Source organism: Xenia sp. Carnegie-2017, unplaced genomic scaffold (genome assembly GCF_021976095.1).
Source record: "Xenia sp. Carnegie-2017 unplaced genomic scaffold, XeniaSp_v1 HiC_scaffold_22, whole genome shotgun sequence".
Classification (NCBI taxonomy): Eukaryota; Metazoa; Cnidaria; class Anthozoa; order Malacalcyonacea; family Xeniidae; genus Xenia; species Xenia sp. Carnegie-2017.
The window spans coordinates 9,966,304-10,027,251 of NW_025813485.1; the positions used below are offsets into that span (position 1 = coordinate 9,966,304).

At 31.8% G+C, this 60,948-nt stretch overlaps 2 protein-coding genes and 2 long non-coding RNA genes across 8 annotated transcripts; 1 reads left to right on the top strand and 3 right to left on the bottom strand.

The window, feature by feature from the left end:
• Positions 1-24,003: 24,003 nt before the first annotated feature.
• On the bottom strand, positions 24,004-28,257 carry LOC124447143. 2 transcript variants are annotated; one of them, XR_006948637.1, is made up of 6 exons: positions 28,157-28,257; positions 27,534-27,560; positions 27,026-27,152; positions 25,997-26,064; positions 24,723-24,881; positions 24,004-24,603 (listed from the first exon to the last, which is right to left on the bottom strand). It is a non-coding gene; the product is annotated as an uncharacterized LOC124447143 (long non-coding RNA). The 2 variants fall into 2 exon arrangements; XR_006948636.1 differs by lacking the exon at positions 28,157-28,257 and having other exon boundaries at positions 27,534-27,768.
• Positions 28,258-29,325: 1,068 nt separating this feature from the next.
• On the top strand, positions 29,326-33,555 carry LOC124447141. 4 transcript variants are annotated; one of them, XR_006948633.1, is made up of 7 exons: positions 29,326-29,426; positions 30,023-30,049; positions 30,432-30,558; positions 31,509-31,576; positions 32,136-32,185; positions 32,677-32,836; positions 32,956-33,555. It is a non-coding gene; the product is annotated as an uncharacterized LOC124447141 (long non-coding RNA). The 4 variants fall into 4 exon arrangements; XR_006948632.1 differs by lacking the exon at positions 29,326-29,426 and having other exon boundaries at positions 29,809-30,049; positions 31,509-32,053; XR_006948631.1 differs by lacking the exon at positions 29,326-29,426 and having other exon boundaries at positions 29,809-30,049.
• Positions 33,556-34,141: 586 nt separating this feature from the next.
• On the bottom strand, positions 34,142-37,552 carry LOC124447393. Its single transcript, XM_046998296.1, has 8 exons — positions 37,534-37,552; positions 37,097-37,236; positions 36,736-36,874; positions 36,459-36,535; positions 36,014-36,211; positions 35,786-35,927; positions 34,813-35,432; positions 34,142-34,704 (listed from the first exon to the last, which is right to left on the bottom strand). Exons 1-8 carry the CDS (start codon positions 37,550-37,552, stop codon positions 34,465-34,467), a joined length of 1,575 nt encoding a protein of 524 aa, XP_046854252.1. The 3' UTR covers positions 34,142-34,464.
• On the bottom strand, positions 36,418-41,214 carry LOC124447130. Its single transcript, XM_046998028.1, has 5 exons — positions 40,812-41,214; positions 39,881-40,729; positions 37,808-39,653; positions 37,097-37,236; positions 36,418-36,535 (listed from the first exon to the last, which is right to left on the bottom strand). The coding sequence occupies exons 1-3, from the start codon at positions 41,148-41,150 to the stop codon at positions 39,120-39,122; spliced, it is 1,722 nt and encodes a 573-aa protein (XP_046853984.1). The 5' UTR covers positions 41,151-41,214; the 3' UTR covers positions 36,418-36,535; positions 37,097-37,236; positions 37,808-39,119.
• Between the last annotated feature and the right edge of the window lie 19,734 nt (positions 41,215-60,948).

A 60,948-nucleotide genomic window follows, 5' to 3' on the forward strand; every position in this document is an offset into this window, starting at 1 on the left:
TTTTGTAAAAGTTCATTTTCTTGTGGAAAATGTGTTCAAATTCATGAATGTTGCTCTTTTGTAAAAATATGAAAATATGACAAAATTTATTTTCAGGGGTGGACTAAATTTTTTGTAAAAGTTCATTTTCTTGTGGAAAATGTGTTCAAATTCATGAATGTTGCTCTTTTGTAAAAATATGAAAATATGATAAAATTTATTTTCAGGGGGTGGACTCAATTTTTTGTAAAAGTTCATTTTCTTGTGGAAAATGTGTTCAAATTCATGAATGTTGCTCTTTTGTAAAAATATGAAAATATGACAAAATTTATTTTCAGGGGTGGACTCAATTTTTTGTAAAAGTTCATTTTCTTGTGGAAAATGTGTTCAAATTCATGAATGTTGCTCTTTTGTAAAAATATGAAAATATGACAAAATTTATTTTCAGGGGGTGGACTAAATTTTTTGTAAAAGTTCATTTTCTTGTGGAAAATGTGTTCAAATTCATGAATGTTGCTCTTTTGTAAAAATATGAAAATATGATAAAATTTATTTTCAGGGGGTGGACTAAATTTTTTGTAAAAGTTCATTTTCTTGTGGAAAATGTGTTCAAATTCATGAATGTTGCTCTTTTTGTAAAAATACGAAAATATGACAAAATTTATTTTCAGGGGGTGGACTCAATTTATTTGTAAAAGTTCATTTTCTTGTGGAAAATGTGTTCAAATTCATGAATGTTGCTCTTTTGTAAAAATATGAAAATATGACAAAATTTATTTTCAGGGGGTGGACTAAATTTTTTGTAAAAGTTCATTTTCTTGTGGAAAATGTGTTCAAATTCATGAATGTTGCTCTTTTGTAAAAATATGAAAATATGATAAAATTTATTTTCAGGGGTGGACTCAATTTTTTGTAAAAGTTCATTTTCTTGTGGAAAATGTGTTCAAATTCATGAATGTTGCTCTTTTTGTAAAAATATGAAAATATGACAAAATTTATTTTCAGGGGTGGACTAAATTTTTTGTAAAAGTTCATTTTCTTGTGGAAAATGTGTTCAAATTCATGAATGTTGCTCTTTTGTAAAATATGAAAATATGACAAAATTTATTTTCAGGGGTGGACTAAATTTTTTGTAAAAGTTCATTTTCTTGTGGAAAATGTGTTCAAATTCATGAATGTTGCTCTTTTGTAAAAATATGAAAATATGACAAAATTTATTTTCAGGGGTGGACTCAATTTTTTGTAAAAGTTCATTTTCTTGTGGAAAATGTGTTCAAATTCATGAATGTTGCTCTTTTGTAAAAATATGAAAATATGACAAAATTTATTTTCAGGGGTGGACTAAATTTTTTGTAAAAGTTCATTTTCTTGTGGAAAATGTGTTCAAATTCATGAATGTTGCTCTTTTGTAAAATATGAAAATATGATAAAATTTATTTTCAGGGGGTGGACTCAATTTTTTGTAAAAGTTCATTTTCTTGTGGAAAATGTGTTCAAATTCATGAATGTTGCTCTTTTGTAAAAATATGAAAATATGATAAAATTTATTTTCAGGGGGTGGACTAAATTTTTTGTAAAAGTTCATTTTCTTGTGGAAAATGTGTTCAAATTCATGAATGTTGCTCTTTTGTAAAAATATGAAAATATGACAAAATTTATTTTCAGGGGTGGACTAAATTTTTTGTAAAAGTTCATTTTCTTGTGGAAAATGTGTTCAAATTCATGAATGTTGCTCTTTTGTAAAAATATGAAAATATGATAAAATTTATTTTCAGGGGTGGACTAAATTTTTTGTAAAAGTTCATTTTCTTGTGGAAAATGTGTTCAAATTCATGAATGTTGCTCTTTTGTAAAAATATGAAAATATGATAAAATTTATTTTCAGGGGTGGACTAAATTTTTGTAAAAGTTCATTTTCTTGTGGAAAATGTGTTCAAATTCATGAATGTTGCTCTTTTGTAAAAATATGAAAATATGACAAAATTTATTTTCAGGGGGTGGACTAAATTTTTTGTAAAAGTTCATTTTCTTGTGGAAAATGTGTTCAAATTCATGAATGTTGCTCTTTTGTAAAAATATGAAAATATGACAAAATTTATTTTCAGGGGTGGACTCAATTTTTTGTAAAAGTTCATTTTCTTGTGGAAAATGTGTTCAAATTCATGAATGTTGCTCTTTTGTAAAAATATGAAAATATGATAAAATTTATTTTCAGGGGGTGGACTAAATTTTTGTAAAGTTCATTTTCTTGTGAAAATGTGTTCAAATTCATGAATGTTGCTCTTTTGGAAAATGTGTTCAAATTCATGAATGTGCTCTTTTTTTAAAAATATGAAAATATGATAAAATTATTTTCAGGGGGGGTGGACTAAATTTTTTGTAAAAGTTCATTTTCTTGTGAAAAATGTGTTCAAATTCATGAATGTTGCTCTTTTGTAAAAATATAAAAATATGACAAAATTTATTTTCAGGGGTGGACTAAATTTTTTGTAAAAGTTCATTTTCTTGTGGAAAATGTGTTCAAATTCATGAATGTTGCTCTTTTGTAAAAATATGAAAATATGACAAAATTTATTTTCAGGGGTGGACTCAATTTTTTGTAAAAGTTCATTTTCTTGTGGAAAATGTGTTCAAATTCATGAATGTTGCTCTTTTGTAAAAATATGAAAATATGACAAAATTTATTTTCAGGGGGTGGACTAAATTTTTTGTAAAAGTTCATTTTCTTGTGGAAAATGTGTTCAAATTCATGAATGTTGCTCTTTTTGTAAAAATATGAAAATATGACAAAATTTATTTTCAGGGGGTGGACTAAATTTTTTGTAAAAGTTCATTTTCTTGTGGAAAATGTGTTCAAATTCATGAATGTTGCTCTTTTTGTAAAAATATGAAAATATGATAAAATTTATTTTCAGGGGTGGACTAAATTTTTTGTAAAAGTTCATTTTCTTGTGGAAAATGTGTTCAAATTCATGAATGTTGCTCTTTTTGTAAAATATGAAAATATGATAAAATTTATTTTCAGGGGTGGACTAAATTTTTTGTAAAAGTTCATTTTCTTGTGGAAAATGTGTTCAAATTCATGAATGTTGCTCTTTTGTAAAAATATGAAAATATGATAAAATTTATTTTCAGGGGGTGGACTAAATTTTTTGTAAAAGTTCATTTTCTTGTGGAAAATGTGTTCAAATTCATGAATGTTGCTCTTTTGTAAAAATAAAAATATGACAAAATTTATTTTCAGGGGTGGACTAAATTTTTTGTAAAAGTTCATTTTCTTGTGGAAAATGTGTTCAAATTCATGAATGTTGCTCTTTTGTAAAAATATGAAAATATGACAAAATTTATTTTCAGGGGGTGGACTAAATTTTTTGTAAAAGTTCATTTTCTTGTGGAAAATGTGTTCAAATTCATGAATGTTGCTCTTTTGTAAAAATATGAAAATATGATAAAATTTATTTTCAGGGGTGGACTAAATTTTTTGTAAAAGTTCATTTTCTTGTGGAAAATGTGTTCAAATTCATGAATGTTGCTCTTTTGTAAAAATATGAAAATATGATAAAATTTATTTTCAGGGGGTGGACTAAATTTTTGTAAAAGTTCATTTTCTTGTGGAAAATGTGTTCAAATTCATGAATGTTGCTCTTTTGTAAAAATATGAAAATATGATAAAATTTATTTTCAGGGGTGGACTAAATTTTTTGTAAAAGTTCATTTTCTTGTGGAAAATGTGTTCAAATTCATGAATGTTGCTCTTTTGTAAAAATATGAAAATATGACAAAATTTATTTTCAGGGGGTGGACTAAATTTTTTGTAAAAGTTCATTTTCTTGTGGAAAATGTGTTCAAATTCATGAATGTTGCTCTTTTGTAAAAATATGAAAATATGATAAAATTTATTTTCAGGGGGTGGACTCAATTTTTTGTAAAAGTTCATTTTCTTGTGGAAAATGTGTTCAAATTCATGAATGTTGCTCTTTTGTAAAAATATGAAAATATGACAAAATTTATTTTCAGGGGGTGGACTAAATTTTTTGTAAAAGTTCATTTTCTTGTGGAAAATGTGTTCAAATTCATGAATGTTGCTCTTTTGTAAAAATATGAAAATATGATAAAATTTATTTTCAGGGGTGGACTAAATTTTTTGTAAAAGTTCATTTTCTTGTGGAAAATGTGTTCAAATTCATGAATGTTGCTCTTTTGTAAAAATATGAAAATATGACAAAATTTATTTTCAGGGGGTGGACTCAATTTTTTGTAAAAGTTCATTTTCTTGTGGAAAATGTGTTCAAATTCATGAATGTTGCTCTTTTGTAAAAATATGAAAATATGACAAAATTTATTTTCAGGGGGTGGACTAAATTTTTTGTAAAAGTTCATTTTCTTGTGGAAAATGTGTTCAAATTCATGAATGTTGCTCTTTTGTAAAATATGAAAATATGATAAAATTTATTTTCAGGGGTGGACTAAATTTTTTGTAAAAGTTCATTTTCTTGTGGAAAATGTGTTCAAATTCATGAATGTTGCTCTTTTGTAAAAATATGAAAATATGACAAAATTTATTTTCAGGGGTGGACTAAATTTTTTGTAAAAGTTCATTTTCTTGTGGAAAATGTGTTCAAATTCATGAATGTTGCTCTTTTGTAAAAATATGAAAATATGACAAAATTTATTTTCAGGGGTGGACTAATTTTTTGTAAAAGTTCATTTTCTTGTGGAAAATGTGTTCAAATTCATGAATGTTGCTCTTTTGTAAAATATGAAAATATGATAAAATTTATTTTCAGGGGTGGACTCAATTTTTTGTAAAAGTTCATTTTCTTGTGGAAAATGTGTTCAAATTCATGAATGTTGCTCTTTTTGTAAAAATATGAAAATATGACAAAATTTATTTTCAGGGGTGGACTAAATTTTTTGTAAAAGTTCATTTTCTTGTGGAAAATGTGTTCAAATTCATGAATGTTGCTCTTTTGTAAAAATATGAAAATATGACAAAATTTATTTTCAGGGGTGGACTAAATTTTTTTAAAAGTTCATTTTCTTGTGGAAAATGTGTTCAAATTCATGAATGTTGCTCTTTTGTAAAATATGAAAATATGATAAAATTTATTTTCAGGGGGTGGACTAAATTTTTTGTAAAAGTTCATTTTCTTGTGGAAAATGTGTTCAAATTCATGAATGTTGCTCTTTTGTAAAAATATGAAAATATGATAAAATTTATTTTCAGGGGTGGACTAAATTTTTTGTAAAAGTTCATTTTCTTGTGGAAAATGTGTTCAAATTCATGAATGTTGCTCTTTTGTAAAAATATGAAAATATGACAAAATTTATTTTCAGGGGTGGACTAAATTTTTTGTAAAAGTTCATTTTCTTGTGGAAAATGTGTTCAAATTCATGAATGTTGCTCTTTTGTAAAAATATGAAAATATGACAAAATTTATTTTCAGGGGTGGACTAAATTTTTTTAAAAGTTCATTTTCTTGTGGAAAATGTGTTCAAATTCATGAATGTTGCTCTTTTGTAAAAATATGAAAATATGACAAAATTTATTTTCAGGGGTGGACTAAATTTTTTTGTAAAAGTTCATTTTCTTGTGGAAAATGTGTTCAAATTCATGAATGTTGCTCTTTTGTAAAAATATGAAAATATGATAAAATTTATTTTCAGGGGTGTGGACTAAATTTTTTGTAAAAGTTCATTTTCTTGTGGAAAATGTGTTCAAATTCATGAATGTTGCTCTTTTGTAAAAATATGAAAATATGATAAAATTTATTTTCAGGGGTGGACTAAATTTTTTGTAAAAGTTCATTTTCTTGTGGAAAATGTGTTCAAATTCATGAATGTTGCTCTTTTGTAAAATATGAAAATATGACAAAATTTATTTTCAGGGGTGGACTAAATTTTTTGTAAAAGTTCATTTTCTTGTGGAAAATGTGTTCAAATTCATGAATGTTGCTCTTTTGTAAAAATATGAAAATATGATAAAATTTATTTTCAGGGGGTGGACTAAATTTTTTGTAAAAGTTCATTTTCTTGTGGAAAATGTGTTCAAATTCATGAATGTTGCTCTTTTGTAAAAATATGAAAATATGATAAAATTTATTTTCAGGGGGTGGACTAAATTTTTTGTAAAAGTTCATTTTCTTGTGGAAAATGTGTTCAAATTCATGAATGTTGCTCTTTTGTAAAAATATGAAAATATGACAAAATTTATTTTCAGGGGGTGGACTAAATTTTTTGTAAAAGTTCATTTTCTTGTGGAAAATGTGTTCAAATTCATGAATGTTGCTCTTTTGTAAAAATATGAAAATATGACAAAATTTATTTTCAGGGGGTGGACTCAATTTTTTGTAAAAGTTCATTTTCTTGTGGAAAATGTGTTCAAATTCATGAATGTTGCTCTTTTGTAAAAATATGAAAATATGATAAAATTTATTTTCAGGGGTGGACTAAATTTTGTAAAAGTTCATTTTTGTAAAAGTGTTCATTTTCTTGTGGAAAATGTGTTCAAATTCATGAATGTTGCTCTTTTGTAAAAATATGAAAATATGATAAAATTTATTTTCAGGGGGTGGACTAAATTTTTTGTAAAAGTTCATTTTCTTGTGGAAAATGTGTTCAAATTCATGAATGTTGCTCTTTTGTAAAAATATGAAAATATGACAAAATTTATTTTCAGGGGTGGACTAAATTTTTTGTAAAAGTTCATTTTCTTGTGGAAAATGTGTTCAAATTCATGAATGTTGCTCTTTTGTAAAAATATGAAAATATGACAAAATTTATTTTCAGGGGGTGGACTAAATTTTTTGTAAAAGTTCATTTTCTTGTGGAAAATGTGTTCAAATTCATGAATGTTGCTCTTTTGTAAAAATATGAAAATATGACAAAATTTATTTTCAGGGGTGGACTAAATTTTTGTAAAAGTTCATTTTCTTGTGGAAAATGTGTTCAAATTCATGAATGTTGCTCTTTTGTAAAAATATGAAAATATGACAAAATTTATTTTCAGGGGTGGACTAATTTTTTGTAAAAGTTCATTTTCTTGTGGAAAATGTGTTCAAATTCATGAATGTTGCTCTTTTGTAAAATATGAAAATATGATAAAATTTATTTTCAGGGGGTGGACTAAATTTTTTGTAAAAGTTCATTTTCTTGTGGAAAATGTGTTCAAATTCATGAATGTTGCTCTTTTGTAAAAATATGAAAATATGATAAAATTTATTTTCAGGGGTGGACTCAATTTTTTGTAAAAGTTCATTTTCTTGTGGAAAATGTGTTCAAATTCATGAATGTTGCTCTTTTGTAAAAATATGAAAATATGATAAAATTTATTTTCAGGGGTGGACTAAATTTTTTGTAAAAGTTCATTTTCTTGTGGAAAATGTGTTCAAATTCATGAATGTTGCTCTTTTTGTAAAAATAAAATATGACAAAATTTATTTTCAGGGGTGGACTAAATTTTTTGTAAAAGTTCATTTTCTTGTGGAAAATGTGTTCAAATTCATGAATGTTGCTCTTTTGTAAAAATATGAAAATATGACAAAATTTATTTTCAGGGGTGGACTAAATTTTTTGTAAAAGTTCATTTTCTTGTGGAAAATGTGTTCAAATTCATGAATGTTGCTCTTTTGTAAAAATATGAAAATATGATAAAATTTATTTTCAGGGGGTGGACTCAATTTTTTGTAAAAGTTCATTTTCTTGTGGAAAATGTGTTCAAATTCATGAATGTTGCTCTTTTGTAAAAATATGAAAATATGATAAAATTTATTTTCAGGGGGTGGACTAAATTTTTTGTAAAAGTTCATTTTCTTGTGGAAAATGTGTTCAAATTCATGAATGTTGCTCTTTTGTAAAAATATGAAAATATGATAAAATTTATTTTCAGGGGTGGACTAAATTTTTTGTAAAAGTTCATTTTCTTGTGGAAAATGTGTTCAAATTCATGAATGTTGCTCTTTTGTAAAAATATGAAAATATGACAAAATTTATTTTCAGGGGGTGGACTAAATTTTTTGTAAAAGTTCATTTTCTTGTGGAAAATGTGTTCAAATTCATGAATGTTGCTCTTTTGTAAAAATATGAAAATATGATAAAATTTATTTTCAGGGGGTGGACTAAATTTTTTGTAAAAGTTCATTTTCTTGTGGAAAATGTGTTCAAATTCATGAATGTTGCTCTTTTGTAAAAATATGAAAATATGAAATTTATTTTCAGGGGTGGACTAAATTTTTTGTAAAAGTTCATTTTCTTGTGGAAAATGTGTTCAAATTCATGAATGTTGCTCTTTTGTAAAAATATGAAAATATGACAAAATTTATTTTCAGGGGTGGACTAAATTTTTTGTAAAAGTTCATTTTCTTGTGGAAAATGTGTTCAAATTCATGAATGTTGCTCTTTTGTAAAAATATGAAAATATGACAAAATTTATTTTCAGGGGTGGACTAAATTTTTTGTAAAAGTTCATTTTCTTGTGGAAAATGTGTTCAAATTCATGAATGTTGCTCTTTTGTAAAAATATGAAAATATGACAAAATTTATTTTCAGGGGTGGACTAAATTTTTTGTAAAAGTTCATTTTCTTGTGGAAAATGTGTTCAAATTCATGAATGTTGCTCTTTTTGTAAAAATATGAAAATATGACAAAATTTATTTTCAGGGGGTGGACTAAATTTTTTGTAAAAGTTCATTTTCTTGTGGAAAATGTGTTCAAATTCATGAATGTTGCTCTTTTGTAAAAATATGAAAATATGACAAAATTTATTTTCAGGGGTGGACTAAATTTTTTGTAAAAGTTCATTTTCTTGTGGAAAATGTGTTCAAATTCATGAATGTTGCTCTTTTGTAAAAATATGAAAATATGACAAAATTTATTTTCAGGGGGTGGACTCAATTTTTTGTAAAAGTTCATTTTCTTGTGGAAAATGTGTTCAAATTCATGAATGTTGCTCTTTTGTAAAATATAAAATATGACAAAATTTATTTTCAGGGGTGGACTAAATTTTTTGTAAAAGTTCATTTTCTTGTGGAAAATGTGTTCAAATTCATGAATGTTGCTCTTTTTGTAAAATATGAAAATATGATAAAATTTATTTTCAGGGGGTGGACTAAATTTTTTGTAAAAGTTCATTTTCTTGTGGAAAATGTGTTCAAATTCATGAATGTTGCTCTTTTGTAAAAATATGAAAATATGACAAAATTTATTTTCAGGGGTGGACTAAATTTTTTGTAAAAGTTCATTTTCTTGTGGAAAATGTGTTCAAATTCATGAATGTTGCTCTTTTGTAAAAATATGAAAATATGATAAAATTTATTTTCAGGGGTGGACTAAATTTTTTGTAAAAGTTCATTTTCTTGTGGAAAATGTGTTCAAATTCATGAATGTTGCTCTTTTTGTAAAAATATGAAAATATGACAAAATTTATTTTCAGGGGTGGACTAAATTTTTTGTAAAAGTTCATTTTCTTGTGGAAAATGTGTTCAAATTCATGAATGTTGCTCTTTTGTAAAAATATGAAAATATGATAAAATTTATTTTCAGGGGTGGACTAAATTTTTTGTAAAAGTTCATTTTCTTGTGGAAAATGTGTTCAAATTCATGAATGTTGCTCTTTTTAAAATATGAAAATATGACAAAATTTATTTTCAGGGGTGGACTAAATTTTTTGTAAAAGTTCATTTTCTTGTGGAAAATGTGTTCAAATTCATGAATGTTGCTCTTTTGTAAAATATGAAAATATGACAAAATTTATTTTCAGGGGGTGGACTAAATTTTTTGTAAAAGTTCATTTTCTTGTGGAAAATGTGTTCAAATTCATGAATGTTGCTCTTTTGTAAAATATGAAAATATGACAAAATTTATTTTCAGGGGGTGGACTAAATTTTTTGTAAAAGTTCATTTTCTTGTGGAAAATGTGTTCAAATTCATGAATGTTGCTCTTTTGTAAAATATGAAAATATGACAAAATTTATTTTCAGGGGTGGACTAAATTTTTTGTAAAAGTTCATTTTCTTGTGGAAAATGTGTTCAAATTCATGAATGTTGCTCTTTTGTAAAAATATGAAAATATGACAAAATTTATTTTCAGGGGGTGGACTAAATTTTTTGTAAAAGTTCATTTTCTTGTGGAAAATGTGTTCAAATTCATGAATGTTGCTCTTTTGTAAAAATATGAAAATATGACAAAATTTATTTTCAGGGGTGGACTAAATTTTTTGTAAAAGTTCATTTTCTTGTGGAAAATGTGTTCAAATTCATGAATGTTGCTCTTTTTGTAAAAATATGAAAATATGACAAAATTTATTTTCAGGGGTGGACTAAATTTTTTGTAAAAGTTCATTTTCTTGTGGAAAATGTGTTCAAATTCATGAATGTTGCTCTTTTGTAAAAATATGAAAATATGATAAAATTTATTTTCAGGGGGTGGACTAAATTTTTTTAAAGTTCATTTTCTTGTGGAAAATGTGTTCAAATTCATGAATGTTGCTCTTTTTGAAAATATGAAAATATGACAAAATTTATTTTCAGGGGTGGACTAAATTTTTTGTAAAAGTTCATTTTCTTGTGGAAAATGTGTTCAAATTCATGAATGTTGCTCTTTTGTAAAAATATGAAAATATGATAAAATTTATTTTCAGGGGTGGACTAAATTTTTTGTAAAAGTTCATTTTCTTGTGGAAAATGTGTTCAAATTCATGAATGTTGCTCTTTTGTAAAAATATGAAAATATGACAAAATTTATTTTCAGGGGGTGGACTAAATTTTTTGTAAAAGTTCATTTTCTTGTGGAAAATGTGTTCAAATTCATGAATGTTGCTCTTTTGTAAAAATATGAAAATATGACAAAATTTATTTTCAGGGGGTGGACTAAATTTTTTGGTAAATTTCATTTTCTTGTGGAAAATGTGTTCAAATTCATGAATGTTGCTCTTTTTGTAAAAATATGAAAATATGACAAAATTTATTTTCAGGGGGTGGACTAAATTTTTTGTAAAAGTTCATTTTCTTGTGGAAAATGTGTTCAAATTCATGAATGTTGCTCTTTTGTAAAAATAAAATATGACAAAATTTATTTTCAGGGGTGGACTAAATTTTTTGTAAAAGTTCATTTTCTTGTGGAAAATGTGTTCAAATTCATGAATGTTGCTCTTTTGTAAAAATATGAAAATATGACAAAATTTATTTTCAGGGGGTGGACTAAATTTTTTGTAAAAGTTCATTTTCTTGTGGAAAATGTGTTCAAATTCATGAATGTTGCTCTTTTGTAAAATATGAAAATATGACAAAATTTATTTTCAGGGGTGGGACTAAATTTTTTGTAAAAGTTCATTTTCTTGTGGAAAATGTGTTCAAATTCATGAATGTTGCTCTTTTTGTAAAAATATGAAAATATGATAAAATTTATTTTCAGGGGTGGACTAAATTTTTTGTAAAAGTTCATTTTCTTGTGGAAAATGTGTTCAAATTCATGAATGTTGCTCTTTTGTAAAAATATGAAAATATGATAAAATTTATTTTCAGGGGTGGACTAAATTTTTTGTAAAAGTTCATTTTCTTGTGGAAAATGTGTTCAAATTCATGAATGTCTCTTGTTGTCTTTTTGTAAAAATATGAAAATATGATAAAATTTATTTTCAGGGGGGGTGGACTAAATTTTTTGTAAAAGTTCATTTTCTTGTGGTAAATGTGTTCAAATTCATGAATGCTGCTCTTTTTTTAAAAATATGAAATATGACAAAATTTATTTTCAGGGGGGGTGGACTAAATTTATTTGTAAAAGTTCATTTTCTTGTGGAAAATGTGTTCAAATTTATGAATGTTGCTCTCTTTGAAAAAATATGAAAATATGATAAAATTTATTTTCAGGGGGTGGACTAAATTTTTTGTAAAAGTTCATTTTCTTGTGGAAAATGTGTTCAAATTCATGAATGTTGCTCTTTTGTAAAAATATGAAAATATGACAAAATTTATTTTCAGGGGGTGGACTAAATTTTTTTAAAAGTTCATTTTCTTGTGGAAAATGTGTTCAAATTCATGAATGTTGCTCTTTTGTAAAAATATGAAAATATGATAAAATTTATTTTCAGGGGGTGGACTAAATTTTTTGTAAAAGTTCATTTTCTTGTGGAAAATGTGTTCAAATTCATGAATGTTGCTCTTTTTGTAAAAATATGAAAATATGATAAAATTTATTTTCAGGGGTGGACTAAATTTTTTGTAAAAGTTCATTTTCTTGTGGAAAATGTGTTCAAATTCATGAATGTTGCTCTTTTTAAAAATATGAAAATATGATAAAATTTATTTTCAGGGGGTGGACTAAATTTTTTGTAAAAGTTCATTTTCTTGTGGAAAATGTGTTCAAATTCATGAATGTTGCTCTTTTGTAAAAATATGAAAATATGACAAAATTTATTTTCAGGGGGTGGACTAAATTTTTTGTAAAAGTTCATTTTCTTGTGGAAAATGTGTTCAAATTCATGAATGTTGCTCTTTTTGTAAAAATATGAAAATATGATAAAATTTATTTTCAGGGGTGGACTAAATTTTTTAAAAGTTCATTTTCTTGTGGAAAATGTGTTCAAATTCATGAATGTTGCTCTTTTGTAAAAATATGAAAATATGATAAAATTTATTTTCAGGGGTGGACTAAATTTTTTGTAAAAGTTCATTTTCTTGTGGAAAATGTGTTCAAATTCATGAATGTTGCTCTTTTTGTAAAAATATGAAAATATGATAAAATTTATTTTCAGGGGTGGACTAAATTTTTTGTAAAAGTTCATTTTCTTGTGGAAAATGTGTTCAAATTCATGAATGTTGCTCTTTTGTAAAAATATGAAAATATGATAAAATTTATTTTCAGGGGGGTGGACTAAATTTTTTGTAAAAGTTCATTTTCTTGTGGAAAATGTGTTCAAATTCATGAATGTTGCTCTTTTGTAAAAATATGAAAATATGATAAAATTTATTTTCAGGGGTGGACTAAATTTTTGTAAAAGTTCATTTTCTTGTGGAAAATGTGTTCAAATTCATGAATGTTGCTCTTTTGTAAAAATATGAAAATATGACAAAATTTATTTTCAGGGGGTGGACTAAATTTTTTGTAAAAGTTCATTTTCTTGTGGAAAATGTGTTCAAATTCATGAATGTTGCTCTTTTGTAAAAATATGAAAATATGACAAAATTTATTTTCAGGGGGTGGACTCAATTTTTTGTAAAAGTTCATTTTCTTGTGGAAAATGTGTTCAAATTCATGAATGTTGCTCTTTTGTAAAAATATGAAAATATGACAAAATTTATTTTCAGGGGGTGGACTAAATTTTTGTAAAAGTTCATTTTCTTGTGGAAAATGTGTTCAAATTCATGAATGTTGCTCTTTTGTAAAAATATGAAAATATGACAAAATTTATTTTCAGGGGTGGACTAAATTTTTTGTAAAAGTTCATTTTCTTGTGGAAAATGTGTTCAAATTCATGAATGTTGCTCTTTTTGTAAAATATGAAAATATGACAAAATTTATTTTCAGGGGGTAAATTTTTTGTAAAAGTTCATTTTCTTGTGGAAAATGTGTTCAAATTCATGAATGTTGCTCTTTTGTAAAAATATGAAAATATGACAAAATTTATTTTCAGGGGTGGACTAAATTTTTTGTAAAAGTTCATTTTCTTGTGGAAAATGTGTTCAAATTCATGAATGTTGCTCTTTTTGTAAAAATATGAAAATATGACAAAATTTATTTTCAGGGGTGGACTAAATTTTTTGTAAAAGTTCATTTTCTTGTGGAAAATGTGTTCAAATTCATGAATGTTGCTCTTTTGTAAAAATATGAAAATATGACAAAATTTATTTTCAGGGGTGGACTAAATTTTTTTGTAAAAGTTCATTTTCTTGTGGAAAATGTGTTCAAATTCATGAATGTTGCTCTTTTTGTAAAAATATGAAAATATGATAAAATTTATTTTCAGGGGTGGACTAAATTTTTTGTAAAAGTTCATTTTCTTGTGGAAAATGTGTTCAAATTCATGAATGTTGCTCTTTTGTAAAAATATGAAAATATGACAAAATTTATTTTCAGGGGGTGGACTAATTTTTTGTAAAAGTTCATTTTCTTGTGGAAAATGTGTTCAAATTCATGAATGTTGCTCTTTTGTAAAAATATGAAAATATGACAAAATTTATTTTCAGGGGGTGGACTAAATTTTTTGTAAAAGTTCATTTTCTTGTGGAAAATGTGTTCAAATTCATGAATGTTGCTCTTTTTAAAAATATGAAAATATGACAAAATTTATTTTCAGGGGTGGACTAAATTTTTTTAAAAGTTCATTTTCTTGTGGAAAATGTGTTCAAATTCATGAATGTTGCTCTTTTGTTAAAATATGAAAATATGATAAAATTGATTTTCAGGGGGTGGACTCAATTTTTTGTAAAAGTTCATTTTCTTGTGGAAAATGTGTTCAAATTCATGAATGTTGCTCTTTTGTAAAAATATAAAATATGACAAAATTTATTTTCAGGGGGGGGACTAAATTTTTTTGTAAAAGTTCATTTTCTTGTGGAAAATGTGTTCAAATTCATGAATGTTGCTCTTTTGTAAAAATATGAAAATATGATAAAATTTATTTTCAGGGGGTTGACTAAATTTTTTGTAAAAGTTCATTTTCTTGTGGAAAATGTGTTCAAATTCAAAATGTGTTCAAATTCATGAATGTTGCTCTTTTGTAAAAATATGAAAATATGATAAAATTTATTTTCAGGGGTGGACTAAATTTTTTGTAAAAGTTCATTTTCTTGTGGAAAATGTGTTCAAAAAATGTGTTCAAATTCATGAATGTTGCTCTTTTGTAAAATATGAAAATATGATAAAATTTATTTTCAGGGGTGGACTAATTTTTTGTAAAAGTTCATTTTCTTGTGGAAAATGTGTTCAAATTCATGAATGTTGCTCTTTTGTAAAAATATGAAAATATGACAAAATTTATTTTCAGGGGTGGACTAAATTTTTTGTAAAAGTTCATTTTCTTGTGGAAAATGTGTTCAAATTCATGAATGTTGCTCTTTTGTAAAAATATGAAAATATGACAAAATTTATTTTCAGGGGTGGACTAAATTTTTTGTAAAAGTTCATTTTCTTGTGGAAAATGTGTTCAAATTCATGAATGTTGCTCTTTTGTAAAATATGAAAATATGACAAAATTTATTTTCAGGGGTGGACTAAATTTTTTGTAAAAGTTCATTTTCTTGTGGAAAATGTGTTCAAATTCATGAATGTTGCTCTTTTTGTAAAAATATGAAAATATGACAAAATTTATTTTCAGGGGTGGACTCAATTTATTTGTAAAAGTTCATTTTCTTGTGGAAAATGTGTTCAAATTCATGAATGTTGCTCTTTTTGTAAAAATATGAAAATATGATAAAATTTATTTTCAGGGGTGGACTAAATTTTTTTGTAAAAGTTCATTTTCTTGTGGAAAATGTGTTCAAATTCATGAATGTTGCTCTTTTGTAAAAATGAAAATATGACAAAATTTATTTTCAGGGGGTGGACTAAATTTTTTGTAAAAGTTCATTTTCTTGTGGAAAATGTGTTCAAATTCATGAATGTTGCTCTTTTGTAAAATATGAAAATATGACAAAATTTATTTTCAGGGGGTGGACTAAATTTTTTGTAAAAGTTCATTTTCTTGTGGAAAATGTGTTCAAATTCATGAATGTTGCTCTTTTGTAAAAATATGAAAATATGACAAAATTTATTTTCAGGGGGTGGACTAAATTTTTTGTAAAAGTTCATTTTCTTGTGGAAAATGTGTTCAAATTCATGAATGTTGCTCTTTTGTAAAAATATGAAAATATGATAAAATTTATTTTCAGGGGGTGGACTAAATTTTTTGTAAAGTTCATTTTCTTGTGGAAAATGTGTTCAAATTCATGAATGTTGCTCTTTTGTAAAAATATGAAAATATGACAAAATTTATTTTCAGGGGGTGGACTAAATTTTTGTAAAAGTTCATTTTCTTGTGGAAAATGTGTTCAAATTCATGAATGTTGCTCTTTTGTAAAAATATGAAAATATGATAAAATTTATTTTCAGGGGGTGGACTAAATTTTTTGTAAAAGTTCATTTTCTTGTGGAAAATGTGTTCAAATTCATGAATGTTGCTCTTTTGTAAAAATATGAAAATATGATAAAATTTATTTTCAGGGGGTGGACTAAATTTTTTGTAAAAGTTCATTTTCTTGTGGAAAATGTGTTCAAATTCATGAATGTTGCTCTTTTTGTAAAAATATGAAAATATGACAAAATTTATTTTCAGGGGGTGGACTAAATTTTTTGTAAAAGTTCATTTTCTTGTGGAAAATGTGTTCAAATTCATGAATGTTGCTCTTTTGTAAAAATATGAAAATATGACAAAATTTATTTTCAGGGGTGGACTAAATTTTTTTAAAAGTTCATTTTCTTGTGGAAAATGTGTTCAAATTCATGAATGTTGCTCTTTTGTAAAAATATGAAAATATGATAAAATTTATTTTCAGGGGGTGGACTCAATTTTTTGTAAAAGTTCATTTTCTTGTGGAAAATGTGTTCAAATTCATGAATGTTGCTCTTTTGTAAAAATATGAAAATATGACAAAATTTATTTTCAGGGGGTGGACTAAATTTTTTGTAAAAGTTCATTTTCTTGTGGAAAATGTGTTCAAATTCATGAATGTTGCTCTTTTGTAAAAATATGAAAATATGACAAAATTTATTTTCAGGGGTGGACTAAATTTTTTGTAAAAGTTCATTTTCTTGTGGAAAATGTGTTCAAATTCATGAATGTTGCTCTTTTGTAAAAATATGAAAATATGACAAAATTTATTTTCAGGGGGTGGACTAAATTTTTTGTAAAAGTTCATTTTCTTGTGGAAAATGTGTTCAAATTCATGAATGTTGCTCTTTTGTAAAAATATGAAAATATGATAAAATTTATTTTCAGGGGGTGGACTAAATTTTTTGTAAAAGTTCATTTTCTTGTGGAAAATGTGTTCAAATTCATGAATGTTGCTCTTTTGTAAAAATATGAAAATATGATAAAATTTATTTTCAGGGGTGGACTAAATTTTTTGTAAAAGTTCATTTTCTTGTGGAAAATGTGTTCAAATTCATGAATGTTGCTCTTTTGTAAAAATATGAAAATATGATAAAATTTATTTTCAGGGGTGGACTAAATTTTTTGTAAAAGTTCATTTTCTTGTGGAAAATGTGTTCAAATTCATGAATGTTGCTCTTTTGTAAAAATATGAAAATATGATAAAATTTATTTTCAGGGGGTGGACTAAATTTTTTGTAAAAGTTCATTTTCTTGTGGAAAATGTGTTCAAATTCATGAATGTTGCTCTTTTTGTAAAATATGAAAATATGATAAATTTATTTTCAGGGGTGGACTCAATTTTTTTAAAAGTTCATTTTCTTGTGGAAAATGTGTTCAAATTCATGAATGTTGCTCTTTTTGTAAAAATATGAAAATATGACAAAATTTATTTTCAGGGGGTGGACTAAATTTTTTGTAAAAGTTCATTTTCTTGTGGAAAATGTGTTCAAATTCATGAATGTTGCTCTTTTGTAAAAATATGAAAATATGACAAAATTTATTTTCAGGGGTGGACTAAATTTTTTTAAAAGTTCATTTTCTTGTGGAAAATGTGTTCAAATTCATGAATGTTGCTCTTTTGTAAAAATATGAAAATATGATAAAATTTATTTTCAGGGGTGGACTATTTTTTTGTAAAAGTTCATTTTCTTGTGGAAAATGTGTTCAAATTCATGAATGTTGCTCTTTTGTAAAAATATGAAAATATGATAAAATTTATTTTCAGGGGGTGGACTAAATTTTTTAAAAGTTCATTTTCTTGTGGAAAATGTGTTCAAATTCATGAATGTTGCTCTTTTGTAAAAATATGAAAATATGATAAAATTTATTTTCAGGGGTGGACTAAATTTTTTGTAAAAGTTCATTTTCTTGTGGAAAATGTGTTCAAATCATGAATGTTGCTCTTTTTGAAAAATATGAAAATATGATAAAATTTATTTTCAGGGGGGACTAAATTTTTGTAAAAGTTCATTTTCTTGTGGAAAATGTGTTCAAATTCATGAATGTTGCTCTTTTGTAAAATATGAAAATATGACAAAATTTATTTTCAGGGGGTGGACTCAATTTTTTGTAAAAGTTCATTTTCTTGTGGAAAATGTGTTCAAATTCATGAATGTTGCTCTTTTGTAAAATATGAAAATATGACAAAATTTATTTTCAGGGGTGGACTCAATTTTTTGTAAAAGTTCATTTTCTTGTGGAAAATGTGTTCAAATTCATGAATGTTGCTCTTTTGTAAAAATATGAAAATATGACAAAATTTATTTTCAGGGGGTGGACTAATTTTTTGTAAAAGTTCATTTTCTTGTGGAAAATGTGTTCAAATTCATGAATGTTGCTATTTTGTAAAAATATGAAAATATGACAAAATTTATTTTCAGGGGTGGACTCAATTTTTTGTAAAAGTTCATTTTCTTGTGGAAAATGTGTTCAAATTCATGAATGTTGCTCTTTTTGTATGAAAATATGACAAAATTTATTTTCAGGGGTGGACTCAATTTTTTGTAAAAGTTCATTTTCTTGTGGAAAATGTGTTCAAATTCATGAATGTTGCTCTTTTGTAAAAATATGAAAATATGACAAAATTTATTTTCAGGGGGTGGACTAAATTTTTTTAAAAGTTCATTTTCTTGTGGAAAATGTGTTCAAATTCATGAATGTTGCTCTTTTGTAAAAATATGAAAATATGACAAAATTTATTTTCAGGGGTGGACTCAATTTTTTGTAAAGTTCATTTTCTTGTGGAAAATGTGTTCAAATTCATGAATGTTGCTCTTTTGTAAAAATATGAAAATATGATAAAATTTATTTTCAGGGGTGGACTCAATTTTTTGTAAAAGTTCATTTTCTTGTGGAAAATGTGTTCAAATTCATGAATGTTGCTCTTTTGTAAAAATATGAAAATATGATAAAATTGATTTTCAGGGGTGGACTAAATTTTTTGTAAAAGTTCATTTTCTTGTGGAAAATGTGTTCAAATTCATGAATGTTGCTCTTTTTGTAAAAATATGAAAATATGATAAAATTTATTTTCAGGGGGGGGTGCACTAAATTTTTTTGTAAAAGTTCATTTTCTTGTGGAAAATGTGTTAAATTCATGAATGTTGCTCTTTTTGTAAAAATATGAAAATATGACAAAATTTATTTTCAGGGGGGTGGACTAAATTTCTTTGTAAAAGTTCATTTTCTTGCGGAAAATGTGTTTAAATTCATGAATGTTGCTCTTTTTGTAAAAATATGAAAATATGATAAAATTTATTTTCAGGGGTGGACTCAATTTTTGTAAAAGTTCATTTTCTTGTGGAAAATGTGTTCAAATTCATGAATGTTGCTCTTTTGTAAAAATATGAAAATATGATAAAATTTATTTTCAGGGGTGGACTCAATTTTTTGTAAAAGTTCATTTTCTTGTGAAAATGTGTTCAAATTCATGAATGTTGCTCTTTTGTAAAATATAAAATATGACAAAATTTATTTTCAGGGGGTGGACTAAATTTTTTTAAAAGTTCATTTTCTTGTGGAAAATGTGTTCAAATTCATGAATGTTGCTCTTTTTGTAAAATATGAAAATATGAAAAATTTATTTTCAGGATTAAATTTTTTTAAAAGTTCATTTTCTTGTGGATAAATGTGAACAAACCATGAAGTTCTCTTTTGTAAAAATATGAAGTTATGATAAAATTTATTTTCAGGAAATTGGACTCAATTTTTTGTAAAAGTTCATTTTCTTTATGAAAATGTGTTCAAACATGAAATGTTTATTTATAAAAATATGAAAATATGAAAATTTATTTTCAGTGGGTCAATTTTTTGTAAAAGTTCATTTCTTGGGAAAAAACGTTCAAATCATGAATCTTGCTCTTGCAAATTTGAAAATATGATAAAATTGTCATTTTCTGGGGAGCAAGAAATTTTTGTAAATTCAAATCTTGTGGAAAATGGGGGCAAAATCATGAATATTGCTCTTTTTGAACAAATCTGAAAATATGATAAAATTGATGATTCAGGGGAACATTTTTTGTCCAAGTTTTGATAACACTGATGGAAAATTGTTAAAGCTTCGGATCTTGAAAACTTGTTACAAAACATAAGAGAAAACACGACGTAAAATACTTCTTACAATGGGTCACGATCAATTTGAAGCACGAAAGTAAACCGCAAACGAAGCAAAATGAAATTCAAATCAGGAATGCCGCAAATCGTGTAAAAATATAAAGAGCAAAATTTATTTTAATATATTTGACTAAATGGAATTTAAATTGCATTTTCTTTTGCAAAATGGTTTCAATTTCATAGAATGTTTCACTTTGTAAACCAAATGAAAACTATGCTCCAATTTATTTTCAGGGGTGGCATCTACAATTTTTGTAAATAGCATGCTTTAACTTGTAGAAAATCATCTGCGCATGCATCGAATGCGCTCCACTCGAGTAGTTGTTCATAGTCATGACAACGACCAACTATACGTATTTGCACTACATTTGTGTCAATTAACTCACTTAGTCGCAAATTATCAAAGAAATCATGCATGCGCAGTAACGATAACAATCATCCCACAACTTTCGTACGCCTTTTTTTATATATATATAAAGCTAAAACTTCATATAGTAGATGTCAACTAGCAGTGGAAGCTGGGTGCGATATAGTATGCAGTGGCTTAGCCCACACTTCGGTGGCGACTCTGAAAATATGAGCAAAGCCTATCGCAGGTTATCTCAGGGTCTGATGGGCGGAAGCTTTCTATTGGCATCTCTCTAGTAGGATAGCGTGGAGGGGCCGAAATCTCCCACCGAAACGTTAACATGCGGCGTTCTGGTGCCTTCAGCTTAAGGAGGTATCGGGAAGCATGGACCGAAAACGGGGTTTTTTTGCTTTCGAATGTTGTCTTTTTGTTTTCCTCTCATACGTCGTTCTTGCTGAACATCTTCAGGTGAAGTAGGATCACCAATAATCTATTAAGTATAAACACATAATTTATCTATAGAATTATAGCAAAGTTACGATAGACAGATAAGAGTTATTAAAGCTATAAAACTTAAATTCAATATATCCTATAAAGTACCACAAATCCCGAGCATTTCTCGTATCGAAAGGATTCTAAACTAAAGATGAAAATTAAGATGAGAAATTTTGAAGAATTGAAACTAGAGAGTTTTTCAACACAAAAAAATGTTACACCAAAACCCATGGCAACGCATTTCACCCCATTCAATCACATTAATCCACCCACTAATCCAATTAGACGCACGTGTAAATAATCATTCTCATTCTGATGAAGGCTCGGCAACTAAAGCTCAATAAAAATCACTTAAAATCCGGAGAAACTTTTATCTTTTATATATTAAATGCCTGGATTACAAATTTTCAAACTTAATAATATTTAATAATAAATGAAAAATTTTTTTAACTCTTCAAATGAAAACTAAAATAACGTTGTTTACATTAATATCTTTTGTGCTTAATGAATATTTTATGAAGTTTTTTTTATACAAACTTGGAAATTCAAGTTTTTAAAATTTTATTGTATTGTTATAATAAAACAACAGACACTAAATTAAAGATATATGAAAGAATGTTATATGCATTGCGGTGTTGAAATTAAATAAAGTATGAGCACTGCCTGCACCGGCACCGCAAAGGTCATGGGTTCGCATCCCGTTGAGTCACCTGAATTTTTCAGGTTCATGAGACAATTGCTTAAATTGTCCAGCAAAAGTGCGAAGATCATATCTTTATTTAGTTTATTTAATTAAAGATATATGTTCGATAATTTATTACTTTAAACAATATTACCTTGTTTAGTGCTTCTGTGTCTATTTTGTCTAAAAATTACGTTTTTACCAATGACTTTTACGTTCTCTTTTATTATAATATTTCTTGTATTAGTATGATGTATATTTCATTAAAACTAAAGAAATTGTCTTTTCAAATTTTGGCAAATGAAGAGTAAAATAATGTTATTCACATTAGTATTTTTAGTACTTATATAATTTTTTTCTGATTTATTTTGGTTTTATAAACACAAATTGCATATTCAAGTTTTTTAAATTTCATTGCATTAGGATAATAAACATCACACACTAAATTAAATATAGTTATAGCGAGAGACTTGCCGAGCGGAAATCGAATACGTGTGATAAAAATTAATGCCCAACATAAAGTTCTGATTAAATATAGTTATTCTATAGTTTTGCAATTTTTAGGTTAAATTATTATTTTTAACAAAAATAACCTATTTGTTGTTTATATGTCTATTTTTTCTGAAAGTCAATTCGTTATAACGACTTTTAAATTCTGATTTCTGAAAATATATAATGTATTACTATGATATTTATTCTAAATGATATAAAGAAATTTTTTTAAATCTTTGCATATGAAAACTAAAATAACGTTATTCACATAAGTAATTTTTGTACTTTTATAAGTATTTTATCATTTGTTTTAGTTTTTAAACAAAATTTTCAAAAATCAGGTTTTTTTAAATTTTGTATCATTTCTATAATTAACTCTACAGACTGAATTAAAAATAGTTGTTCTATAGTTTTGAAAATTCATAGTTAAAGTATCATTTTTAAGGACAATAACTTTTTTAGTGTTTATAGGTCTATTTTGTCTAAAAATTAAGTTCTTTCTAACAATTTCTAAGTTCGGCTTTCTTGAAATACATATTGTAATTTATTACATATAGTCCAAATGAGATAAAGAAATTATTTTTTTTAATATTATTAAAAAACCCTAAAGTAACTTTCTTTACGTTAAAATCTTTTTTTGTTTTCATATGAGTATTTCCTGATTTATTTTAGTTTTTTGATCACAATATGCAAATTAATTTTTTTTAAATTTTGATTGTATTACTATAATAAACAACGCACACTTAATCAGAAAAAGTTGTTCTATAGTTTTGCAAATTTAGGGTTAAGTTATTATTTTTAACGATATTATCTTATTGCGCTTAACGATATTATATTATCTATAAAAATGCTTGACGCGTTTTTTCAAAGGACATTTCTCTGTTTCGAAGCATACTCAAGAATTCCAGTACATAACATTTAATGCTTGAGTCAGTCTGGGTACTTGCTGACCTATAACTGCCCTTCTCAATATTAAATTTTTCCCTTTTGTTTTAAAGGTATACTTCTTGAAAAAATCAATGTAAATCAAAGAAGGCGTTCTCGGGGTAGTTCGTCTATAGCCACAATGATGACGGATCTTCGCAAATCACCTTTTCATCTTAACCGTTTGGAGGACGGTACTTTGGTGTGCGAAAACGATGAAGAGAAAACCCGCGAGGGTCTGGAAACTGAGAATATACAACTGAGGGGAAGATGTTTTGGGAATACTGTTTGAGTACAGATTAAAACGAGGATTTTTCGAAGAATGTTCAAAGAAACAATGTCAACGGTTATTGTCTTAAATACAAAGAACGACTCTCCATTTGCAAAGTGGGTGGCCTAGGTTTGAGGGTTAGGGGAGATTTGTCAAACCATCGCAGAGTTGCTAATGAACGAGTCGATCGTAAGATGCACCATGGTCTGACGGGAAGGTATGGGGAAAATATGTTAAACTTTGGTCCCTTTAATGGTATTCACGTCCAATTACAGTCTTTCTCTTTCTCAAAACTTGAAAATTGAATGTGTGCTTTTTGTGACGGCACATAATGCATTAAACCATTTATAGGCGTACGTCAAACAACGTGTAAAATATGCTTTTGTTAAACAACTGTCAAAATCTCAACTCACGCAACACGCAAAAGTGATCATTATCACTTATAGTTGATTATTATCCCCAACTTAGAGGGATTATCTTCTTCAATTTAGAGAGATTATTATCCTCAAGTTAGAGTGATTATTATCCTCAATTAAAACTATTGAAATTGTAGCAAAGAATCCGTTAACACATATGAAATAAGACGATTTGATATTCAATTAATGACATTCCCAAATTAAAATCATTATCCTTACACTTTTCACAGGAGGAAATACGTGATTTGACTGCGAAACTTGCAGCATGCGAAGAAAAACAACAACGAGAGCAGAGACGACAACAAGGAAGTCCACAAGAGAACAGCTACATTTCCACGAGTAGCGAGACTCGTCACTCTAGATTCAACAGCGAGACGGAGAGCGCTCGTGGTCGAGAGTCGGGATCTCCCGATAAAATTGGTCGAAAGGAGTCGAAGGTTGCCGACAGCTTCACAAGCAATGGTAGCGTGTTCGCACGCGAGGAAAGAGGTGGAAGTTTAATAGAAGATATTAAAAACGCTGATCGTTTAATTGCTCTACCAAACGGTAGTAGCGTTTCCGATGAAGAAATTTTAACGGTCATGTCAAACGTTTCTATTGAATCCTCGTGATGTTGAAAAAAGATTGTTGGAGTACGATCACCATAAAGGATCTTGTTGAACAACTGTCAATAACTTACAGGGAAGAACAGGAGATCTTGCATTATAAATTTCAGGAGGAATAGCTGATAACCAAATACCCATAGAGACATCCTCCCCCTTTACACAAGAAAGAAAAAAAACATGTGTCAATATCTAGTACTCTGAGAACTACATCCTTACACATCAATAGGTCACTTTCAACATTGTAATCTCGTCGTGGTTTTTCTATCACATACCTGATAACGTTTCAGAGATTTCTCGTTTTTTGCCAGCCAGTGAACAATATCCGAAGAAATAATGCTGCCCGCACTTCAGGCAAATGTCGGATAAGTCACGCCCGGATATTCAGGCTCGGCTCATTTTCCTGCCTCTCGATCAACCAATCAGTACGAAAGCTGTAAATATGAAGAAGCAATTGCATTTAGAAGCAATAACTACAACTCATATTTTCATACCTTATTCATAGTTTAGTCGCATGGAAAACGCTAATTCGTATGTTCGCAATCTCGTTTCTGTTTTACTTGAAAAAAATTATCAAATTTGGCAAATACTAATGCCCAAAACATGATATCTCAAAAGGATTCGCACTACGTCAATAAAATCTTTAGAATGGACTCAGTATAAAGTAAATTGTTTGAGCCCGGGAGTATCGTTACATGTTTCTAGATGTAGATAGTCTAGGTTAGTAAAGTCCTGAGAAGGATTTTGATGTTGATGTTGACTGACCTTTTGACAATCTTAGCAGTAGTATTTTTGACTATAAAACGATACCGCTAAGGTTGTCGAAACGTCAATCAACATCAACACCAACAGTCCTTCTATGGACTCTACTAACCTGGATGATCTACATCTACAAACATGTACTCAGTATATTGTGTATTGACGGAGTTGAGCTAAACTAACCTTCCCACCACAATTTGGACGTGTTTTTAAATTATGACTTTCCATTTCCTAAAATTATCAAACATTTCTTCAGTCGAGAAGTTCTTCGGTACAATGTTAAAGATAAAAAGCTTAACTAAAGACACCTTACCAATTGTTGATTGAGTAAAATCTTTAGATTGAGTTGAAAATCATCTGTACAGCTTGTATACTTCCGGAGGTAATTAATATTAAAATCGACTCTTTACTGAGCATGCGCAATTGTAGACACTCGGGACGAGGCTCATTCCAAAGCTCTCAATGAGAGGTCTGGAATGGTGTAAAAATCATCTCCACAGCGTGGTTTAAGTGTAGCGTAAGGGTGTTTTAAGGGTGATTTGAGTGTACCTTTAGCGTGGTTTAAAGGTGGTCCAAGGCTTCAAGCTACGCTTCGCTACCCTAGACTACGGTTAAACCACCCTTAAACTACCCTTAACCCTCCTCTAAAACCACCTCTAATCCACTTTTAAAACCACCCTTAAACCACCAGATTGATATACTCTAAAATCCCAAGATACCTCTACGTACTCCCAACTCCCAAGATACCAACACGCATTTTTCTATTATTTATTGAAGAGCTTTCACAAACCTGTAAGATGGTGATATCTTCGGCAAGTGTACCGTAACCGTTATTTCTTGTGAATATTCGAGTTTAGCCTCAATACAATGAAGTTAGTCAACACAGTTAAATTTATCATATGACAAAGAATGTAGTTTGCATGAGTTGTTCTTGTGTAGAACAAAACTGATAAACGAAACAAAAAACCTTGTTGTTGGTATACTCTATAGGCCATCATAGAAACGCACAACGCTACACTACTTAAAGAATGGCGGTCAGCTAAAAATGTCCAATTCGATTCTACGTAGATCTGACAATTGCTTAAACGTTGCTCATTATGGTAATCAGCTTATTCTACCTAACATATCTCTGGTATTGAAGAAATACTTTGTAAACGTTCACTGGTATCGAAGAAACAATTTGTAAACGTTCACTGGTATTGAAGAAATACTTTGTAAACGTTCTCTGGTATAGAAGAAATACGTTGTAAATGTTCTCTAGTATTGAAGAAATACGATGTAAACGTTCTCTGGTATAGAAGAAATACGTTGTAAATGTTCTCTGGTATTGAAGAAATACGATGTAAACGTTCTCTGGTATTGAAGAAATACGTTGTAAACGTTCTCTGGCATTGGAGAAATACGTTTTAAACGTTCTCTGGTATTGAAGAAATACGTTATAAACGTACTCTGGTATTGAAGAAATACGTTGTAAACGTTCTCTGGTATTGAAGAAATACGTTGTAAACGTTCTCTGGTATTGAAGAAATACGTTGTAAACGTTCTCTGGTATTGAAGAAATACGTTGTAAACGTTCTCTGGTATTGAAGAAATACGTTGTAAACGTTCTCTGGTATTGAAGAAATACGTTGTAAACGTTTTCTGGTATTGAAGAAATACGTTGTAAACGCGACAGGCCAATTTGAAACACTGTTCTACACTTTATCTTCACAAATATTGTGTTTGCTGTAACGTTTCACACGCTAAGTAGCTCTAATTGAACACAAAATACACTACAGCTACCCTCAATAAGAAAATTCATTGTTTTCCCTGTGCTTACCTTTTATTGAGCGATGAATGTCGTCTTGCATAGCCAACCCATGATTCACGTAAACTTTGCCACAAATCAAAGTTGCCGCGCGATGAAAGTATTCCAATGACCAAATCATAATGAGAATAATTCTCTGCTGTCAAGAAGAACATTAGTTTAAAACATTAAAGAAAACAAGTGGAAATACAAATACAAAATTGGACTATGGAGGATAAAGTTTTTAGATAACATGGTTAAATAACACTAGCGAAAGTTTCAATAATAGATCACTCCTGACAAAGGCATAAGACTGGAGCATATAGTGACACTCACGTTTCAACATTAGATCACTCCTGATGAAGAAACTACGCTAGAGTATATGTAAACTTATCTTTCAACAACATATCGTTCATGCTCAAGATATTAGATAGACGTACGACAATCTCTAATTTCATATAAATCTCGATAAAAAATCTGCTCCCCAGAGTTGACATGCTATCAGATAGGCAACAAACAAAGATGAGATAGCTGTACAAACCTGTATTATCGCAGCAAAGCTTCAAATCTTTAACAAGATGATTATAGATGTATAACACGAAAATAGCGATCAATATTAGTAAAGTTGGCTTAAGGATGTCTTTTAATGTAAACATAAGTTGAAATTAAACAGTTACAATTAACTATAACGTAGAAATATACTTCCCTAATTAAAATAATCTTCACGTTATCCTCAATAACGAACTATACACATTGCTGCATTTTAATACATACGAACTTTGACCTCGGGTGTGTTGTAGAAACGTCATGTAACCAGTCTCAAAGTACCAATATAAATTAGCAAACTTTGTGATCTATCTTACCAAATGGACTTAAATTGAGCAATAAAAAATCTTAATCTTCAACAAAGCATATCCAAAAGATTTCTATGAATGTATAAAAAGTATAAAATCGTTAAAAAGATCACGCTTGCACGCTTTTTTCTTCACCAACTGAGCAAAGATTCTCTTTTTCCTTGAACTGCTTGTCGACAACCATTGAAAGATTATTCAAAAACTCTTCTAAGGTTATCGTTTGTGCCTATTACGTAGGTTTGAGGGACAATATAAGTACATGCATGTACAACAAAGAACACGAGTGAAGGCTTTAATTCGTATTACTTACTTTCGAATACAGCGCATGTGCAAGGAATGGTAGTTTACGAAGAGTTCGACCACTTAGTTGATAACTTTTTCTAAACAAGAAAATGAGAGAAAGAATACTTCGTAGGTTTATCACTCTGAGACGCTTGACTGCTCATTGCAAGTTCGAAAGGAGAAGGGCCTCCCAAAGAAACCTAACCAAAAGTTAACCAATATTCGTGATTATTTGAGAGTCGTGCATTACTTGATAACTAATGACTACGATAACAAAGAAAAAACATCTTTACGCCTTAATTGTAGATGTAATACAAAGTTAAATTTTATTTATGTTGCAAGTACTAAGACGGTATATTTTAAACTTCAGTCCCAAAATATTTGAGAACTCATATGAACATGCACAAACAACTCAACAAACTGTTCGAGCTTACAATCATGGCAATGACCAACTGAACAAGCTTGCATCTTTTAGTAGTTCACTTGGTCACATATTGGGAAATCATAAATTTCAATCATAATAAGAACATTAGTCATTTAACAAATTTTTCAATTTCATAGTGATGGCAACAACAAGCTGGATCTATTTTCATCGCTTTCTGAGTAATTAAATCGCTTCGTCACAAAAATATAAGAAGATCATCTGAGCATGTGCAGTACGCCTATAGAAGCGTGAAGAAGTGGCCTATAGAATATACCAACAACAAGGTCTTTAGTTTCGTTTATCAGTTTTGTTCTACACAAGAACAACTCATGAAAACTACATTCTTTGTCATATGATAAATTTAACTGTGTTGAAAAACGTCATTGTATTGAGGCTAAACTCGAATATTCACAAGAAATAACGGTTCACAGTACACTTGCCCAAAATATCACTTTCTTTGCTTTGGTTTTCTTGGCCCCAGTTCCCAACAACCGTTTCTGTCGTAAAATCACTTGAAATGTGAAGTTACTTTCATCGCTTTCTGAGTAATTAAATCGCTTGGTCACATAAATGTAAGAAAGATCATCTGAGCATGCGCAGTACGCGTGGACATGCGCAGTATGTGCAAAGCTCACTTGACCAATTGTGCTAGTAAATGGTCATGGAAATGACCACAGCACTTATTGGTTAACTGTTGGTTAGGTTTCTTTGGGAGGCCCTTCTCCTTTCGAACTTGCAATGAGCAGTCAAGCGTCTCAGAGTGATAAACCTACGAAGTATTCTTTCTCTCATTTTCTTGTTTAGAAAAAGTTATCAACTAAGTGGTCGAACTCTTCGTAAACTACCATTCCTTGCACATGCGCTGTATTCGAAAGTAAGTAATACGAATTAAAGCCTTCACTCGTGTTCTTTGTTGTACATGCATGTACTTATATTGTCCCTCAAACCTACGTAATAGGCACAAACGATAACCTTAGAAGAGTTTTTGAATAATCTTTCAATGGTTGTCGACAAGCAGTTCAAGGAAAAAGAGAATCTTTGCTCAGTTGGTGAAGAAAAAAGCGTGCAAGCGTGATCTTTTTAACGATTTTATACTTTTTATACATTCATAGAAATCTTTTGGATATGCTTTGTTGAAGATTAAGATTTTTTATTGCTCAATTTAAGTCCATTTGGTAAGATAGATCACAAAGTTTGCTAATTTATATTGGTACTTTGAGACTGGTTACATGACGTTTCTACAACACACCCGAGGTCAAAGTTCGTATGTATTAAAATGCAGCAATGTGTATAGTTCGTTATTGAGGATAACGTGAAGATTATTTTAATTAGGGAAGGATATTTCTACGTTATAGTTAATTGTAACTGTTTAATTTCAACTTATGTTTACATTAAAAGACATCCTTAAGCCAACTTTACTAATATTGATCGCTATTTTCGTGTTATACATCTATAATCATCTTGTTAAAGATTTGAAGCTTTGCTGCGATAATACAGGTTTGTACAGCTATCTCATCTTTGTTTGTTGCCTATCTGATAGCATGTCAACTCCGGGGAGCAGATTTTTTATCGAGATTTATATGAAATTAGAGATTGTCGTACGTCTATCTAATATCTTGAGCATGAACGATATGTTGTTGAAAGATAAGTTTACATATACTCTAGCGTAGTTTCTTCATCAGGAGTGATCTAATGTTGAAACGTGAGTGTCACTATATGCTCCAGTCTTATGCCTTTGTCAGGAGTGATCTATTATTGAAACTTTCGCTAGTGTTATTTAACCATGTTATCTAAAAACTTTATCCTCCATAGTCCAATTTTGTATTTGTATTTCCACTTGTTTTCTTTAATGTTTTAAACTAATGTTCCTTCTTGACAGCAGAGAATTATTCTCATTATGATTTGGTCATTGGAATACTTTCATCGCGCGGCAACTTTGATTTGAGGCAAAGTTTACGTGAATCATGGGTTGGCTATGCAAGACGACATTCATCGCTCAATAAAAGGTAAGAACAGGGAAAACAATGAATTTTCTTATTGAGGGTAGCTGTAGTGTATTTTGTGTTCAATTAGAGCTACTTAGCGTGTGAAACGTTACAGCAAACACAATATTTGTGAAGATAAAGTGTAGAACAGTGTTTCAAATTGGCCTGTCGCGTTTACAACGTATTTCTTCAATACCAGAAAACGTTTACAACGTATTTCTTCATTACCAGAGAACGTTTACAACGTATTTCTTCAATACCAGAGAACGTTTACAACGTATTTCTTCAATACCAGAGAACGTTTACAACGTATTTCTTCAATACCAGAGAACGTTTACAACGTATTTCTTCAATACCAGAGAACGTTTACAACGTATTTCTTCAATACCAGAGTACGTTTATAACGTATTTCTTCAATACCAGAGAACGTTTAAAACGTATTTCTCCAATGCCAGAGAACGTTTACAACGTATTTCTTCAATACCAGAGAACGTTTACATCGTATTTCTTCAATACCAGAGAACATTTACAACGTATTTCTTCTATACCAGAGAACGTTTACATCGTATTTCTTCAATACCAGAGAACATTTACAACGTATTTCTTCTATACCAGAGAACGTTTACAAAGTATTTCTTCAATACCAGTGAACGTTTACAAATTGTTTCTTCGATACCAGTGAACGTTTACAAAGTATTTCTTCAATACCAGAGATATGTTAGGTAGAATAAGCTGATTACCATAATGAGCAACGTTTAAGCAATTGTCAGATCTACGTAGAATCGAATTGGACATTTTTAGCTGACCGCCATTCTTTAAGTAGTGTAGCGTTGTGCGTTTCTATGATGGCCTATAGAGTATACCAACAACAAGGTTTTTGTTTCGTTTATCTACACAAGAACAACTCATGCAAACTACATTCTTTGTCATATGATAAATTTAACTGTGTTGACTAACTTCATTGTATTGAGGCTAAACTCGAATATTCACAAGAAATAACGGTTACGGTACACTTGCCGAAGATATCACCATCTTACAGGTTTGTGAAAGCTCTTCAATAAATAATAGAAAAATGCGTGTTGGTATCTTGGGAGTTGGGAGTACGTAGAGGTATTTTGGGATTTTAGAGTATATCAATCTGGTGGTTTAAGGGTGGTTTTAAAAGTGGATTAGAGGTGGTTTTAGAGGAAGGTTAAGGGTAGTTTAAGGGTGGTTTAACCGTAGTCTAGGGTAGCGAAGCGTAGCTTGAAGCCTTGGACCACCTTTAAACCACGCTAAAGGTACACTCAAATCACCCTTAAAACACCCTTACGCTACACTTAAACCACGCTGTGGAGATGATTTTTACACCATTCCAGACCTCTCATTGAGAGCTTTGGAATGAGCCTCGTCCCGAGTGTCTACAATTGCGCATGCTCAGTAAAGAGTCGATTTTAATATTAATTACCTCCGGAAGTATACAAGCTGTACAGATGATTTTCAACTCAATCTAAAGATTTTACTCAATCAACAATTGGTAAGGTGTCTTTAGTTAAGCTTTTTATCTTTAACATTGTACCGAAGAACTTCTCGACTGAAGAAATGTTTGATAATTTTAGGAAATGGAAAGTCATAATTTAAAAAACACGTCCAAATTGTGGTGGGGAAGGTTAGTTTAGCTCAACTCCGTCAATACACAATATACTGAGTACATGTTTGTAGATGTAGATCATCCAGGTTAGTAGAGTCCATAGAAGGACTGTTGGTGTTGATGTTGATTGACGTTTCGACAACCTTAGCGGTATCGTTTTATAGTCAAAATACAAAAGGTCAGTCAACATCAACATCAAAATCCTTCTCAGGACTTTACTAACCTAGACTATCTACATCTAGAAACATGTAACGATACTCCCGGGCTCAAACAATTTACTTTATACTGAGTCCATTCTAAAGATTTTATTGACGTAGTGCGAATCCTTTTGAGATATCATGTTTTGGGCATTAGTATTTGCCAAATTTGATAATTTTTTTCAAGTAAAACAGAAACGAGATTGCGAACATACGAATTAGCGTTTTCCATGCGACTAAACTATGAATAAGGTATGAAAATATGAGTTGTAGTTATTGCTTCTAAATGCAATTGCTTCTTCATATTTACAGCTTTCGTACTGATTGGTTGATCGAGAGGCAGGGAAAATGAGCCGAGCCTGAATATCCGGGCGTGACTTATCCGACATTTGCCTGAAGTGCGGGCAGCATTATTTCTTCGGATATTGTTCACTGGCTGGCAAAAAACGAGAAATCTCTGAAACGTTATCAGGTATGTGATAGAAAAACCACGACGAGATTACAATGTTGAAAGTGACCTATTGATGTGTAAGGATGTAGTTCTCAGAGTACTAGATATTGACACATGTTTTTTTTCTTTCTTGTGTAAAGGGGGAGGATGTCTCTATGGGTATTTGGTTATCAGCTATTCCTCCTGAAATTTATAATGCAAGATCTCCTGTTCTTCCCTGTAAGTTATTGACAGTTGTTCAACAAGATCCTTTATGGTGATCGTACTCCAACAATCTTTTTTCAACATCACGAGGATTCAATAGAAACGTTTGACATGACAGTTAAAATTTCTTCATGGGAAACGCTACTACCGTTTGGTAGAGCAATTAAACGATCAGCGTTTTTAATATCTTCTATTAAACTTCCACCTCTTTCCTCGCGTGCGAACACGCTACCATTGCTTGTGAAGCTGTCGGCAACCTTCGACTCCTTTCGACCAATTTTATCGGGAGATCCCGACTCTCGACCACGAGCGCTCTCCGTCTCGCTGTTGAATCTAGAGTGACGAGTCTCGCTACTCGTGGAAATGTAGCTGTTCTCTTGTGGACTTCCTTGTTGTCGTCTCTGCTCTCGTTGTTGTTTTTCTTCGCATGCTGCAAGTTTCGCAGTCAAATCACGTATTTCCTCCTGTGAAAAGTGTAAGGATAATGATTTTAATTTGGGAATGTCATTAATTGAATATCAAATCGTCTTATTTCATATGTGTTAACGGATTCTTTGCTACAATTTCAATAGTTTTAATTGAGGATAATAATCACTCTAACTTGAGGATAATAATCTCTCTAAATTGAAGAAGATAATCCCTCTAAGTTGGGGATAATAATCAACTATAAGTGATAATGATCACTTTTGCGTGTTGCGTGAGTTGAGATTTTGACAGTTGTTTAACAAAAGCATATTTTACACGTTGTTTGACGTACGCCTATAAATGGTTTAATGCATTATGTGCCGTCACAAAAAGCACACATTCAATTTTCAAGTTTTGAGAAAGAGAAAGACTGTAATTGGACGTGAATACCATTAAAGGGACCAAAGTTTAACATATTTTCCCCATACCTTCCCGTCAGACCATGGTGCATCTTACGATCGACGTTCACATCGAAGGACGTCTTTATTTTATATAAAATTTTCACATTAGGCATAATTAGAAGTTTTATGAATTATATAAGAATTTGAGAAAATTTGATGAAGTGCTTCAAAGAACTTAAGATTCTATTTAGGCATTGGGCATTGGCTATCTATGCGTATGTATACTATATATAGTATATAATATAGTATAAGGATATCAGTTCACATCGAAGGACGTCTTTATTTTACATAAAATTTTCACATTAGGTATAATTAGATGTTTTATGAATTATATAAGAATTTGAGAAAATTTGATGAAATGCTTGAAAGAAATTTGAATTTAGTGTTCAGGCATTGGACATCAGTTCTATATGAATAAGTGTATATATTGAAATTAGATCTATAGATGGTAATGGAATTCGACTTTGGAATTCGACTTGTTACAATGTTCTTTGCCAAGCTGTGAACAACCAAACAGAAATTGAGCTTTCTTTATGTCAAATATCACTTAAGCTTTGATGACGACTGACGAGGTCACAACTAGTCTATAACAAGGTCGTAGCTGCTTGTAGCTGAGGGATTCATTTTCTCAGCAACGTGTGTCAACTCATCACAAGCATCATTTAGTGTTCCAGTGCTACTTGTGGCAGGTCTGTTAGCTGTTGAAAGACTTTCAGTCGACAAACGGACGCGTTTTGGTTGTGATGCCTGCTCGGTCCCATCATCTTCATTTCTACTTATAAGTTGACCGAAGGAGTTAAAACTCATAGCCATTCCAAACTGTGAAGAGACAGAAGATTTCATACATTTTAAAAGATTATTCCGGCAACTGGAAAAGGCAACATCACTTAGACTCCATTAAAAATAAAGAATAAAACACTCACTTACCTGCTTGCGATGAGTATTAATGATACGTTGGTTTAATTTCTCATTACTAAAATGAGTTGCCAATCGCTCCATGAAGACGGAATTGTGAGCTGTCAAAGATGTTGTGAAGTAATTATCACGGTTTCGTCTGTTGTTGAGTTGTTCAGCAGTTTCTGAATTGATCTTCCCGGCAAGTTGGTTAACGCAAGACACTCTTCGCAAGCAATCGGCTGGGTTCGTGGAATTTTTCTCGTGAAATTGATCAAACAGGCAGTAATGATCAGAAGATCTAGTTGAGGGATTACACAGAAGCTGCTCACCATCCGACCTTTGTACGACAGTTGACAAGTCGCATCTTTCTCCGTTTGGAAACCAAGGCCAGTCTATCTCTAGCTCACCACTATTAGCTCGTCTGATATTTTCCAGGCTATATTCAGCAACACGACCTTGGAATGGATGAAAACGTCGTATCCTCTGTTCCTTGCATGAGCTACAATCATGTTTGCCATATCCAATATGGTAACATTCGGAACAGCAGAGATTCATAAGCATGTCCACATGATCTCGTGGTCCTTCTTGTCGCAATAGCCATTTCAGACCATAGCATACTCCATGTGGACACGTCATTCCCAACCAACCGCCTGTGCCAAAAATAAAAATTATTTATCCATTTGAAATTATAATAATGAATTTGCTAAGTTTGCTGTCTTCTCACACAATTTGCACTCAATATATCAACAAATTTAACACATAAAAGTACAAAACTATGATGTTTTTGTTATATCTAACTCACATACGTCATCAGACAGGAATTGAACCTGAACCTTTTGCCCGAAAAGGAAACCATTTGATGAATTTTTGTAAGCTAACACACCAATATCCACAAAAGATTAATGTATAAAACGTATGTAGGTAGGAATAAAGGTAAGAAGCACAATACATAATGCTTTACGAAAATCGTCGTCTTTGTGAAACAATTTCAAGTTAACCTTACCTGAACGACCCCACATCTTTGAGAAGAGTTTAAGAAACGTTTCTTCGATATTCAAAACAGATTTTATACGGTTAATTATACCAAGTTTCGACCCCTTGTCGCTCACATTTAAACTTCTGGCCATTTCTCTTATAACAGGTACCTAAAAGTACACAGAGAATGACTTTTATGTAAACCAACTCATCCCAAAAGTTTCTACACAGCCTAATAATTAATAGCAATACGCACTTTTCCTTCACAGAACAAATCCATGAGCTTTTCAATTGAACATTCATCAGATGTAGCCCCAGCTGATGTTAGGTTTTGTTTATGATACGCTTTCATGTATTCGGTATTAAAAAGTTTCCTTCCTCTTCTGCATTTTGGGCCAATATATGGGGCCCAAAACTTATATGAAGGCTTGATTTCTAAAGGGTTTTTCAGTACCTACAAACAATTGAAAACTACAAGCATTATCATAATTCAAACACACCAGATGGTGTATACGCTACGTGCACATCAAACAAATCAATCATAAGGATTTGTAAACAAAATAAACCGGATTTGTAAACAAAATAAACCAAAAATAAATTATGTAAGAAAAAACGTTAAAGTTTCACGTGCAGTGAGTACATAAACATTGTAGCACGTACGTACCTCTCAATACTCCTCTGTATAAGATCCCACAGTTCACTTGTTGCCAGTACTTTTCAGCGTCCACTTCATCTGCAGGAGCATCGGATTCGGGGTCTGGCAACTGAAGTTCACTAACTACAATGCAAATGAATACAAGTTAACAAAATCAAAATTCAAGTCAACAAACCTAAAAAATGACAATGTAAAAGTATGTAACAAAAACCACTCATAAAAAAAGTTTGCCAAATTATCAGTCAAATTTACCCGCTAGTTCAAAGATTCCTTTCTTGTCTACATCTAGAGTTAACAGGGAGGAAAGTGTCCACACAAAACACAAGAAAACCCATAGTCATGATCTGAGAGAGCTTCAAAGTGAAGATACGCGTTCATCATTTGACCACGTGGTAACTGAAATGGTCGCAACTGCAGCCAGTTTTCAATTGCCTCAACAGTGCGACTGACAGCGTTGTGAACCTATATTTTTCATACAATACATGCTCATTTATAGCATGCATACCTGGTTATTAATATCCCTTCCTTGTTTTTCTTAACTATCAACATGCAAAAATTGGGGAGTACAATATGGATGATGCACAGTTTGGTTAAGGCCATCACCCAGTTAAAAAATTTACATCAAGAGAAAAGAGAGGAAGGAATAGTGACAAGTGGTTCTTAAATGCTTTAAAAATAACATACCTGAAGATGTTTTCTGATCATATCACATATTCCCAAACTTAAAAGCCAGTTGTCATTAAAATTGTGAACACCAGCTGAATACTCCTGGTATCTGTACGGTATCTTGCACTCGACACAAAACTTTGCAAACAGCGAAATTCCTGGAAGAACAAAGAAAAGATACACACACATATATGTATACATTGTATAATACGCTTTCTGCTCATGCATAGTTTGAGCATTTTCCACAGACTACGTAGAGAGTCCATATGACACGTTCAACGCTTTCGCCCTATGCAAAGCTCACCGTTATAGGTTTGAGCACTCTGGTAACTATACAAAACAATCCATAAAATGTGTAACTGTACATTTTGGGTTTATCTTCAACTCAATGTCTTATCTAAAGTTCGAGATTTAAATCGATGATATATACACGCTGTTTCATATTAATGACAAACCTTCAATAATCCCTTTCATAGTTACCAACTTTGCATTTCTTGTTACACAGTGTGGCTCAGTTAGTGGTGATTTACAATAAAACAGATGGTTTCTACAGGAAGGTAACTAGGAGACAAGACAATGTCAATACAAACAATAAATCTTTTTGCTGTTTTAGTTAATGGAAAGAATGTCATTTTCAATAAGGAACTAAACCGTTGGAGAATATTTTCGTTGGAGTGAAGACAATGCAATAATAAAAGGTTGCTTTGTTCGATTTAAATAAACAGTTACCTTTTAGCAAATTGTTCCTTTTCCACAGTTAATGTCAAAGGAAGGTGTGAAGGGATTTTCTTTTCAGCAAACAGGTATTCAACAAACTTTGCAGCCACATCTCCAGAAGGAGGATAAAAAAAGCTGCCAGATAGGGAAATTTGATTTTGATTTTCAAGTAGAACGTCTTCAACAGCATTATCTTCTGGTTCTGGTAAACTTAAATCTTCACCAATTTCATCATCAATTGGTGGGGTGGTGCCAACAACAGAGGGATGCCACTGTCCAAACTGTCCAATTGCCCACTTAACAATGCATTTATGCATGCAGGAACGACGAGATGGGCAGCATTTGCAATGAAATGATGAAGTTTCATTGTCATATGATACAATTACTCGTTTGCAAAATGACCAGTAATGATCCCGTTTAACATTTGCAAACACAGAAAAATGAAAGAAACGATTGGAGGAATCAGGTGTGACAGGCATCTGAACAGCAAGTGGGGTATTCTTGTCATTAGCTTGTTTCTGCCACTGCAGACATTCAGACCTCCGTTCAAATTTCAACCATTTCAAAGTGTTCACTATATAATCAAGAGAATCTTCTCTTAAATGATCAACAACAGTTGACGTCCCAATAAAATATGTAGACTGCACAAGATCACAAAGAAAATTTGCTTGACCACTTCTTGAAGCAGTTTCGCTAAGTTGACGACATGTATCAACACTACATGCAATAGAAGGAGAGTTTGTGGTTTTAAATTGACAATGAATGGGATGATCTGTTCCACTAAGTTGTTTCCTCACAAGATAAACCCCATTTGTCGAGTCAACACATATTCCATTCAAGTACCTCATTGAAGATATTTTCTTTCTTTTATCAGCAGCATGTTTGGTTTTTATGTGGCTTGAAAGGGAATTTGGATGAAATTCTCGTTTACAGTCCAGGAAAGGACATTTAACTCTGGGTGGTTGTTGTCGCATTGAACGAGACTGAGCAGGCATGTAAGAAAACTCCTGATATTGGTGAACCTCAGACATTTCTATGTTTGTGCTGCTTTGTTGGTGTGTTTCCTCAGATAGTTGCATATGTAGAAATTGCTCTTGTTGTTGCTGTGTTTGCAGCTGTGTGAGATGCTGAGTGGTCACTTGGTGCTCCAGCTGATGCTGCTGAACTTGAGGGAACTGAGTTTGATACATTTGCTGCTCAAATGGTAGGTTTTGAGGTACTTGCTGTTGGGCTACTTTATGTGGAGAAAGTTGACTTTGAGAACATTGTTATTGTTTCCCCGAACCAAACTCTACAACAGAAAGCTGTAAATCATGTGCACTTCTTATATGTCGAATTGCTTCATTGCGACGCTTGAATCCAGAATTACATCCAAAACAGTGATAGTGCGAAACATCTTTGATGGAAGTGGTTTTGAAGTGTGAAACTTTGCAAGAAGCTCTGGTAAAATTGCAAAAATGTAGATTTCTTTTGCTTTTTCAATATTGACAGCAAGGGATTCGTCATCTCTCCGAATTCGTTCAATATAAATGTCATTTGGAGTCCAGACAACAAAATCTACAAACTTTAACTTTGTAGAGGCTAATTGCAGTTGGACTTGATAGTAATATTGGTGTTTCCTGTCCATCTGTAAGGTACCATTTGGTGTCTTAGTGAGACAAAAATTCTTTCCATCACTTATGCCATGCTGGATAGTCTTGTTTCTTAAACTGTATGGGCACTTAATCTCAACACATCCTTCACCATGGCAGTTGCAGTAACTGATTGCATCTGGACTTGCACCAAGAAAAGGGTACTTTGGATCAATTACAAATCCAGATTCTTTAACTGAGAAGATGCTATGATTTTCTTTCATTACCTAAATAAAATTAAGATATATATTTATGTATCTAATTATTTATTTTGATATATTGCACAGCAAAGCCCATGTAATTAAGAAAATTAAATTTTTGTGCCAAATGAGTACATGTTTGCTATTAGGTTTATGAGTGCATAAAAAAATTTTTATGTGCAATCAATTTGCAGCAATAAACACTTAATTAACTGGATGAACAATTCATGAAATAACAATATGTCAATGCTGACTTGTGTATATTGATTTAGGGCTCTCTTCTCATTGGCCTTTCCCCACGATGCTGCATCAGACTTAAACTGTGAACCATAACAAACATCTTTGACCGGGCTTAGTGATGGTGTTTCAGGATTTGTGCAACAAGCCCTGTGGAAGTTGCTGGCAGTTATTCTCCCCATTCGCATTTGATGCCAAATCTGAGACTTGCTTTGATTTTGTGTAGCTTTTTCTATCATATCAGCTTGTTGTTGATTGATTGTAATTGTCTCCATAACTTCTTTTGATTTCGAAATTAGCTCCTCATACTCAAGACAAGCAAATTGGTGGGAGTACAACTTATTCAAGGGGTCTGGAAGGTTAACAGCAGGTCTCTTTGGCACAAATTTTTCGTTAAATGGAGAAATCAGTGACAAGATTGCAGGATTACTTTTAGTGTCGCTTAGATGTTGATAAAACTTCTTTATTTGATTTTCAGACGGCTTGTACTTGTTTTGCAAACGAGGCTTGTCTGTTGTCATTGTCTGATCGGTAGTAGATGATGAACTAGAAGCTAATTCATTGATATGTTCATCCAGCTTTTGCTTTTTACGTTTGGAAGAAGTAAAATCAACGTCACAAAGTTCTTGATAAGTAATCTTTGATACTGTCTTAGGCATTAGCCACTGACAGGGAATAGACGTACAAGTCCTGTTCTTTACTATTCGTACACCAGTTTCAACAGCAAAGAGCAACGCTCCAGCATGTGAACAACATTCTCCCAGTCCAGCTTTACAGTTGCAATGTGCTGTTATAACAGACCCATTGTTATATACAGCAGCCCATGGTTTTAGAGGAGTGTCATTCAGGCTTTGCGAATGATTTACCTATGAATTAAACACCAAATTTTTTTCATACTGATTGTTACAATGATTGTAAAAACACGTTTTAAGTAATAATTATACTAACCTTTGCGATTAAAATCTTGATGTTAGTACTTGCTTTACCGACATACACACACCTCACCCATCCAGCAACAAAATACTGGTATGATTCTAAGCTTTTGTAAGCTTTCAGTTGCTCCTTGGTATACCTACTTGTTGAAAACAACAGGTAGGTCACAATGTCGGGGAACTCAACATTGGGCCATAAATCCATCGCGTCAGAAAAAAATTTGTGACTAACATTGTAGGGATCGATACCACAAATTAACTTTAACTTCTCTTCGTATTTAACACGATCTTCAACACTTAAAGTTTCACGATATTTAGGAAGGCATGGCACTCGTTCGTATTGACTTGAAGCCATGTGCGTTTTGCATGCCCCCTATCATGGCGCCATAGTTACGGTTGCTAATCAACAAGTTGTAAGTCACGTGTTCATGCAAAGCCTCTATACATACGTATAGATAGCCAATGCCTAAATAGAATCTTAAGTTCTTTGAAGCATTTCATCAAATTTTCTCAAATTCTTACATAATTCATAAATTTTCTAATTATGCCTAATGTGAAAATTTTATGTAAAATAAAGACGTCCTTCGATGTGAACTGATATCTTTATACTATACGTTATACTATATATATATAGTGTATACATAAACAATTTTTTGCGCATTGCTGTAACCTTTTAAAATGAGCACTACAGGAATCGAACCCATATACTAGAAACAGCTAGCAAACCATTATGCTCGTTTAAAGGACAACAACAAACTTTTTCTGTTTTTCCATCAAATTTTATCACGTTATTGATTGTTCTTAGTCTCCTTGATTGATCACAAACGCAAACTACTGCAAAATACAAATAGCTGATATTAATGTTCGAGGCATATAAGAATATTATCCCAATTTTAACGCAACCTGGGCACATTCACTTCTTCATTCAGGCCATGCAGTAAAACTTATTTTAAATGACAACTTTTCCCAGAACTGTTTCACCCCCCGAATGATAGGTCCCAAAGAAATTATGGATTTATCCACACTTGTTTTGAAAGGGATACGTTGCTCTAGTTTGGGTGAGATGTCAGTGAGCACTTGTTGCTGTAGAATCTCAAGTTTTCTGTTGAATTCTGTTACCTTTTCATGGTGATTGGGAGAATACTGGAAGAGTGCTCCATCAAACACTCAACGATATTAGTAGAACATCTAAAACATTCAGATGCATTAGACGATAAACGTTCGACACAAAGAATAGCACAATTCGTTGCACGTTTGGCTCTGGTTCGTCCAGACCATTTGTTGTTTGTTACAACTCGTTGTAAAATAAGCAAATCAAACATATCATAATTAAATGGATTCAATAGACTCTTGAATGCTTTGCCGAACTACTTAAGAGGCAATATTATTATCCAATAATATAATTAGAAAATAGTTTATGACGTTAATGATAGAAGAACATGGAAATCTACATGTATGTCTTATGTCTAATAGGAAATCTCTATAGAACTGTCCATTGAAAATCTTGTTGTTTTTAATGTTTTTCATATTACGTTTAAAGGACTGCTGTAATTGGAGAAAGTTCCTAGCCAATTGGTAGTCATCTATGTTACTTTCTGGTGAATATGTTGGGAGATTGGTGTCATACTTTATGGACATAGTAACGTTTTTTTACAAAACATTGAAATTTCTGGTGCAATCTTATTATCATGTTTGGATCAATTGTTTCCTTTGGACAATTAATGAGTCGTGACATTCTACAATTTTTAAAAACTGCTGAAAAAGTGCTAATTCAACTTACTTTTCAGTTTTCTGCGTCTTTTTGCGATGCTCATTTTCTAACGGCTTATTACGATTCCTGGACTAATCGCAATAAAACGTGTATGTACGCGTTAATGAACAAAAAATACAAAATTCAGTCAACTAAATGCAGTAAATTCTTTCTGAACCGTATTGAACATACTTGTAACTTATTTACGGCACTCTAAGGAAACAGTGTGTTTTGTGGTTGAGAAACGCTGATGCATATTGCTCAGGAAAAAAGCTAAGGCAACAACAGCCAATGGTTTTGAGGCGAAAACGTAAGAGCACACAGGATTTTACCGTTAAAAGAATCATTAAATTAGTTAGTGCTGCATTCAATGTAGTAATCAGAAATTTTTATCTACCACAAATGTCACTAAATCAACGTCAGTTTTGCAAGCAAATCTTCACAATTGGCTTGGACAAATAACTGGAAACAGTGGCGGATCCAGTGTACCTCAAAATAAATTATAGCTGTTAAGATATGAACATCACGCGAAAAACATAAACATCATACCTTTGCATGCATAATTAAGTAGGTATGACACATATAAGACCAAGTGACATTGTGAACTTGTTAATTCTAATATCGTTGTTAGCTTGTACGTAAGTTGTTATTTTGTTCCACAATAAAATCATAATATTTCACATATTATCCGAACGTTATTGCCGGACCTCGAATAATTTAACAGGTTATGGGCCCAGGAGCGTTTGAGTTTCTGTTTATGACGGCAAATACGGAAAGTTTATGAGATATCGCGATTTCATGAGAATATAACTTACAGAAGTGCGAAATATTGAATATGGCGACTTCGGGAAATGACGAAGCATTTACACGGATCGAAAAGTTCAATGGCCAAAACTTTCACCTTTGGAAGTTTAAGATGCAGATGATACTTGAAGAGAAGGATCTCTGGCAAATAGTTTTTGGCGATGAGGTAGAACCTAATGGTGAAGGAACTACTGATACTCAACGTCGACAATATCAAAGGCGTGAAAGGAAGGCATTTGCAACAATATGTTTGTCTCTCGGCGATGAACAGCTATCTCTCGTTCGATCAGCGCGTACTGCAAAAGATGCTTGGGCGAAATTAGAAAGTCATTATGAAGTCAAATCTTGGCCAATAAGTTATTCTTGCGAAAGAAATATTTCACTACAAGTATGGGTCCTGATGATTCCATGACCGAACATCTCAACAAGATGAAGGATATTGCAAGTCAATTAGAAGCATTGGGTGCGTCTGTTTCTGAGGAAGATCAAGTGGCGACACTCCTTTGTAGTTTACCTGATTCGTACAGTGGCTTAATAACAGCATTGGAATCTAGAGCGGATGACTTATCATTAGAATTCGTTACTGCTAGACTTCTTCATGAAGAACAGAAACGTAAAGAATCCAACGAAAGTAAGGATATTGGTGAGAAAGCACTACTATGTCAAAAGTCCAAAAACGACAAAGTTAAGAATACCAAATTCAAAAGAAAAGGTAAATGCCATAACTGCGGGTTACCTGGACATTGGGCTCGAGAATGTCGCAAACCCAAACAGAATCAGCAAAGTGACAATAGAAATAAAAGGGAAGAAGCATCCTACGGAGCCACAGTTCAGAATTCATCATTGTTTACAGATAGCAAAGAATCTGCATGGTACATTGATTCAGGTGCATCATCTCATATGTCATATAATAAGGACATCATGGTTAATTTCATCCCATTCAAATTCCCTGAAAAGGTAAAGCTAGGAGATGACAGAATAGTTCAAGCACTGGGAAAAGGAAATGTACACATTGAGATTAAGTCTAAGAAGAAGTATGAACCAAGAAGATTGGTTGACGTTCTATATGTTCCAGATTTAGGAAAAAATCTCTTCTCAGTTAGTGCTACGGCAAAACGAGGATACTCAGTTGAATTTAATCTACACACTTGCTTGATACTTGATAAAAATGGAACTATATCTGGATCAGGAAGAATGATGAATAACCTGTATGTTCTTGATGTTAAAGAAGAACAGGATGATTCGAAGCATGCGAATGTTTCTACAAGTGATACTAGCGAAGAAATATGGCATCAACGGTATGGCCATCTAAGCCTGAAGAATTTACGTCTACTTCGAGATCAAAAGTTGGTTAAAGGTCTTAATTTTCAATCAGATGATCACTTTGAAGTTTGTGAAGGATGTACACAAGGAAAGCAGATACGAGCAACCTTTCCTCGAGAACCTGCAACGCGTGCTAAAGATGTACTCGATCTTGTCCATAGCGATGTTTGTGGACCGATGGAAGAAACAAGTCTTGGTGGAAATAAATATTTCATAACATTTATTGATGATAAATCAAGATACACAACAGTCTACTTTATGAAGAGAAAGGATGAAGCTTTTGAGAAATTTAAAGAGTTTGAAGCAATGGTGACCAATCTCACTAACAAGAAAATTAAAGTACTTCGATCAGACAACGGTGGTGAGTACACTTGTCAAATGTTTGAAAAATATCTAAAGGATAAGGGAATTCAGCGTCAGTTTAGTGTTCCAAGAACGCCACAGCAGAACGGAGTTTCTGAAAGAATGAATAGAACCATTCAAGAAGCTGCACGATCTATGCTGAACAACGCAAAACTACCAAAGAAATTCTGGGCTGAAGCAGTTCATACTGCAGTCATCTTAAGAAATCGAAGTCCTACTGTATCCGTGAACGGAGTTACACCTTACGAATGTTTCCATTCTAAGAAACCTGATGTTTCACATCTGAGAATTTTTGGTTGCACAGCTTACATGCACGTTCCTAAGGAAACAGGGAAGAAATGGGACTCCAAAACCAAGAAATGCACATTTGTTGGGTACAGCCTCACAAGTAAAGGTTATCGACTCTACGACGCTTCAACAGGTAAAATTCACATATCAAGAGACGTGTTATTTGACGAAAGCTCATTTGATCGACGAAAGAAATCTACTATAGTAATACATGGATATGATAAAGATACTGTGACCGAAAAACAGAATGATGAACTATTAGAAGACAATGAAGAACACGAAGTCAAAGAAGAAATGGAAGATAATTCCAACAACAGTATGACAGATGAACAACAACAACCACGACGATCAGCACGAATACACAAATCTCCTGATAGATATGGTGTGGTGATCACAGGTAATTGGTGGCAGAACAATGTCGCTAGCATTGATGATGAATCTATCCGTCAAGATGAACCACTCAACATTAATGAAGCTTTTCATAGTCCAGATAAGGCGAAATGGAAACAAGCAATGGACAATGAATATTCCTCCCACATAAAAAACAATACGTGGACATTGGTTGACTTACCTAAAGATCGTAAAGCCATAGATTCTCGATGGATATTCAAAGTAAGTACAAAGCAGACGGTTCAATTGAACGACATAAAGCTCGGTTAGTTGCTAAAGGATACTTACAAGAATATGGTTTAGATTACGAAGAAACATTTTCTCCAGTAGCAAAATATACATCAATTCGCTCTTTCTTGGCAATTGCTAATCAGTTAGACTTGGACGTACACCAAATGGATGTGTCGACGGCATTTCTGAACGGTGAACTTAAAGAGGAAATATACATGAAGCAACCTGAAGGATATGAGAAAAAGGGACAAGAACAGAAGGTCTGTAAATTAAAAGCGTATATGGCTTGAAGCAATCTTTGAGATGCTGGTTCGATACCATTGATCAGTTCTTAAAGAAATCCGGTTACGTTCAATACAATTCTGATCCGTGCCTATACATTAAACGAAAGGGAGATAATATCATGCTTTTAGCGTTATACGTCGATGATTTGATTCTTGCAAGTAACAACAAGAAAATGCTAGAAGAGGAGAAAGGTATTTTAAAGAAACGCTTTGAAATGAAAGATCTAGGTGAAATTCATTTCTGTCTTGGCATTCAAATTCAACGAGACAGGGAAAAGAAACAAATGCGACTTCATCAATCAAAGTATTTGACGAATTTATTGAAGAGATTTGGAATGCAAGACTGCAAACCTGTTGCAACCCCCGTTGAGCTCGGAACCAAGCTGTTGAATAATGAAGGAGAGCCAATGAACATAACCCAATATCAAGCATTAATTGGTGCATTAACGTATGCAGTTACAGCGACAAGACCGGACCTGGCACAAGCACTTTCAACAGTTAATCAATTCTGTGCTAACCCTAGCCAAAACCATTGGAATGCTGCCAAACGTATTTTACGTTACATTAAAGGTACGATTAACCACGGCATTTGCTTTGATGGACAAAAGGAGTCCGAAGTTAAATTAAGTGGATTTGTTGATGCTGATTGGGGATGTGATCCAAATAATCGAAAATCACATTCAGGATACCTATTCATGATTTGTGGTGGATTGGTAAGTTGGGCGAGCAAAAAGCAAAGTATTGTAGCTCTCATCTACTGAAGCTGAGTATGTTGCAGCATCACAAGCATGTCAAGAAGCAATATGGTTAAGAGGATTACTACATGATTTAAACTTCACTCAAAATGAACCAACTATCATAAAGGAAGATAATCAAGGAGCAATAAGTTTGTCGAAAAATCCGAAATACCATCCAAGAACGAAACACATTGACATAAAATATCATTTCATTCGCGACAAAGTACTGAAGAAAGAAATTGCACTTGAGTATTGTACGTCACAACAAATGGTTGCTGATATGTTAACGAAACCATTAGGAAAAACTGTATTTCAACGAATGAGATCTGATATGGGAGTAACAAACATTTCAAGGAATAGTGATTAGTTTATATTTTTTTCGAAAGGGAGTGTTAAGATATGAACATCACGCGAAAAACATAAACATCATACCTTTGCATGCATAATTAAGTAGGTATGACACATATAAGACCAAGTGACATTGTGAACTTGTTAATTCTAATATCGTTGTTAGCTTGTACGTAAGTTGTTATTTTGTTCCACAATAAAATCATAATATTTCACATATTATCCGAACGTTATTGCCGGACCTCGAATAATTTAACAATAGCTCCTCAATTTGATATTCAAATTACATTCAGAAAAAACTATTGGTTTTGAATTTCTAAAGAATATAATTTTGCCAATGAATTTGCCTCTAAGATATATTGGATAAATGAACTTAACGTTGCGGTTTAACGATAGAATGGATCTATTAGCTGCTTTCGTTGAAAAGAACAGTTTCTCTCACTTCTTTCCACATATCACGTTGACACGTCATGGAATTGCCAAATATTTTGTATTACTTTATCTCAAAATTTCTTTTAAATAAGATTCAATATGTACTAGTACAAAACCCTATGTAATGTACTTTTTAAAGTTATGGAACAATTATCTTTATAATATTGCCTTATGTTTTCTAACTTGCAGTACATCACATTGTATTTTTATCTCAATTTCAAAAAGTTGCCCGACTAGACGAACGACGGATGTCACTCCCTGCCATACCCCCTCCCCCTTCCCAAGAAATTTCAGCCGTGTAGGACGATTAGATTACAAAATTGTATCTATGATTGAAATTATTATAAGATAATATCTACAGAAACAGGCATGCACATGCAGCCAACAACTTCAACAGTTTTTAGAGGACACTAAAAGGTTATGCACCAGAGTTTATGAGTTTTAGAGGTTATGCACCCTCTCCGACAACACAGACATGAGACAATAAGGCCTGTCTTATACTTCACACTTTACATGAGTCAAATGCATTCAAAACAAAAGATAATGAGGAATTTCATCTCATTTTCTTTTATCTTTAATGCATTTGACGCATAAACATCATGAAACAATAAAGTCATTAAACAATACATTCATTGAACAATATAGTCATTAAACAATACAGTCATTAAACAATACAGTAATTAAACAATACAGTCATTGAACAATATAGTCATTAAACAATACAGTCATTGAACAATACAGTCATTGAACAATACAGTCATTAAACAATACAGTCATGAAACAATACAGTCGTTAAACAACACAGTTATTGAACAATACAGTCATTAAACAATACAGTCATGAAACAATACAGTCATTAAACAATACATTCATTGAACAATATAGTCATTAAACAAGACAGTCATTAAACAATATAGTTATTAAACAATACAGTCATTAAATAATACAGTAATTAAACAATACAGTCATTGAACAATACAGTCATGAAACAAGAAAGTCATTGAACAATAAAGTCATTAAACAATACAGTCATGAAACAATACAGTCATTAAACAACACATTCATTGAACAATATAGTCATTAAACAATACAGTCATTGAACAATACAGTCATTGAACAATACAGTCATTAAACAATACATTCATTGAACAATATAGTCATTAAATAATACAGTCATTAAACAATATAGTTATTAAACAAAACAGTCATTGAAAATACAGTCATTAAACAATACAGTCATTAAACAATATAGTTATTAAACAAAACAGTCATTAAACAATACAGTCATTAAACAATACAGTCATGAAACAATACAGTCATTAAACAATATAGTCATTGAACAATACAGTCATTAAACAATACATTCATTGAACAATACAGTCATTAAACAATACAGTCATTAAACAATATAGTCATTGAACAATACAGTCATTAAACAATACAGTCATTAAACAATACAGTCATTAAACAATACATTCATTGAACAATACAGTCATTAAACAATACAGTCATTAAACAATATAGTCATTGAACAATACAGTCATTAAACAATACAGTCATTAAACAATACAGTCATTAAACAATACATTCATTGAACAATATAGTCATGAAACAATACAGCTATTGAACAATATAGTCATTAAACAATACAGTCATTAAACAATACATTCATTAAACAATACATTCATTGAACAATATAGTCATTAAACAATACTGTCATGAAACAAGAAAGTCATTGAACAATAAAGTCATTAAACAACACAGTCATTAAACAATACAGTCATTAAACAATACAGTCATTGAACAATATAGTCATGAAACAATACAGTCATTAAACAATACAGTCATCAAACAATACATTCATTGAACAATATAGTCATGAAACAGTACAGTCATTAAAACAATACAGTCATTGAACAATATAGTTATTAAACAATACAGTCATTAAACAATACAGTCATTAAACAATACAGTCATGAAACAATACAGTCATTAAACAATATAGTCATTGAACAATACAGTCATTAAACAATACATTCATTGAACAATACAGTCATTAAACAATACAGTCATTAAACAATATAGTCATTGAACAATACAGTCATTAAACAATACAGTCATTAAACAATACAGTCATTAAACAATACATTCATTGAACAATACAGTCATTAAACAATACAGTCATTAAACAATATAGTCATTGAACAATACAGTCATTAAACAATACAGTCATTAAACAATACAGTCATTAAACAATACATTCATTGAACAATATAGTCATGAAACAATACAGCTATTGAACAATATAGTCATTAAACAATACAGTCATTAAACAATACATTCATTAAACAATACATTCATTGAACAATATAGTCATTAAACAATACTGTCATGAAACAAGAAAGTCATTGAAGTCATTAAACAACACAGTCATTAAACAATACAGTCATTAAACAATACAGTCATTGAACAATATAGTCATGAAACAATACAGTCATTAAACAATACAGTCATCAAACAATACATTCATTGAACAATATAGTCATGAAACAGTACAGTCATTAAACAATACAGTCATTGAACAATATAGTTATTAAACAATACAGTCATTAAACAATACAGTAATTAAACAATACAGTCATTGAACAATACAGTCATGAAACAAGAAAGTCATTGAACAATAAAGTCATTAAACAATACAGTCATGAAACAATACAGTCATTAAACAATACATTCATTGAACAATATAGTCATTAAACAATACAGTCATTGAACAATACAGTCATTGAACAATACAGTCATTAAACAATACATTCATTGAACAATATAGTCATTAAACAATACAGTCATTAAACAATATAGTTATTAAACAAAACAGTCATTGAACAATACAGTCATTAAACAATACAGTCATTAAACAATATAGTTATTAAACAAAACAGTCATTAAACAATACAGTAATTAAACAATACAGTCATGAAACAATACAGTCATTAAACAATATAGTCATTAAACAATACAGTCATTAAACAATACATTCATTGAACAATGCAGTCATTAAACAATACAGTCATTAAACAATATAGTCATTGAACAATACAGTCATCAAACAATACAGTCATTAAACAATACAGTCATTAAACAATACATTCATTGAACAATACAGTCATTAAACAATACAGTCATTAAATAATATAGTCATTGAACAATACAGTCATTAAAAAATACAGTCATTAAACAATACAGTCATTAAACAATACATTCATTGAACAATATAGTCATTAAACAATACTGTCATGAAACAAGAAAGTCATTGAACAATAAAGTCATTAAACAACACAGTCATTAAACAATACAGTCATTAAACAATACAGTCATTGAACAATATAGTCATGAAACAATACAGTCATTAAACAATACAGTCATCAAACAATACATTCATTGAACAATATAGTCATGAAACAATACAGTCATTAAACAATACAGTCATTGAACAATATAGTTATTAAACAATACAGTCATGAAACAATACAGTCATTAAACAATACAGTTATTGAACAATACAGAAATTAAACAATACAGTCATGAAACATTAAAGTCATTAAACAATACAGTCATTGAACAATACAGTCATTAAACAATACAGTCATTGAACAATAAAGTTATTAAACAATAAAGTCGTTGAACAATACAGTCATTAAACAATACAGTCATTACACAATACAGTCATCGAACAATAAAGTTATTAAACAATAAAGTCATTGAACAATACAGTCATTAAATAATACAGTCATTAGACAATACAGTCATTTAAAAATGCAGTCATTAGACTATGTAATTATTAGACAATACGATCATCAAACAATAAAGTCATAAAAAAATCATCAGAAAATGTCATCAGACAATAAAATCATAAAACAATACAATCATAAGAAAATATAGTAATCACACAATAATGTAATGAAACATAATAATCAGAAAACAATGAGGTCATCGAACATCACAGTTAACAAACAACATAATCAAGAGACAACCCATACTTCAGAGAACACAGACAGTTATTAGACCACAAATCTAATAGAGACACAAACATACAAACTAGAAAGTTATCTGATTAGAAATACCATAAAAAACAAGGCGACTAGAAATGTAATTTAAGAAACAAAAGATTTAATCACTTTGGAGCGAAAACATAAACAAAGTTTGTCCATCTACTGCTGCAGCAACTAGTTTGAGTAAATTTCGTGAGTTTATAAGATAAAATACAAAGCATTAATAGTTATAGTACCTTCTTCATTACATCGAGATGGGACTGCTTTTTTCCATTAAAGACCAAAGCCTGTCTCACTTGCCGCCTTTAGTGAGGCTGTATTCATAGAAAGTAAAACCCACTGTTGACCACCAACCACGTCGTGTATTTGCTCTTTATCGTAATGTATGGGAAACATTACATCCCGGGCGGAGATAGGGTGCGTCTGCGTGTTTGTGTTTGTTTAAGTTATAGTTCAAAAGGCAGAAGTTGTTTGAACCTTGGACGTTCTAGTTTTTTTTATGAGAAGAATTCTTGTAAAGAAAAAGACAAATTTTGAAAACCAAAAAATCCCGTTTTCGGTCCATGCCTCCCGATACCCATAGATGGTTGATCACTAGAGAGTCGCATCTTAACTAAGGGAACCACATAATCCTTGTTTGTTTTCCATGAAACATATGGATGGTTTGCTCCTGATACATGAGAAACAGTAAATGGGAGAGTTAAATCAGAAAGATATAAACCGATAAAATTGGTATAAAACTTGTTTAAGGTTGTTTTTATTTATAAGTGTCAGACAGGGTCATAAGAAGTTAATTGAAACATTACTTGGTTTGTTTTATGAGAAGAAAACAAAATATAAAATTCGAAAGCAAAAAACCCCGTTTTCGGTGCATGCTTCCCGATACCTTCTTAAGCGCAAGGCACTAGAACGCCGCATGTTAACGTTTCGTTAGGATATTTCGGCCCCTCCACGCTATCCTACTTGGGAGATGCCAATAGCAAGCTTCCGCCCATCAGACCCTGAGATCACCTGCGATAGGCTTTGCTCAGGGTACGCAGGGAGAGTGGGGTCGCCACCAAGTGAGGGCCCCTCCTAAGCCACTGCATACTATATCGCACCCAGCTTCCACTGCTAGTTGACATCAAGTATATGAAGTTTTAGCTTTATATATATATACCAAAATTTAAAGGCGTACGAAAGTTGTGGGATGATTGTTATCGTTACTGCGCATGCCCAGATGATTTCTTTGATAATTTGCGACTAAGTGAGTTAATTGACACAAATATAGTGCAAGTACATATAGTTGTCGTTGTCATGACTATTAACAATTACTCGAGTGGACTGCGCATGCTCGAGCGCATGCGCAGACGATTTCTCCATTAAGTTGTTACTAAGCATATTATTTACTTTAAAATTGGTGCTAGTAGATGCAGTTGGTCGTTGCCATAACCATGAATTGGGTAGCTGGTCAAGTTGACTGCGCATGCGCATATTATTTGTTCTAAAACGTGTGACTGAGCGAGCTAATTACTCCAAAATCGATACTAGTACATCCAGTAGGTCGTTACCATGAGCTTGGAGAGTTTGTGGAGTTGACAACGAATGCTCAGGTTCTCAATTAATTTGTGACAGAGCGAGCTCTGAAGTTGGTGCTTGTAGATGCGCTGAGCAAGATTTCCATCATATATTTTTGGCATGCTCTTTGTCTACTTAAGCTTGTTTTGTTAAATGCATGTGAAACTCGTCAACACTTTGTTACGGCACTCGTAATATCCGTGACAACGTTAAAAATGTTTTTTATTTTTCTCTACAACTTTATATCTGCATATTTCATGTCATATCCAAGCTTTGACGCTTTGTTTTGATGGGAAATGGTTTTTATTCACTCTTACATCTTCTGCCTTTATAATTAGTCGATCTGTATTTCTAAACTAATATTTACAAATGCCCCAAGACAATGTTTTTATTTTATTGGCTCTCTTCTACAAATACAATACCATGTCCGACTATTTGATTGCACGAATTTTGTAATTTCACCACGTTTTTTTGACACATGTGTTTACCATGGCAAAGATGGATTGCTTAAATGTACGTAGTTGTTTAGACTAGTTGGATCCATAGTTATATTGTAATATATACTTTTGTGAAACACCAATGAGCATACGTAGTGTGTCTTCTATAACCTCTATTCTTGTTCTCCACTTCATCATCTATCCATATTTGCTCTTTTTTCGTTCTACGCTCAACACAACCCTTGTCTAAAGTTCCTAAAACCTTGATCTACCCAAGAAAGATCTCTGGTGGTAACATGTTAGGTATGGCTAGTGGTTGGTCTTCGTCATTGAGCCTTGTGACACCAGTTCAGTATACGTTAATTGTCCTGAGGACGTTGAGGAGGTGGCTAGTAAAGCGTCACCTAAACGACAAGTTAGTTTTCATGGTATGCTAACGGATTACGCAAACGTTGTTAGGAATAAGTTCACATCAAATGGTTATGGTCTCGTTCCATCGTATTCTGAGAAGGTTTCATGTTCATCCTGTATCTTTCACCAATGTTACAAATACTTAGTTTTTTTATGTTTTTTGAAATTGTCGTTTTTATGACTATTATTTTAGAGCATAGACATTGAAGAATCTTGTGGTAGTGCAGGTATTTTCAACATTTATTTGTTGAAAAATTCTCTAGTTTCAATTCTTCGAAATTTCTCATCTGAATTTTCACCTTTACTTTAGAATCCTTTCGATACGAGAAATCGTCGGGATTTGAGGTACTTTATACGATATATTGAATTTAAGTTTTATAGCGTTAATAACCCTCATCTGTCCATGGTAACTTTGCTATAATTCTATGGATAAATTATGTTTTTATATATAACAGATTATTGATGATCCTACTTCACCTGAAGGTGTTCAGCAAGAACGACGCATGAAGTTACTGTCGTTAATTAATAATATAGCCCTTGATAAAGGGTTGGATGGTCAAAATTATTAATGTCATGGTTGTTCCAGACCAATTGGAATGAGTATGATCAATGAATTCTCGACTTGTTATTTGCTAATAACTCAAATATATTTATTTTCAAATTTCTTAGCTTAATAAATGTTATCTTTGTAGAAACTATTATGACAAAGTACATAATCCCTTTTTTCCGTGAAGCCCATGGATGCGTTCGTTCATGATGAAACAGTCATATTGTATAAGGAGGCTCTCGTTCATCACGAGAGAGTTATGAGAAAATACGTTGTAAAAGGTAATAAGTAAAAACGTATAAACATGCTTAGTGTTTGTTTAAGTTATAGTTCAAAAGGCAGAAGTTGTTTGAACCTTTGAAGTATCCTTGGACGTTCTAGTTTTTATGAGAAGAATTCTTGTAAAGAAAAGACAAATTTTGAAAACCAAAATCCCGTTTTCGGTCCATGCCTCCCGATACCCATAGATAGTTGATCACTAGAGAGTCGCATGTTAACTAAGGGAACCACATAATCCTTGTTTGTTTTCCATGAAACATATGGATGGTTTGCTCGTGATACATGAGAAACAGTAAATGGGAGAGTTAAATCAGAAAGATATAAACCGATAAAATTGATATAAACTTGTTTAAGGTTGTCTTTATTTATAAGTGTCAGACAGGGTCATAAGAAGTTAATTGAAACATTGCTTGGTTTATTTATGAGAAGAAAACAAAAAGATAAAATTCGAAAGCAAAAAACCCCCGTTTTCGGTCCATACTTCCCGATACCTTCTTAAGCGCAAGGCATTAGAACGCCGCATGGTAACGTTTCGGTAGGAGACTTCGGCCCCTCCACCCTATCCTACTTGGTAGATGACAATAGCAAGCTTCCGCCCATCAAGACCCTGAGATCACCTGCGATAGGCTTTGCTCAGGGTACGGAGGGACAGTGCGGTCGCCACCGAAGTGAGGGCCCCCAAGCCACTGCATACTATATCGCACCCAGCTTCCACTGCTAGTTGACATCTACTATATGAAGTTTTAGCTTTTTATATATATACCAAAATTTAAAGGCGTACGAAAAATATGGGATGATTGTTATCGTTACTACGCATGCGCAGATGATTTCTTTGATAATTTGCGACTCAGTGAGTTAATTGACACAAATGCAGTGCAAGTACATATAGTTGTCGTTGCCATGACCATGAACTTGGGGACCTGGTCAAGTTGACTGCGCATGCTCAATGGGACTGCGCATGCGCAGATTATTTGTCTTAAAACGTGTGACTGAGCGAGCTAATTGCTCAAAAATCGGTACTAATACATCTGGTTGACCTAACTTCACCAGTAACCCAAGTTCATGGTCATGGCAACGACCAACTGCATCTACAAGCAAGAATTTTGAGGTAAATAGCATGCTTAGTAACAATTTAATAGAGAAATCGTCTGCGCATGCGCCCGATCATGCGCACTCCACTCGAGTAATCGTTCATAGTCATGAAAACGACAACTATATGTACTTGCACTACATTTGTGTCAATTAACTCACTTAGTCGCAAATTATCAAAGAAATCATCTGGGCATGCGCAGTAACGATAATAATCATCCCACAACTTTCGTACGCCTTTAAATTTTGGTATATATATATAAAGCTAAAACTTCATATGGTAGATTTCAACTAGCGGTGGAAGCTGGGTGCGATATAGTATGCAGTGGCTTAGGGGCCCTCACTTCGGTGGCGACCCAACTCTCCCTGCGTACCCTGAGCAAGGTCTATCGCAGGTGATCTCAGGGTCTGATGGGCTTGCTATTGGCATCTCCCATGTAGGATAGCGTGTAGGGGCCGAAATATCCTACCGAAACGTTAACATGCGGCGTTCTAGTGCCTTGCGCTTAAGAAGGTATCGGGAAGCATGGACCGAAAACAGGGGTGTTTTGCTTTCGAATTTTATCGTTTTGTTTTCTTCTAATAAAACAAACCAAGCAATGTTTCAATTAACTTCTTATGACCCTGTCTTTTTCTGACACTTATAATTAAAGACAATCCTAAACATGTTTATACCAATTTTATCGCTTTATATCTTTCTGATTTAACTCTCCCATTTACTGTTTCTCATGTATCACGAGCAAACCATCCATATGTTTCATGGAAAACAAACAAGGATTATGTCCCTTTAGTTAACATGCGACGCTCTAGTGCTCAACTATCTCGGGGTATCGGGAGGCATGGACCGAAAACGGATTCTTTGGTCAAAAATCTTTTTCTTTACAAGAATTCTTCTCATAAAAACTAGAACGTCCAAGGATACTTCAAGGTTCAAAAATTTCTGCCTTTTTGAACTTTAACTTAAACAAACACTAAGCATATACGTTTTTACTTATTACCTTTACAACGTAACTTTCTCATAACTCTCTCGTGATGAACGAGAGCCTCATTATACAATATGACTCTTTCATCATGAACGAACGCATCCATGGGCTTCACGGAAAAAAGGGATTATGTACTTTGTTATAATAGTTTTACAAAGATAACATTATTAAGCTAAGAAATTTGAAAATAAATATATTTGAGTTATTAGCAAATAAGAAGTCGAGAATTCAATGATCATACTCATTCCAATTGGTCTGGAACAACGATGACATTTATAATTTTGACCATCCAACCCTTTATTAAGGGCTATTTTGTTAATTAACCACAGTAACTTCATACGTCGTTCTTGCTGAACACCTTCAGGTGAAGTAGGATCATCAATAATCTGTTATATATAAAAACATAATTTATCCATAGAATTATAGCAGAGTTACGATGGACAGATGAGAGTTATTAACGCTATAAAACTTAAATTCAATACATCGTATAAAGTACCTCAAATCCCTACGATTTCTCGTATCGAAAGGATTCTAAAGTAAAGATGAAAATTAAGATGAGAAATTTCGAAGAATTGAAACTAGAGAATTTTTCAACAAAAAAATGTTGAAAATACCTGTACTACCACAAGATTCTTCAATGCTTATGCTCTAAAATAATAGTAATAAAAACGACAATTTCAAAAAACATAAAAAAACTAAGTTTTTTGTAACATTGGAGAAAGATACAGGATGAACATGAAACCTTCTCAGAATACGATGGAACGAGACCATAACCATTTGATGTGAACTTATTCCTAACAACGTTTGCGTAATCCGTTAGCATACATTGAAAACTAACTTCTGGTTTAGGCGACGCTTTACTAGCAACCTCCTCAACGTCTTCAGGACATTTAACGTATACTGAACTGGTGTCAAAATGCTCAATGACGATGACCAACCACTGGCCATACCTAACATGTTACAACGAGAGATGTTTCTTGGATAGATCAAGGTTTTAGGAACTTCAGACAAGGGTTGTGTTGAGCTGAGAACTAAAAAAGAACAAATATGGATAGATGATGAAGTGGAGAACTAGAATAGAGGTTATAGAAGACACACTACGTATGCTCACTGGTGTTTCACAAGAGTATACATTACAGGATAACTATGGCTCCAACTAGTCTAAACAACTAGGTACATTTAAGCAATCCATCTTTCCCATGGTAAACACAGGTGTCAAAAAAACGTGATCAAATTACAAAATTCGTGCAATCAAATAGTCGAACATGGTATTGTATTTGTAGAAGAGAGCCAATAAAATAAAAAGATTCTCTTGGGGCATTTGTAAATATTAGTTTAGAAATACAGATCGACTAATTATAAAGGCAGAAGATGTAAGAGTGAATAAAAACCACTTCCCGTCAAATTAAAGGAAAGCTTGGATATGACATGCAATATGCACGTATAAAGTTGTAGAGAAAAATAAAAAACATTTTTAACGTTGTCACGGATATTACGAGTGCCGTAACAAAGTGTTGACGACTTTCACATGCATTTGTCAAAACAAGCTTAACGAGACAAAGAGCATGCCAAAAATATATGATGGAAAACTTGCTCAGCGCATCTACAAACAAAAATTTCAGAGCTCGCTCTGTCACAAATTAATTGAGAATCTGAGCATGCGTTGTCAACTCCAGAAACTCTCCACGCTCATGGTAACGACCAACTGGATGTACTAGTACCGATTTTGGAGTAATTAGCTCGCTCAGTCACACGTTTTAAGACAAATCATCTGCGCATGCGCAGTAACGATAACAATCATCCCACAACTTTCGTACGCCTTTAAATTTTGGTATATATATATAAAGCTAAAACTTCATATAGTAGATTTCAACTAGCAGTGGAAGCTGGGTGCGATATAGTATGCAGTGGCTTAGGGGCCCTCACTTCGGTGGCGACCCCACTCTCCCTGCGTACCCTGAGCAAAGCCTATCGCAGGTGATCTCAGGGTCTGATGGGCTTGCTATTGGCATCTCCCAATTAGGATAGCGTGGAGGGGCCGAAATCTCCTACCGAAACGTTAACATGCGGCGTTCTAGTGCCTTGCGCTTAAGAAGGTATCGGAAGCATGGATCGAAAACAGGTTTTTTTGCTTTCGAATTTTATCTTTTTGTTTTCTTCTCACAAAACAAACCAAGCAATGTTTCAATTAACTTCTTATGACCCTGTCTGATATTTATAAATAAAGACAACCTTAAACAAGTTTTATACCAATTTTATCGGTTTATATCTTTCTGATTCAACTCTCCCATTTACTGTTTCTATGTATCACGAGCAAACCATCCTTATGTTTCATGGAAAACAAACAAGGATTATGTGGTTCCCTTAGTTAACATGCGACGCTCTAGTGCTCAACTATCTCGGGGGGAGGCATGGACTTAAACAGGATTCTTTGGTTATCAAAATTTATCTTTTCTTTACAAGAATTCTTCTCATAAAAAACTAGAACGTCAAGGATACTTCAAAGGTTCAAAACTTTCTGCCTTTTGAACTTTAACAAACAAACACTAAGCATGTTTATACGTTTTTTACTTATTACCTTTTACAACGCAAATTTCTCATAACTCTCTCGTGATGAACGAGAGCCTCATTATACAATATGACTCTTTCATCATGAACGAACGCATCCATGGGCTTCACGAAAAAAAGGATTATGTACTTCGTTATAATAGTTTCTACAAAGATAATATTTATTAAGCTAAGAAATTTGAAAATATATAAATTTGAGTTATTGCAAATAACAAGTCGAGAATTCATTGATCATACTCATTCCAATTGGTCTGGAAGAACCATGACATTTATAATTTTGACCATCCAACCCTTTATCAAGGGCTATATTGTTAATTAACGACAGTAACTTCATACGTCGTTCTTGCTGAACACCTTCAGGTGAAGTAGGATCATCAATAATCTGTTATTTATAAAAACATAATTTATCCATAGAATTATAGCAAAGTTACAATGGACAGATGAGAGTTATTAACGCTATAAAATTGAAATTCAATATATCGTATAAAGTACCTCAAATCCCGACGATGTCTCGTATCGAAAGGATTCTAAAGTAAAGATGAAAATTAAGATGAGAAACTTCGAAGAATTGAAACTAGAGAATTTTTCAACAAAAAAATGTTGAAAATACCTGTACTACCACAAGATCTTCAATGTCTATGCTCTAAAATAATAGTCATAAAAACGACAATTTCAAAAAACATAAAAAAACTAAATATTTGTAACATTGGTGAAAGATACAGGATAAACATGAAACATCCTCAGACGACGATGGAACGAGACCATAACCATTTGATGTAAGCTTCTTCCTAACAACGTTTGCGTAATCCGTTAGCATACCATGAAAACTAACTTCTGGGTTAGGCGACGCTTTACTAGCAAACTCCTCAACGTCTTCAGGACATTTAACGTATACTGAACTGGTGTCAAAAGGCTCAATGACGATGACCAACCACTGGCCATACCTAACATGTTACCATGAGAGATCTTTCTTGGGTAGATCAAGGTTTTAGGAACTTCAGACAAGGGTTGTGTTGAGTTGGGTTGTGTAACGTTTCGGTAGGATATTTCGGCCCCTACACGCTATCCTACTTGGGAGATGCCAATAGCAAGCTTCCGCCCATCAGACCCTGAGATCACCTGCGATAGGCTTTGCTCAGGGAACGCAGGGAGAGTGCGGTCGCCACCGAAGTGAGGGCCCCTAAGCCACTGCATACTATATCGCACCCAGCTTCCACTGCTAGTTGAAATCTACTATATGAAGTTTTAGCTTTATATATATATACCAAAATTTAAAGGCG

Coding starts and splice junctions, on each gene's coding strand:
- LOC124447393 (XM_046998296.1), bottom strand. Junction 36,536..36,735: donor TCATGACTATGGGTTTTCTT/GTGTTTTGTGTG, acceptor TTTGCATTGTAG/TTAGTGAACTTCAGTTGCCA. Junction 36,212..36,458: donor CTGAAAAGTACTGGCAACAA/GTGAACTGTGGG, acceptor AATTGTTTGTAG/GTACTGAAAAACCCTTTAGA.
- LOC124447130 (XM_046998028.1), bottom strand. CDS start 41,150: ATGGCTTCAAGTCAATACGAACGAGTGCCATGCCTTCCTAAATATCGT. Junction 40,730..40,811: donor TCAAGATTTTAATCGCAAAG/GTTAGTATAATT, acceptor TTTAATTCATAG/GTAAATCATTCGCAAAGCCT. Junction 39,654..39,880: donor CCCTAAATCAATATACACAA/GTCAGCATTGAC, acceptor AATTTTATTTAG/GTAATGAAAGAAAATCATAG.